Genomic DNA, 72089 nt, shown 5'->3' with positions numbered 1-72089 from the left:
TAGTGGCATGAAGAAGAACTACTAAATCACTCTTTGCCTTTCTATTTGCTCACCTTTTCAAGGCAGCAAGTACTTATATCTAGACATTCATCCTGGGATTCATGTCAGAGTAGTTTTACAGGAAGAAGGAGGGAAGCTTAGGTGAGAAGCTAAGGACTGCAAGATTACTTTTCCTGTGGGTATCTCACTGTCACATTTGAGTTTCTCTTGAGTCTAGACATGCTATTATCAGAATGATTGCTGACTCTGACTCATAGTGGAATGCTCTTGAATGAGTAGATGTAGAAGTGCAGCATTGCTTTTTGCCTTATATTTGACATAATATTCTGACTGGGTTTTAAAACTACCAAACAACTAAAGACAAAAGCTAAAATGAAATAAAATAAATAAAAAAACAGCAAAAGACTTACATAAAAAAGAACATCAAAAAACCACTGAGCTTATTTCTGAGGAGAGGGAGAATAAAGGGATAATTTACAAATTAATAAAGGTGTAAATGTTAGTAAAAATTTAAATGTCAACAGAACAGCAACAAGAAATCAAATCATTAAATCCCAGAAAACTTCAGGGTTCATACTCCTCCTAACATGTGACAAAAAATAAGCTCATGAGTTAACAATTCTTTTATTATCCTCTTTGTAGAATGTAATTTCTTTTTTTCTGATGGAACAAACAGTAAATGTCAGTCAGGGTACCGCATGGATCAGCGACTCCCCATGTGGCCATAGTTCTGGTGCTGTGTGGCCACGGCCCATGCCAGGGGACAGGCCAAGGATGGGTTGGGACATTGGCCCTCAGGTCACTGCCAGGGGCATATCCAGACCTGCAGAGTTCATGATCACACATGAGCATTGCTGTGACACTGCAGCTGAGATGGGCATCCAAGGTGAGATCTCTGGCATAGAAGCACTTCTCCAGAGAAGGAGAAGCCATTCTTCAGGCATCCTCTAAGTTTGTTCATAAAAGCCAAAAAATTTGGACAAGATGGGAGTAGGCTCAGGATCCTGACAAGTTTTTATCCTGGTGTATTTTCTGTGAAAGACTATTTAAAAATCTGACTTCCTTCCAATATTTCAAAAGCATATAAATATAAAAAGATACTTTCACAGAAGTTAGAAAAAAAACACAAACTCCTAACTAATTTTATGCAAAAAAGGAAAGAAGCAAAATGTAGAATTAATTCAAAATATTTAAAAGCCTCAGTTGTAAAAACTTAATTCATGCTTCCATGGTGAATAATTAATTTACTTGGGAATGAAAGGCTCTTGACATGAATAAAATTTATGTGTAGGAGTCAGATGTTCACATTCAACTAAATGTAAGTGGACAATCAATTTGATATGCACTTATACTATCTGTCCATTTCAAAGATATTTTAAAAATTTCTTTTTACTTATATGCAATTTTAGTATGATTGGAGAACATTCTGCTCTTCCATTTGAAACCTTTATCTAAAAAGTATGCTCTTTCAAAATGTATTTTTACTATTCCTGGTACTCTAAGAGTTAGCAGTGTTCAGCCTAACAAAAGAGTTTCTAAGGCTCTTGCCCATAAATACATTAGGAAGGCAAACACCAGTAATCTGCATTTTCCTTTCAATTTTGTGCACTGGAGCAAGAAGCAGTCAGCCACAGAGAATTGTGGTGGGTTGACCTCAAACTTCAGCCTACCTAACTGCTCTCTCACTCTCCCACCCCAGCTGGACGAAGCGGGCAAGTAAATTGAAAAAGCTCATGGTGCAGACACGGAGATCAGTTACTGATTATCACAGTGGGAAAACCAGAATTCACTATGGACACCTAAATGCCTGGATCCCCATAGGTGGTGGGAGTGTTTTGTGTCCCACATTGCAGCGTCCCCAGGTCATCTGGGTCCCCCCACTGTGCAGTGTGGTAGCACAGGTAGGCTCAGCTCTCTGAGTGCACCAGTGTCAGAAATATAAAATAGCTCTGTATGTCTTCAGCCACCATTTCTATGCCTTTCTCCATCACAATCAAAGAGGTGCTTCTCTCTGCTAATTGTTGAAGGATACCTTGACGCCATACCTGACAATACCTAGAAATCTTTTGTATTACTTACATGCTTCTTTAAATATTGTCAAAATATGTATTTCAACACTCCTCTTTCTAGAAACCATCTATGAGAACAGAAGGTAATTTTCTAATTGACTCATTTGGTGTTAATACCTGCACTTTATACTGTGTTGTTATAATGTGTGAGTTGTGACTTTTTTTTTTACTTTTATCAAGAAAACAAAATTGACATTAATTTTTTCAAATGCACACATACTTAAATCACAAGCAAGCCCTCATCACAGCTGTCTTTCATTGAAAACCAGTATAAAACTTTTTTTATCAAGGATTTAGATTCTTGCACTTTATAGTTTCATATAGAAATAAAAAGGGTTTCTTTCTTTTCACTAAAAGTTAATTTAAGAAAATTTACATTTGTGTTATTATCCATTTATATTAAAACATAGGTTTACTTTATAAACTTCCTAGGACCATACATTTTTACCCTTATAAAATTTTAATCTATGACAGTTACAGCAAAATACTGAGTTCCACACAGTGATGCTGAAATATCAATTTTATTTTATATACGTCTCTGCTAACTGAAAATGTTCATGGAGCCACACAACCTAGTTTTCAACCAAACTTTATTATTCATAACATATAATTATTGGTTTATGAAAATTACAGTGCTATTACCCTTTGTCCCCCTTAAATTTAGGTTAGATTTTAGACTAAGTAGAACATTACTAATTCTTTTCCCAAAATTTGTACCTCAGATACTGAGTGATGGTCGCATTTAAGATGTAACAAAACATGGACTTACCACTGCAGACAATTAAATGTATCTTTAAAGACATGTCCTTGTTTAAATATAATCTTTGACTCTATCAGGAATATTTTAGATTATGTAAAAACAAGTCAAAGCAAGGAGAAACAGAAAATTATAAGATTCAGTATTCTTATTTAGACAGAATGCAGTATGTGCTAAATTACCCTATTATTCATTAACCTTGGTAAATCTACAAGAGTATTTTAAGTTCAACATCTGCTCACATACCTCTGAAGTCTGAGGCTAACCACAAAAAGTAGTTATGCTGATTTAGCAGTTGAATCTCTAAGATGACATTCAGAGTATAGTTTGTAATTATCAGAAGCAAATCCCTAAGAAATGCCTGAATATTGAAAACTGAATTTCAGTCAATACATCCTTTAGCATGCATTACATCATTCAGCATGAATAAAAGTATAATTTTCATAAAGTCTTCATCTAAAAAATTATACTTGACTACAGCTAATTAAGTAGTTTGTATTTCCCGTAAATTATACCAGTGTACAGACAGTTTCAGTGCTTCCCTAACAGCACCCCAAACATACATTAATATCATCCTATAATTAATAACAGGGAAAATATAAAGAGTGAGTTTTTCAGATGATTATTAGCACAGTGAGAAGATGAAACCCTTGAAATCTCCAACAGATATTTAGATATATTTATTCAGCGTGTTTCTTATCAGAGAATAATTCTTCTTGAGGCAAATAAAGAATTACATCAGAATATCTTCCTCCCTATTCTATTTACACTTTCTATATAGTTTAAAATCCATATTGTATATTCCTGCCTGTCAGTTAAAAATAAATCATACTTTTTTCCTCATCTGTTTGTTTCTAGAATACAAAATGTACATAGTAGATATAATAAACTGCTTACATACATAATATGTAGCTATAATGACTGTCTTCATTTAAAAATAATGACTTCTTCAATCTGTTGAAGTGTCATTTCCTATTCTGTTATAGTCTGATTATACACATCTTAATGATGCCACACCTCTGTCTACAATTTTCAATTTACCTGAATTTAAGAAACCAAGGTGAAAAATACCCTATATTTTACTGTTTTAATGAAAATGAAAAAAAAAATTTTTTATCTTCTCCACATCTGCCTAAAGTGTACCCCTACTGAAAACTGCATAAACTTTTTGCATTGATTTCACTTCTTCACAACCCTACAGCCTTTAATATAGCTGTGCAGTGCTCCTGGAATAAAGACGTCTCATTAAAAATGTTGAGATATTTCCAAGTGAATGAAGGAAGATTTTGGACAGAATCCAAAAACTGCCCTTTTATTCTGTGTCTGGTAAAACCAATTCTGATCTCAAGTGCAGAAAAGGACATTGGTTGTTTCACTTAGAACACTTTCAAGTCTTAATATTCAACGAGTGGAGAAACGTCTGATAGAAAACTGCATTATATGCAGAAACATGACAGTAAACATACTTTTTGCTTAAAGTTAGTGTGATTTTTATTATTTCAAGGCTTCAAAAGGAAATAGCAATATCTGTGAATGACAGCTTTTATCATTATAATGCAATATTGTTCTCACTATGCAACATCAATAGTTTCATATTTTACTGGGTCACACTGGTGACATTAATGCCAGTGGATTCAAGATTAGGAAGTACATATTCACAGATACCTGCATGACTGGAGATGAATAAATTGATTATGAGTCATAGATCCTTGTTTTGAGGAGCTCACAGAAATATAAATTGAAATTTGATGCATTTAAAATTGTTTTTTATTTTGCATATATTTGAAAACGTGACTGCTGTCCTGAAAATGTCAGGTGATAACTCTAAAAAGTCTTCTATTCTACACCTTCTGGTGTCATCTTTTCCTTTTTTTCATTTTAAAAAATATATGTACAAACTGCTCACCACCTGATGTGATACATGGGTTTGCTTCTTCAGTTTTCTTTAGCATATCAAATAATTGAGTCCCTAATTAATCATTAATTATTGACTCACTAATTAAAATAAATTAGTATCACAGCATTTTAAACATCTATAGTAAATTATGTATCTTCCTGAAGCTGTGTATGATATATTAGACTTGGCAATATCAGCACACATTGTTATATTGAATTAAAGGGCTGGTTTGCTTCATTAAATTAAATTGTTTTTATAAGTTTTCACCATTGTTCCTACATGCTTTTTTGTTCCTAAGCTTTGATCCATAACACCTCTACAAATTCTTATTATTTCAAGCAATTCATAAATGTTATCATACTTTGCAATTAAGTTATTTTATACCTTTTCTCTAAGCAACTTTTCCCTTAAACAGATTTAGACTTTTTTTCCATGGATTTCCCTTTCTCTTTTGTTAGCCTAACAAGTCTCATAACATTACTGCCAGCAGAATAGAAAATCAGAAGAATTTTTAGCATAAATATCCCTAGGCAGGTTGTTTTCCTTTTAAGTTAAGAGCATATGCTGTCATTTTAATCTCTGTGGAGAAATAGCTGCTCCTTGAGCACAGCTCAGCAGCGCAGCTCTGGAACAGAGTCTGTTCAGATCACCCAGAGTACGGAACTGCAACATAACAGTTGCTTCCATGTTTTGCAGCAGGCCTTTTTTATTTTCCAACTGGGTGCAGAGGAGAAGGTTTGCATCTGGATGCCAGTGCAGTTAGGGTGCATACCTGGAGGTGCAAACATAGCCATGAAGCCCATGTTCCATACATCAGAAGTAACTTGTAAACAACTAAGATAGACTAATAAACTAGATGGCATAAATATCCTTTTATCTTGTGCGTCCTTCTATGCACTCAGACACATTAGTGTTGTATCTGTTTCTGTTGTAATTCTGAGAGAGATTAAAGACAAATCACAGCCATATTCAGGCTGTACAAGAAACATACAAACCTGTACAAAATCACAGTAATTTATTTATTATAATAGTATTCATACCTGAATTAACTTTTATCACACTCAGAATTTTCATGTGAGCAAATGGAGATCACATCCTTTATGCAGATAAATGAATTTTATTCATGGTCTAAGTAATGTTTTAACAGTGTAATAAAAATACAACAGATATCATTAATCTAATTACACTGATATTAACACTTTTCAATCAAATTGTTAAATCATAACATCATAACTAGCAATGCAGTTAAAATTATTGTGCAAACAGATATTCTAGCATCTTCCCCTTTTGTCCATTACAATACTTACATTTCTAAGAATCTGCTGTCAAAGGTCGAAGGCTATTTTTCCTACAATGCAATTCTGAGATGCCAGGAGCCAGAGCCCTTTTTCGAGAGTAGTATGATGTCAGTACTGGTGATAGTTTTCATCTTTTCTTTCTCTTTTTTGACTTCTTTTTTTTTCTTTTCTTTTCTTTTCTTTTCTTTTCTTTTCTTTTCTTTTCTTTTCTTTTCTTTTCTTTTCTTTTCTTTTCTTTTCTTTTCTTTTCTTTTCTTTTCTTCCCTTCTCTTTCTTTTCTTTTCTTTTCTTTTCTTTTCTTTTCTTTTCTTTTCTTTTCTTTTCTTTTCTTTTCTTTTCTTTTCTTTTCTTTTCTTTTCTTTTCTTTTCTTTTCTTTTCTTTTCTTTTCTTTTCTTTTCTTCCCTTCTCTTTCTTTTCTTTTCTTTTCTTTTCTTTTCTTTTCTTTTCTTTTCTTTTCTTTTCTTTTCTTTTCTTTTCTTTTCTTTTCTTTTCTTTTCTTTTCTTTTCTTTTCTTTTCTTTTCTTTTCTTTTCTTTTCTTTTCTTTTCTTTTCTTTTCTTTTCTTTTCTTTTCTTTTCTTTTCTTTTTTTTCTCCTCCCCTCCCCTCCCCTCCCCTCCCCTCCCCTCCCCTCCCCTCCCCTCCCCTCCCCTCCCCTCCCCTCCCCTCTTTCCTTTTCCGTTTCCTTTTCCTTTTCCTTTTCCTTTTCCTTTCTCTTTTTTCTTTTTTCTTTTTTCTTTTTTCTTTTTTCTTTTTTCTTTTTTCTTTTTTCTTTTTTCTTTTTTCTTTTTTATTTTTTATTTTTTATTTTTTATTTTTTATTTTTTATTTTCTTTTTTTCTTTCTCTTTTTTCTTTTTTCTTTTTTCTTTTCCTTTCTCTTCCTTTTCATGTTTCTAAGCAGTCTATTGCTAACACTACTCTTTTTTCCCTGATGCAGAGTTTTACCTTCAATGACCATTAATCTTTATTAAACTCCTACCATATGTGGTACAATTCCTTGGTACAGTATCATAAAGCTAAGCTGAAGCCACTAGGAAGTTAGAAGACAGTCTTCAGATTACTGGGCAATGTGGTGTTGCAGCTAAAACTAAGCTGAAACAAACACAAGACTGGACGTCCATAAAGTCCTGAAGAGCCATTAGCCCTTTTATTCCCAATTTAATAGAAGAACTCTGATGGGCTAAGAATTGTAAAGAGCCTGCATCTGCTGTTTTGCAGTGCTATAGTTGTAATTGCTCTTCTGGGTGCTCTGAATTCTTACAGAATTTAAGAGCTCATAGCTTGTGCGTGGCTTTTCTAACAAATTACCATCTTCTGCTTCATTATTTTCCTTTTTCATTTGTTGTTTTCTACCAAGAGTGAACCTTTCTCTGAGGTAATCTCCTGTTTTGCTTCTGCCCACAAGTCTGCTTAGCGTGCTGAATTATCTTTGAATAACTAAGATTCTATAAGCATCATGGACCTTTTCTAACCTAAGCTTTAATGAGCAAGTTTTCTGAGGCTGAGCTACTCATCCAAAGAATGTACAAAAAGCCTTTAAATAAACACCTTTTAAATAAATTTTAAACACTTTTCCACTTATGTCTAAGGGCACATCCAAATAGCAGAGGGTTGTAGTTATCTAACTTTGAATAAACAAAAAAAACCCCAACTATATGTGTTTATGTTGGTTTTTTGTGCAATGTGTCTAAAATAATGTAAGGAATTTTTTTTGTTTGCATTTTAGTAGAGCAGTATTTTTATAGAGTGAAAGCAGGGATATATCTTGCAAGTGTTGAGATTGCCTTAGGGCACACAGAAATGCTTGAACAGAAAAAAAGCAAACTAGGAGCAAACATATATATATATACACACAAAATTAAACTATAATGCTTAGTGTTGCCAGGTTATTGTATTAAATTCTCCATAGTCTAATTCAGTTGAGAGTTACAATATTCGTACAAAATAGATATCACTTGAAAAGAGCTGTTGAAATTTTCATTTCCTTCAGAACTTTCATCTAAAAAAATTCACCAAACTCCCAAACCTATAACCTGAGTTTTTTCTTAATAAGTCTCAGAATCTGAAAACTTCTTTTTTGTTTTTAAAATGTGAAGTTCTAAAAGTTAAATCCATATTATTTCAAAAGACTCTTAAATGTGTTTTTTTTCTTCATATATACCAGGACATATATACTAGGACAAAATGTTGATGCATTCAACCCTACATCTTAATTTGCAATTGAGCTTTCCTGTTGTTGCTGAATTTTGGTAATTATTTACATACAGACAAAGAGGTTAAAAAATGAGATGCTGATTAATTTACAGAGTGACATTTTCCACAAATCAAGCACACTGAGGAGAAAGCAGAAGAAAGCATACAGTAAAGTTTACATAAACCTACCTATCTAGTACATATCTATTGCCTATCCAATGCATAATCACTCCATTTGTGCAACCAGTGCCTGCATGGGCCTTTTTGGGAGTCTCTGTTTGAAATGGAGTAAGGAGAACCTCCCCAAGCGACCACCAAAGTTCATCTCAGGATGCACAGAACACAAGATTGCTGGCCAAATAAGATGTGACCTACAGCTCCAGCACCACCTTTTCTTCAACAATTGTCAAGCAGGACATAAAATGCAAAAGCTTTCTATAAGCTACACCTGCTTAACACACCTCATAACATCTACATGCATTTAAAAGAGGGGTCAAAGATGAGAATGTTACCATCAAGTTCCTTGTACAAAAAGAGATCAAAGAGGGACAGAGAATTCTGCTTAAAGGCATCTCTATCTGTAGTGGATTCACTAGTTTATGCTATTAAAGTTCTTTATTACTTATATAATTTTTATATGTCATGATTTTGTGATAGAGGGCAACTTTTTAGTAGTTTCCTCATCCTTTGTGTGATCCAGCGTGTATAATCCAACTAAATTTTCAATTGTGAACTATTATTAACTTACCATATTATAGAAGCTTTTTAACAGCTGCCAGTCCTTGTTGATATGTGTCCAATAAACTTCAGTGTAAGTACAATTATAGCAAGGCTGGTTATGGCTGTGAAAATGTGACCTGTAATGTTTTATGATATTTTAAAAAATGCATATTTTTTAAAATAATTAAATAGTTACCCTCTACAGAGTTTTTTAATGAAAGAAGAAATAGCCAAAAAAACAGTAAAAAATATGACTAAAACAAGATGCAAGACAATATTTGAGATTCAAATGGAAAAAAAAAAAAAAGAAGACTGGAATTTTTACAGGAACACAGAGAAAATACTAGGAACTTTGGTTTTGCTGCGTTTTTATTTTTTGTTGTTGTTTGCAGTTGATTTGATTTTTTTCCTTTTGTCTGCCTGATACAACTTCTTTGTTTCTTTTCTTTTATTTTCCTTTTTTTTTCTTTAATGGCACATACTGTCAGTGTAATATAAAGCCTCTGTTAGTTTTGACAGCAATAATTCAGTGATACTTCACATTTTCCTTTGGGACCTGATTCATTGAATAGTCACCTGAGTCATTCTGACACCTTCTGTAAAATTCACATTACTAGCAGCAATATATAGCTTAATAAGATCTTTTTGCACTTAGAAAATTACCATACTTTGCAACAAAAATGTAACCACTGGGAATTTTAATAGCACGGGTGAATACAAATAGCAGCAAAAGCATCCTGAGAGCACTTGAGTAATGAAAAAGACCACAAGACATGATCTACATAAATTGAATTCATACCATATTATGCCATGAGCTCTGTTCATGCTGAATATGTGCATTGTGACTTTGGGGTAGCTAGAGACACACTTAAAATGCAATGGAACTTCCATCAGGACTCAATGATTTTGGTTTCCAATTCTACTGCAGAATTGCATTTTAAATATACTTCAAATATTTTTTTCCATTAACTTCCCCTTGGGTTATCAGAAAAAACACCTTTCTGTTTTTGTCTCTCTTTTTTTCTCTCTTTTTATTTTTCAATTTCTTTATTTTGTTCTTTCTCTCTTTCTTTCATAGTAAACTGTACAAAATCTCTTTGCATTTTCATAAATTGGTTCTTTTATAAAGTACAAAGAACAAGATTTCTTCATTTCTTGTTGGACTTCATAAATTGGCAATATAGACAGATAAATTACCTTTTTTGTTTTTTGGTTTTTGTTTTTTTTTTTCTCTTGTGAGCAAGAACGTGCATCTGAATATATGTTATTGCTTTGAGTTGTCTGTTGAACAGGCAGATAGAGCATGGAGCCAATAATTCATGAGGAGGAGGTGGCATACTGAATTGCAACCTGGTGCTGCAGCAGGTCAGCAGATTTCAAATCAGCTTTTGTCCTACAGGAAGGAATTACTTTATCTTATAGAGATGTCTAAGCTTCTTTTAATGTTAGACAACCACATATTTCCCTTGTTCTGGAGTTTCTACATACTAGGTTTTTGTTAAAAGGGCTAAAGCTGGGACTTATCTGACAGAACATGGTGTTGTGTCTTAAACCAGAACCGGCTGACTAGATGGAAACAGCATCCCACTCCCCAGCAGTGGGACAGGGAAGAAAATCAGAAGGGTGAAAGTGAGGAAACTGATGGGTTGACAGACTTTTTAATAAGCAAAACAAAAGCTGAATATGCAAGCAAATCAAACTAATTCATTAGCTTCTTCAAATCAGCACAGTTATTTAGCCTTTTCCAGGAAAAAAAGGCTTCTTCACATGTAATAATTACTTGGGAATATAAAAGCCAGAGGCAATATGGAACAAAACAGGAAAAACACAAGAAATCCCATAGCTTGAGATGAAGTCAAGGAGATCACTTGCCAATTACTGTCAGGTCAAAACAGACTCAGACTGGGAACAATTTGGTTTCTTGTCCATTAAGCAAGATATGGATAGTGAGAAACAAAAGCACAGGCATTAAATACCTTTCCTCCCCCTATTGCCTGGCTCACCTTCACACCTTCATCCCCACTTCCTCTATCTCCTCCCCACCAGAGCAGTTCAGGGGAAGATGGGAAATGGGATTTGTGTTGATAACATCTTCTCTCTGGTGCTCCTATCTTCTCACATGTTTACCCAAAGCTGGCTGGACTATGCACAGACAGCAGGGGAAAAAATCCCTTCCCCCATGGAATTCCTCCTTCTCTTCAGGCTTTGGTTTTAGTTCTGCTCTTTCTCACTCTTTTTGTTCCAACCTCATCTCTCTTGATGGTATTTTTATCCATTCTTAAATATATTTTAAGTGAGGCACCACCATCCTGGCTGAGGGCCTCAGCCATGCCCTCTGGTGGGTCCATTGGAGCCAGCTGGAACCTGGCATATCCAACATGGGCAGCCCCAGTATCTTCCCACTGAGACCACCCCTGCAGCCATCTCCTGCCAACTTTGAATCTAGATCAAATAAACTTTAATTCAGTATGTATTTCCTGATTTCATAAAGGGCTAGACCACCTTCTTCTCCACTATTTATTCTTGCAGTATCATTTGGTTCTCAATAATTTTTTGTTCTGTCATGTATGCAAACTGGAATTTATCTGTTGAACACTATCCGGTACACCCCCACAGAGCAGGAGAGAAGAGGACCATTGTATTTAATGGCAGCATAGTTTTACCTGAAATGAAAATAATACAATATTGTATTTTAATATGGCAACAGTGAATAAGGGAAAATAAGAAGTATTCTTTATTTGTGACTAAGTAGATCCTCCTTATTCATCACTCATCTTGTTTATTCTTTTCTAATTACTTTGTAGGTCGGTCATCTTATAATAACTCTCAATTCACACATCATGTATCATTTGGCTTATGCCTCCTTTTCTTTCCCCTTCCTAGATAATAAAAACTTACAGGCATTTATCACACACCCAGATTGTAAATTCTGTGAAAACATTTCAAATCCAGTAAAAGAACTTCAGGCAATTTATATTTTCTATTGGAAAGAACAGTAATGAGATATGCCTTGTGTCTGTGATTAATAAGTAGCAGACAAAGATCCTCCATCACAATTTTAAACACAGGAAGTTCTAATGAAATAATTGAGGACAGACACTCAGAGCTGATGAATAAAAGTTAATTCTAAGATAAGTCATCATTTTTTAAGGAAAGAAAATATTATTTTTACATGATTTTTCATCATAAATTTATCAAAATAAAGCTTTTTTTCATTTTCACTATACTGACAGTACTATTAGAACTCAAACTAAAATCAAATTAAGTCATCTGCTTTTTATATGGCAGATCTAATCCATATGTCCATCCATAAATGCTACCTATTTGTTTCTCTTTTTTTAACGTTCATGTGCAAACTTGTTAAAAGCCAAGCCAAACAAAAATCCTCCCACTCCTCTCCACAGTATATTACATGATGCAGACAGAGAACAAAAAGACCTGAAGACAATCTGTAGCTAAAATATAAAACAACAGGCAACTAAGTAGATTAAAAAAAAAAAAAAAAGAACACAAGCAAACCCAAAAACATTTATTAATCTATACACAGCAATTAAGACAGCTGTTAGCAACAGTTTTGAAGAGATTACCATAACAGGGTCTCTGGAGGAAGTCTTTACTGGTAGTCTTTACTGGCAAGAATGCTGCTCAAGAGGCTGAAAAGCTGCTCATGTTGACATCCTTGGTCAGCATTTCTTAAAAAGAAAGCAAGTTGTCCTTATATGTAATGCTCTTTCAAGATACGTGGCAGTTCAAAAGCCTAAAGATTGTTCATATTAATATTAAGGTTTCATAACAATAAGGTGTTAGTGAGTAATTTACAATAACAGCAAAAGCAATATAGTTTCTAATAGGCTTGCAATACAAATTATGTACATTTTGTTGCAGTGTGATATAAAATTTATTCATGCAAGTTGAACCTGATCACACAGCTCAGTCTTGACAAAGCCATAGATTACCCCTTGCAGTTCAATTATATTAAACCTCTGAAACAGGGGTTGAGATAAGGGCGGGAAGATCCCTCAGCAATTACTGTCACAGGCAAACAGACCTCGAGGAAATTAGTTTAATTTATTACCACTCAAACAAGGGTAGGACAAGGAGAAACAAAACTACATCTTAAAAACACCTTGCTCCACCCCTCCTTTATCCTGGACTTAACTTTAGTCCTAAATTCTCTGTCTCCTCTGTCACAGTGGTGAAACAGCCTTTGTGCATATGAGAAGAGCTGATTATCTCATCTGCTAGATGAAATGGGCGTTCCTGCATGTCCTTTCATAAAAGCAATTTGGCTTTCAGAAAGACTGACTGAGAGTGATAATTTAATCTCAAAAAATCCAGTGAGTTGGTACAAACTTCTAGGAATGATAATAGAAATTTTATGGAATTAAAAAGTTGGAAATAAGCTTTATAGTTCCCTTAAGCATGCCTCAGGAAGGAACTGCAAAAGTTGCAAAATATCTTTTTTTCTGTGATGACATGATCCTCTACATTAGTCTCCCTAGTATAAGTAGGAATTAAAATTTAATATTTTTCAATTGCATTAAATATTAAACTGCATAAAAATATTAAACTGCATTAAATTGAAGTTTAATATTTTTAAACTGCAAAATGTAATATTTTTTCAACTATTTTCCCTAGAAATACAGTTTTTGGAATGGTAAAACATAGGACTCCATTTCTAGCTAAGAGTGGAATATGAGTTTTCACTAATAGGAGGGAGAGTGATAGACATGATGGTCACATATATTATGCAGGATATTGTATGAGGGAAACCTTAAAAAAATAGTTTTTTCATTTTATCAACTGTCCTTTTATATGAGAAATAAAAATAAAGAAAAGTACTTCCATACACTATATTCAGTTCAAATACAGCTTTTTTTATTTTAATACTAATCTTTGATATCAGAAAAGAAAAATATCTGGCAAATTATTAATGCATTCCTTAAAATAATTACCCTTGTCTGAGAAACTTTAAGTATTTGTGAGGGCAAGGGAATATCTGGCAGAGAAGTTCCATCTTAAAAGTGAGAAGCCAGATTAACAAATAAAATGTCAACATAGGATAGAAGCTATGTTGTCAGCAGACCAGAATAAAGACTAAAGAAAGAAACAAAGTGAAAGAGCTTTCTTCCAAAGCAGCAGTGTATTCAGTGGAAGTGACAGAGCTGCTCAACATGTGTACTTAACTTAGTGAATCACATCTATTCTAAATCACATTTCCAACAGTGGCAGCTTGCACTTGGCCTTATGGAACCCCATAAGGCTTTCAGGTGCCCATGTGTTCTCATAGGCTTCTAGCAAGAGGAAGGTGATGGATTTGAAAGCAAGACTCAGGTATGTCCTCATATAGCCATCCTTAGCTTTTATGCTGGAACAGCTGTTGTCCAGTTATAGAGCATCTTGGAGCTCTTGTCACTAGTAACTCTTCTGCCTCAAAAAATAAGATAAATGCTGAATCTGATCATGATTACTATGCTATGCTATAAAAGAGGATCCTCTTGTTAGCTCTTTCTAAAGTGTAATTGTACAAATTATAACAATTCTTTCCTCCATTGCACTGTCAACCATCACAGAGTTTTTTTAATTTGTTTCAAGGTTGTAATAATTTCTGATTAATGCATGAGCATATATTATGCCATTGGAGACACCTCTTTAAGTCGTCATATGTATAAAATATAAATGTTTAAAATTTAAAAGATTTTTAAAAGATTGAAACATATAAAATTGAAAAGATTATGTAAATAATTTAAAATAAATAAGTATTTGATAGAATATAATGCAGATATAATTTCAGGGAAAGTGAAACTCATCTTTTAATTTCCAGAGTGCCTTTGTTGATTGAAGAAATGAATCCTGACTCAGCCTGGAACAGTTCTTGCAAATTTTCAAAAACTCTGTACCTAACACTGGGTGTTCTTTAAATGCAACATAATTAACCAGTGAATTTTTCACATGTAGGATTATATAAAGTATATTATTGCCAGTATTCATAATTTGCTTTATTTCTTTTTTTTTTGTCTTTTGGTATGATCCAGGCTGGATTTCAGGCTCATAAATTGAAATGTCACACAGTTGAAGTGACACAGAGATCAAAGTATAGAAAGTCTTGCTATAGCCATTGGAAAGACAGTCTTAAGATACTCACCTTGCTTTGAAGGAGATACATATGCTGAGACTGTTGGGGACTTACATAAGAGATATAATGAGAAGGAACAACTTGATAAAACATTGAATTTAACCATTGTTTGAGCAAAGTGATGGACTAGATGTTTTCAAGAAACAGTTTCCAATGTTAGCTGGAAGTTTAAACTTTCCTGTTGAACAAAAGCAATTAGCAAATTGCATTTAAGAAAACCACTATGTTGAGAACATCTGTTGGTAACATTTTCAAGTGACTGAACTGCACTGTGCAGTACATATATTGTGGAGCAGCTGTTCTCAGAAATAGCTGGTGAGATAATGAAATCTTTTTTTTTTTACAAAGGATATGCATGCATTGGAAACTTGCATTTACCAAAACCTATTGCAATATTTATTTGAGCTATTGCTATGCTCTTGCCTCAAAATTCAATGAAGCACCATATAACACTATGACCACCATGTAACAGTATGAACAAGCATACATAAACCAAAACAAATAACAGAACTAAACAAAAATTCCCTAAACTGATATCCATAGATCAACCTATTTATACTGTTGGGTTCTTTATATTAGATTAATTCTGTTCTCTTCCCTATCTTTTGTATTTCATTGTTTCCAGTAACATGATTCTCATTTTCTCAAAAAAAAAAAAAAGGGTATTTGTAGCCATTAAAAAAATATATGTTTTCTAATAATTATTTAAAATGTTAATGTTAATCATAATCTGATCCATTTTTTGTTTTAAAATAATTAAATTTTGAAAAGATCTAAACAAATATTGGAAGTATATATTAACTGTAAAGCAGTTTTCTTTGGCGCCTTTGTGGGAGTAACACAAATTAAATCTAGATGATACATGAAGCTATGTGTCTGTGAAGTATAGATATGAATATTCCTATTTTAAGAGAATCTAAAACATAATTAAGAAAAAAAAAATCACTTTTGAATGCACAGAAAGAAAAATGAGTTAAAAGACCATTAATTTGGCTTATCTCTGTACCTAACTAATGCAAATGATAAAGTATCTTATGTGGAAAAAAAAAAAACAAAACAAAACAACAAACCCAAAGAATTTAGAAACAGATAAAACAGTATCTCAGGTGTGACTTCACCAGCTCTGGCTTACAACTTATTTTCATCAAGTGAGTAACTGAGTTATTCAGAAGTGGAAGTGTACTTTTTGGTTTTCTGTTGCTTCTAATGCTTTTTGTTTGCCAGATTAATCATGTATTTTATGTCCTTTCCCAGAAAGACAAGAGAGAACTGTAGTAGAACAGTTTAAATTGCTTTGTTTTTGAAATGAAAATTGGTGTTTCAAATGCATAATCTAATTCCAATAGATAGCATTCTTTAAAGAGATGAAAACCTTTACACTATTTTAAGTTTATGTTCATGTAAGTTTTTGTTAAGACTGGTTAAACAGGCTGAGCATAATTTTTTTTTTATTCACCTCGGCTCCTTTATATGTATTGACTCATTCCAGGATATCCTTTTTTCCTAGCTAAGGGCTTTAGAGGTATCAACAACTACATTTGCTAATACTCCCCTCAGCTCCTAGAGAGATTTTTGTTATTATTTTGCTGCTGCATTTCCTTTTGAATAAAACATGTTTGAAGAAAACATTGCATAACTGGGACTCATTCTACATTTATCTCTTCCTACTTCTTTACTCAATTCTTTAAATTCAATACTTTTTCTTTCCCTTCCTCCCATACACTCAAAATATGCAAATTTTTGATTGTTTCATTTTTTTCAAGGTTGAAACTCTTTGCTACCTCAATCCTTTGTAATCATTATTTTCAATAACTGCTTTATCAGATTCAAACTAAATAGACTCAGTAATACCATTAAAATCTAAGCCTTGATATTGAGAATTTACTTTGTTCCAGGTTTTTTTTATGGCATGTCAAAATTTATTTCAGAGGCTGCTGATAATTAGTGCTCATTAGAAGTTCTAACCTGCTTCCAGATGAAGAGAAGGTTTTTACACACTGTCCTGGCAATGAACTCTTCATTTATACAGCTTAGATAGACAGGTAACCAAGTCTCAAAGCATGATATGTGGACTTTACTTAATTAAATTTACTTTTTTTTTTTAACATGTAATAGAATACAGAACGAGGTATTCCAAAATATTTTAAAAGTATTGCTATTTTTATTCATCATATAGATACAATTTGACTAAATTTCTTTTATAAATATTAAAGTAAGAGGGAGTGGATAGCATTATTTTTTTCATAATTTAGTGGGTTGAGAAAGGATATTAATTGTCATGATTAATGATATTGTAGTATTGATTAAAACAAAAATGTACACTATTACTCTAAGCAATAGTATTTTAAAGAATTTTAATAATATAGTTAGTATTTTATTAATATAGGTATATATTGATGTTTATAACATATTATGTAATTTCTTGCTTTCTCATCCCTTTTTCCTGTCTTTGAAGAAGTGAAACTTATAAATCCTCCATCACTTCCAGCCAAATTTAATTTTGCCAAATTAAATTTGAAAAAAACCTGATTTTTCATTTTCAAATAATTCTTTGAGGAAAAAAAAAAGCTTTTAAAAGTTACAGACATTTTTTAATAAATTTCTGGTAGAAAACCACAGTTTTTCCAATCAAGTCTACTGAGCTGATCCTGTAAAATTATTTCTTTAAACCCAAACTAAATGTTGTTAATAATACATTTTATGTTTTTTTAACTGAAAATTATATTTTTTATCATTGCCTGCAGCAGCATGTAGTCTTTTTATAGAAGACAATATTCTAAGGATGAATAGGACTTTATAGGAAGCAGTTTTCTTTCAAGAGGTGCTATGAAAAGATAAAGCAAAGCAAAGCTATGAAAAGACTCCAGCAAAGTCAATGAGAAATACTATGCTGAAATTTATAGAGAATTGTTTCTTCAGCATATAGAACAATAAAAGGGTAAATGCTTCTTTTAGTTAGGTAATCTTTAGTATCTGGATCCTTTAGTGAACTTCAAAATCCTATAGTTGTTATTCATTGTCTGTACATTCTGTATAGAACACTCATCCTGAACAAAGTAGACCAAAAATGAAGAAGACCAAGCAAGGATGCACAATTCATTACCCAGAGAAAATTAAGAGTGTGCTATACCAGCCCATACTCTACATCTTTAACTTTTCAGATGACAAAGAAATGCTGCAAGTTCCTTCACAATTGGGAGTCACAAGAAAAGACTAAGGCCTGTGTCTTCACTTGCAAGATTTCAGTTTAATGACAGGTTAATCATTCTGGGTGTTTCTGTACTCAGAGGTATAGCAAGAAAAGTTCAATTAACTGTGTTACTCAGAGCCCACACTTAAAATTTCACTCTATATATATATATATATAAATATATATATTTTGCAATATATAAATATACTCCAATATACTCTAGCATCTAGTCTCTCCTCAGCTTTATTTGCTTTACATGCCACCAAGACTTCTTTAATTATGTCAACATATTTTACAGTGCTTCCTGAAGATTTGGAAGGGCATGAATCAAAATATTTTATATTGAAAAGTAAATATAAGGAAGAAATAAGATCACTGGATTCAAAACAAAAATTAGAATGCCTTATGGTAGTAAAATCACATTATTATACTACTCTATTTCTGAGTAACTTCTTTTTAGGAATGCACCTGTGATGAAATGTGTACAAGTGAAAGCTGCAGTCTGTTTTTGATATCAGTGAAAGGGATAATAATTTTAATAAGTCCAAATAAGACATTTATTTATGTTTTACAGTGAAATGAATCCAAAGCAGCATTTCTTGGAGAAGTGAAAGTGAAATTCCTTGAGAAAAGACTCCAAATCAGTGAGAACTGAAAACTGTCCAAAATAAAAATCACCAATGAGATTTAACCACAATAGCACGACATTTCTGGATTCCTTTTCCTGAAACATTTGTTACTCTCCTGTGAAAATGAGATGGACAAAATGATCAGGGAATCTAAACAAGAATGTCTTCCTTAGATAGGGGTTTGGGGTGATGATATACATCAAGGTGAGCCATACTTTATTGGTGTCAGTCTCTATCATCTGTTTTGTCAAAGTGCAAACTTAATGCTTCTGATATCTAAGTAATGGTGACACAAGGTGAACTTCATGCAACTTAAAACTTAAAATAATGTCTGCATAGAACACTTGAATTTGTTAAGGATTACACAAATTAGTCACAGAAGTTTCAGATTGGATCCATTTTTCCTGATAACCAGAATTGGTAACAAATTCTATAAGGTCTCAAGGGGGAATATATTATAGTCTACTGGATTAGCAATGGAAGAATTGTTATTGTAGTAATAAGCTTTGTGCTAACTCCTGGAAGCTTCAATATTAAGACCTGCCAGACTTGCTTTGTCTGAATTTGGGCTGGCCTGGGCTTGCCTGGAGCTTTGCTTTAGCCTGTTTAGGAACTGAATATTGAATTCTTTCTTTTTGTTTACTTTTTATTGTTGTGTTACAAACATAGAATAATTTAATCATAGATTTCAAAATAATACCAATACAACATGGTTATTCTCTGTAGCATAAATTGCCTACAATGATAGAATAAAATTGACACTTAAAGATGATGACAACAAAGGCCTTCAAAGCACAGGCATGGAAGCCTCAGGGCTCTTGTATTATCGACCAACATACTAGGGGTCAATTACAGGTCACTAAAGGAATCCAGCCTGGGGAAATTGGTAACTGAGATTTTAGGGGTAACAAGGAGATAAAAGAAACCAATATATTTAGGAGCACACCATTCATAACTTATGTGCATGTTAGGTGGAAGTGCAACACACTGAGGAGCAAGCAACAGGCAGAGCAGGTTAAAAATATATATAAAAATAGTCCCAAAAGATGTTATACTAAAGAAAAGGAAAATCTCACTGTAATTATTGCATCTGCTCTGAGAAGGACATAATATGTTGGTGATTTATTACAACTCATTACATCTTCTTGAAGACTCAAGTGTTGACCTAAGTACATGAAAGGATTTTGGAAGAGAGAGCAAAATAGTTAAAAAAAAGTAGACACTATAAGTTTTATGTACAATTATTGTAACATCACTTCTATTGAGACTATCCTTTTCCTGTTATAATGTTTTATATTTTCCTTCTCTTTCTGTGATAATTTTTATCTATGTAAATTAGGTACATATATATGCATAAATAGCTAATTAGATTTCAATTGACTATTAAGAAATTCTTGACTTTGTATATGAGGTTTGTTCCTTTGGTTCCCTTGCATAAGTCAATTTAGGCGATTAAAGTTTAGCTGCAACTAATACATGTCAAGGTGATCAGAAGTAAAATGAGGCCATGCCAAAATACAAAGACTCATAATGCACCTACTTTGTGGCTGCTGAGAGTACTTATATCCACAATCAGTAGACCAGTTGAGAGGCCTGGACTTGTATGTTTACTAGAATCCATAGGCAATAATGCTGTAGGGAATTGGAAACAGTATCATCTCTGCCCTAGGCCATATGGCTGATGTGATTTCAGAAAATTATTAAGAAAACTTTTTATAATTCATCATCATCACACTTTGGCCTATTTACATATTTTTATGTATATATGTTATGTTATGCATGCTGGGGTATTACAGAGACTATTGGATGATCACAGGGTAAAAATCACTATAACTGTGTGAAAAACTGTGGACCTGGGAAATTTATGTCATTGTTTTGGTTAGTAATGATGTCAAAAATTGTAATTAAGATTCTTAATTGCTGAAGTTCTTAGGACATTTTAAACAGCTAAACTGACATAGTCTTTTGAAAGTTTCCCATTATACTCAGATGCATAATTTTTATTTTCATCAACATAACAGTGTTACAACAACATAAGATGAAAAGTGGTAACAGATTTTTTCAATAATTTGCTACAGGCTTATGATTTTAATACATTAATGATTTTGTTTGCATCTCCTCATACTAATCTTCTTATGTAGAAATTACTCTTTTAGTGTACCAGTTCCATTTCTGATTTGAGTGGGAGAACTTTTCTCCACTGTGAAGGAGTGAAACATAAAGCAAGAGCAGAATGAAGTAAGTGAATTGTGACTGCCAAGTAACAATAGAGTAGTCAGCTGCTTAGAAAACCACTAATCATTAACTAAATAGCTGATCTTGATTTAAACCTTCTCTCTGGAGTGCAAAATGTTACATTCCTGAGTGTTTGTACACTTATAGGCAGAATAAATTTATTGCACAAAGTAAAGATAAATAGAATTATAGCAATCTCTAATTATCAGTCACCTACCTATATTTATAATTATATAAATTCATAAAAGTTTTCATTGTAGACATGTCATTATAACTCATTTCAACTCAATATTGCACTCCATTTTCTGAATATAGGAACAAAATAACTAGCAGTTACTTGTAGTATAAGATTATGCATTTTTGTTGCATATGTTCTTAAAGAGATAAATACTCTGGATATTAAATAAAATAATTTCACATGAAACTGAGTTACTGTGATTTTTATGTATTTCAGCTATATTAAATACATATCTTTAATAACATGTACAGAATTAATTTGCTGAATATTTTCATTTGGCTACTGATGAAAAAAACACTGTACATTAAATGTAATATACATAAACAAACTATATCATGGAACACTGAGACTGGTGCATATACACACACAGGCCAACAATGAACACCTTGAGAAAACTGTGAATATTCTGAGTCAATATCAGAAAACTGCCTAGAAAAGTTGTGGTTGCCCCATGGAGGTGTTCAAGGTCAGGCTGAATAGGGCTCTGCGTAACCTGGTCTAGTGGAAGGTGTCCATGCCCATGGCAGGGGTGATCGTAACTACATCATCTTTAAGGTCCCTTCCAACCTAAACCATTCTATCTATGATCCTTACAATTCCAATTCTCAATAATTTGTGATTCAGAATAGGACCCCAAAAACATTCTTGCAGAACTTCACATGTAATCAGCCTTTGTTCATTTAAGATATTGTTTAGTACCTTTTTTTTTTCCCCAAAATTTCAAGCTGCCTCAATTTGCATAAGAATAATTGGCTTAAGTTTAGTTTCAGAAATTATGACAGGCAGTAAACCCAGTTATTGCCTTAACATTGCTATCTTTGTGTAGAAAGAGTTGAGGACTAGACAGTGAAAGACTGGATGTGGATAATGATGAATCCCTGGAGAAGTATAGATATATAATATAGATAAAATTTACTACATATACTGCTTTTCAATGGAGAAAAGGTCAATCCCTGTGAATATGGCTAGAGCTATAATCATCTTTCTCTTCTTTTGTCTAGGGTTTTTTTCACTTCCATTACCTTTCTTGCATTAGTCCTAATTTTCTTTTGCATATCTATAACTTTACTCCGTGTGTGAGCTGAAAAACAATGGCTTTATTTTTTTAAGAATCATTTATTCTGTGTGCTCTGTGCCTTTGTGCATAGGTAAAGACTAAATAACTGCTATGTAATTACAAACTTTTCTTCCAGAAACTCATCTAAAATGATAAAAATTCTAAATGGTGGAGCTGATAGACTCATCCTAAAGTACATCCTTAATGAAAGCACATCCTTAAATGAAAGATTTCTACCTTAAGACTGGAAATCAGCATGTGTAGTCCTCCATAGTAATTACATTTCAATGATTTATGACTTTACTGAAAACGTTTGTCAACTTTCCATTAACTATTGTACTATTTCCTAAATTTTCTACAGCAAATAGAAAAATCTTCTGCTTCTCCAAATAATAATTATTATTTATACCTAGGCCTAATGCCAGAAGATGTCTTCAAAAAAATCATAATCACATGAAAAATTCAATGTTTATGTGATCTGGCAATATTTAATACTGCATAGAGCTACATGCCTAAACCCTTTTAAAATGTGATTAAGAACCTACATATTCAAATTCATATCTGTTTTGCAGCAATGGATGTAAAGGCTACCAAGTGATCTGGTGAAAAGATGAGTTCTCAGATACACACAAAGTAAAAATTGCATATGTTTGTGGAAAAAACAGTCTTCAGTGCTGTTTCATAGATCTGGATTAGGAAAAAGTAGCAAAAAATAATAATTAAAATCTAAAAAGGATTAAATATAGCAAAAAATGCAAGGCTTGGATGTTGATTAATGGTGCTGGATGTCACATGAAGCTGAAATTCAATCATTTCAGGCATTAGTACCAGCACTGAATACTCTTGATGTGAAACACTACAAAATTCAAATTTATTTAACTGAGCTTTGAACTGTAGGCAAAATTAACTTCTGTTTGCCAGTAATGGATATGATATCCATGAAACTGCCATGAATAAGCAGATCAATACAATAACACATTATGCATTCATATAATAATTTTATACTTAATTCAATAATGGAAATTTAGATCCTGTCATGTCAAATTTGGAAATGATCATGTGATGAGACTGTTAATCCATTTCTCCAAATTATTAGCCCTAAGGTTCTCACATGATCAAATATAATTTTGTAATTAAATAACTACATCCCTAAAATGTTTTAGTTTTTAATAGCACACATACATAGGTTTATGTTCTCCTTGGTTACATCTTTCAGAAATCTAAATGAACAGTAATGGACCCCTTGCATTTATTTGTTATAAAGATTTAAGACTATTCTCCTTCACAGCAAAATTTTAAATTATAGAGCAATGTAATACTAGCATAATTGGAGCTAGTATAACTATATAAATAACATATTATATATGTAATCAATATAATGGAGAGGAAAACTGCTGCTAATAACACATTTGTAAAATACTTTCAAATTTTAATTATTACAATAAACAAAATATATACAGAATAAAACAAGAGAAAAAATAAAGGCATTATTTTGCAGTTTTCTTTTGCATTGTGAGAGGACAAAATGAATTTGTTTTGCCTGAAAGCATCTGAGTCTTCTGTAAGTGAACTTATATGTGATGTGTATTCAAATCAAATTCAAGGAGGGAAAAAAAAAGTGTTCCAATGAAATTTTAATCCTGAAAACCATAAGCTCAAAAATGAACCCTGAAAGCCTAAGTGAAACAATTTTGTTAAGTTTGCTTGCTAAATGTAGAAGATGAAAGGAAAAAAAGGACTTGCAAGCCTCACTAGATGTGCCATTTTCTCCTCAGTCTTCACCAACAAGATGTCTCAGGCTTTTGTGACTAATGAAAGGGTTTTTGGTGGAAAAAAAATATCAGCAGTGGATGAGGATCAAGGACTACTTAAGAAATCTTTACTCATGAAAACACATTGCAATTGACAGACCTGTAGAGCACCCTATAATAACAGAGGTGGAAGGTGTCTTTGTGCAGCTATTGCCTATTATTTTTGAAAGGTGATGGAAATTAGAGAGGTCCCTAATAATTTTAAAAGGGCAAATGCCCAGACTTTTTGTCCTGCTACATAGTTCTTGACAAGATGTTAAGTTTGTTATGAAAGAAACCAGAACTTGGCAGGAAAAGAGGAAAAAGCTGAGGAGTGGGAAAAAGCATAATGGAGATGATGGTTGTATGGTATATATTTAGAGGTCAACCCTTAATCTTGTCCAGAACATAGAACACATGTGCACAGAGATTATTTGAAAAATAATACTTAACTATATGTCTATAAATTCAGAAAAGAAATATTTTTGAGGTTAATAATTCTAACAATGAGTGTAAAACTTGGTAATGTTTTACCTAATTGCTTAGATATGAAGGAAAGTTGAAGTTTTGGGAGCATTTGAAAGTATGAGAGTCACAGAGGTCAGAATAACACTGAAAATGAGTAAAGTTCAAAGAATATATAGAGTGGCAAGATGTACTCATATAAAAGAGGCAAAGAATAGAATGAGAAAGAAAATCAACCAATGTCTTGAAAAAAGACACACCTGAAAACAAAAAAATCTATCTTTCTGGTACTGAGGAATATACTCCTCTTTTCAGTCAGTTTCCCAGAGTATCTTGCATCTCACTGGAATTATAGAGGCCTTTATTTCAGTCAGATAAAAATGAATAGCTAACCTTTATAAAGGTTATACATCCATTTAAAAGCTATTTATCCTGCCAGTTTTACTTAGTCTGAACATGCTTCACCACCCTTATCATGCTACACACTTTGTAACCTTCCATTAAATTTTCCAGGCTTTCCTAGTCTAATAGCTACTGGTATGGGCTTAAATATCTCCCAATTGCTTCTAGTCATAGAATAGAGTTCCTGCATAATATTACTATGCAAGTAAATGATCTAGAAATCAGAAAAGCAAACAAAATAATTTCAATGGAACTTAATTTAGATTTAAAACCTTGGTCACAGACACTTGGAAAAAACAGTTTTCTAGTAATTCTCAGGCTTAGAGAGCATATGTTCAGGCCTGATGAAGTGAGTCAAGATCAGAAACAGCCCTGGGATATTGAGGCAGGACCACAGGGACAAGACAGAGCTGAAGTCAAGCCAGGAAAATAGCCTTCAGTTCAGGATCCATGGGATCCAGTACTGATACAGCAGAGCTGGAAATCACCAATAATACAAATAATAACTGAAGACCTAGGCTGAAATGGGACTTTTGAGCTCATGGGTAGGATGTGTAGGTGAAGGCCCCAGGTTTGCTGCTCAGAGGCATTTAGGTTTACCAGTGCCCTCAAAGACCCAATATTTCTCCTTTGTCTCTCACCCAAATCTTAAAATCACATAAATTATGAGCAGGTGTTCTATATACATGGAAATGTAAAGCTGACTTTAAGAATAATATGGATCTCCTCCCATCTTAGGGGAAAAAAAGTAAAAAAGATTGGTTTTTGTTATACATTTCATCAACAACTGTGTTGAAGATGCAGCACCGCCAACAACTTTAAGACATTTCATTAACATTTATTTCTAGAAAAAAGAAGGGTATAAACCTATTAAACAGTGTCCAAAGAAGAGTAACAAAGATAGTGAAGGGTCTGGAGGGGAAGCCATATGAAGAATGGCTGAAACCACTTGGTCTGCTCAGTCTTGAGAAGGGGAGCCTGAAGGGTGATCTCATCACAGTCTGCAACTTACTTGTGAGGGGAAGAGGAGGGACAGACAATGATCTTTTCTCTGTGGTGACCAGTGACAGTACCTAAGGGAATGGCCTGAATCTGTATTAGAGGAGGTTTAGTTTGGACACTAGGAAAAGGCTCTTCGCACAGAGGGTGGCTGGGCACTGAATCAGGACTCACAGGGAAATGGTCACAGCACAAGCCTGATCGAGTTCAAGAAGAATTTGAACAATACTCTCAGGACCACAGTGTAATTTTTGGGATTGTCCTGTACAGGGCCTGGAATTGGACTTTCAATGATCCTTGTGGGCCCCTTCTAGCTCAAGATAGTCGATGATTCTACAATTCTGTTTGTTCTGAATTTACATTCTGATCTGTATGTTTTCATACAAATGTTTTATGCCAAACTACAGGAATCAAATTGTTTTGAAATGAAAGTAAGTTTTAATGTAATCTTCTCCTGGCTCTTTATAACTGCGAACACAAGAAGATCAGGAATGAATCCTTAACCCTATGAATATGGTTTGCATTCACTGCTTAAATGGCTGGTATAAACTTTTCAAAGACTGCCCTTTGCAGAGCAGGCTGGCAGTGGCCTTATTTCTACAACAATGTTCTGAGTCCAAAATAACTCTGTGCGTAACTATTCTTTCTATACTTTTCTCATTTTACTTCATTATTTTGTTAGTATGATGGTTGAAAGGGATGTTGGCAAGGTAAGCAATTCTCATGCCAGCACAATAAGCAGTGGAGCACTTTAGTGCCCTAGTGCAGTGCACAGGGTGGTTTCTTGAATCAGGAAAACCTCATAAGATTCAGGAGTGGCCAGGGGCCCACAGTTTATGCAATGCTGGCTGACTAGACTTGTGCAGGGCCAATATCTCAAAGGCAACTGTCAAGAATATGATGCCAGATTCCTTTCAGTGGTGCCAAACAATAGGGCAGAGAGCAATGCCCATAAACTAAAACACAAGAAATTTCTCCTCAGCATGAGGGAGAGCATCTTTACATTGAACATGGTAGAGCACTGGAACAGGCTGCCCAGGGACATCATGGAGTCTCGCTCTCAAGAGACATTCAAAACCCACCTGGATGAATTCCTGTGTAACCTAATCTAGGTGTCCCTGATGTGGAATTGGAAATTGGAATGATCTCCAGAGGTTCATTCCGACCCTTACAAATCTGTGATTCTATAAGTGTAAGTTCTTATGATTAAAACAGCCTAAAAAATGTGTGGCAGCTGAAGTGCTCATTCTAATCCTGACTCAGATTCTGATTTTAGCGAGTAATTTTGCTTATCTAGGTTTTTCCTGCTCTTAGCAGAGACAACCTATACATAACTGGAGACAGTGTTAGAATGAATACTTAGGTTTAGCTAGTAGAATAGTAGTATTTAAATACTTGTATAATCTCATTCAAACTGATATAAATTGTGTTAATTTTTAAATTAAAGTTGCACTGAGACAGTGATGAAATATATACACTTCACACTGGAACATTTTGAATGTAGTAAGAAATAGCCTAAATGCATCCCTAAACTGTGATAAAGAAACTGATTAAAAACAAAAATATGGAAATTGAGACAAAATGGGCTCATAAGTTATTCATGAATAAGCTTAAGGGAAGTGGTTTAAACCAGCTAAATGTGGAGAAAGTTATACAAGTAAGAAAAGTAAGAGAGAATGATGAAGGCAGATTTTCCTTGGGTTTTTAGTCGATCAAAAAAACAAAAAGATTCATTTCCTCACAAAATAAAGATGATTTTTATATTTAACAGATAAGTCTATGACTTGTGTAGTATTTTAATTTTTTATATTTTTTCTGTTCACATATAAAATAAAAACCCAAATGAAATAATGTTCTACATCACCTGATCATACAAACATCAGGAAAAGTGTAAGACTAGTAATAGCATAAGGATTTTTTTCTGTTGCTTAGTTAAACCTGTGTTTCTCAGTCTAAACAGCACTGTCATACAACGGCTGAAATTCCAATAGGTGTCACAGAAGGCTATATTCCTTAAAGTAGAAAGCATCTTGTTGTTACTCCTGTTGAAAGAATTTCTGAAGCCTGATGAAGCAAAAAAAGGAGTGACGCACTAAGCTGCTGGTGTGAATTGAAATTTTGAATTAAAAAATTTTGATAATATTACACAAAAAACTTTTTATCTTATGCTTAACGTAAACTTGATTGATGGACTTTCTCCTTTATCTTCTTCATTCCATGGAACAGACCACAGTTCTGGTGCAGTTACCCTTTCCTGTCAGCCTGACTCTAGCTTCTTGTCTCCTAAGTATCTGATTGCCCCCTGACTTTTCCATTCAACTGTGTATTAGCATTCATTGCATAGCCAAATGGGGTCAAGAGGGAAGGTAGTGCTCAACAAAGCAAGTTGCTGGGATATTAAACAATGAGTGTACAGTATGTCAGCTACTCTGTGGTCATGTGCATGCCATTGCATTTATATATGCGCCTGACAGCAAACCAACAAAGAAAAAAGTCATCAGTGACTTAAGGTTATGGAAAACTTCTACAAATACACATAAACAGCAACAATTTTGTGGTAGTTTATGGCTGAGCATACTGTGAAATGTATGCAAAATATGTTACGTATAATGCATTATGAAACCTCTGCTAAGTAATATTATAATCTTGACTCAGACAGTGTGTTTATACTATTAGTAAGACCAAAAAAAAAAAAATTATGGACTTAGTTTCTAAGATGGAAAATTATCTCAGAATTCTTTTTATTATATAAAGGCACAATTTTGTATTTCAGATCTATCACTAAATCGAAACAATCTGAGGTAGTTATATGGTTCTCAGGGATTAATATATTTCTGTACAAGGTCTTTGAGAAACTAAGATAACACTGCCTTCACTTGAAAGAGGACTAATGTCTGTACATCAAGAAAAAGAAAGATAATAATATACAGAAGGTAGATAGCACTGGATTGAGTATAAAAAGGAACAGAGATGAAAGGACACAAAAGTAAAAATTTTAAGGAAGATCTGACACTACAAAACTAAATAAAAAAGTAAAATAATTGCAGGATATGTATCGAGTGTGCTTGCTATACATGCTGTTATGTGTGTGCATATATATGTAAGTATGTGTACATTTTTTCACATATATGTACATGTACATACATATATACATTTTTTTATATACATATTTTATATATATATGTTAAGAAGCTAGATCAACCATTTACATATTTGCTCATTTCTTTCTATTTTTTCCATTTCTTATGTTTGCCCATTTCTTCTGGAAATGGCTGTTTCTTGAAGTGTTTCCTAGTAGAGGAGTAATCTATTCTGGGATATACAACCAAGGAGCCTCTTATTGCTTACAACCATACTTAGAAACTCTATTTAGGATTCTTCAAACATAGTTTTTTCAGGGTTCATCTGTAAAGAGATTAAAATTATCAATATCTCTTTTAAAAATCTGATTTTTATTTTCCTATACAGATGATGTGGGATTGTTCATTACACTGGTCTATTTCTGTTACAAAACACATTTTGCTCACTCACTTCTCCCACCCCCACTACCACTCCTGTGCCCTGGTTGTAAATTCAAAACTGTATGTTGTCGTAGAAGTCATTAAAGCAATTTTAAAGCAAATCTAATATTTGACAAGCAGTTGCACTGTGGCTCTCCCTCAAGACTGCAGTGACATGTTGAATTGCTTGGAGTGAGTTAAAATTCTGGACACAGCATTTTCAATAACGGGCAGCTTAGGCAGCATTTTCTTAGACATCCATATAAATAAGATTGAACCCTTGAAAGTGCTGGTGGTTATGGAAGACCAGCACAAGTTTCTGAAAATGCTGGCTATTTTTTATTTGCAATAAATTTACAGAGTTGTAGAAAGTCATGCTGCATATTTAAACATAAAGATTTTTAAAGGTTGTTATAAAATTAATGTTCTATTTCAGAAAAGTTTAAGAAGAACCTTTAAATTCAGAACTTTAATCCTCCACCATTGTGTGATAAAATCTAATGGTTTTGAGTGTCAGAGAGGGAAGAAAACTATGACAAGATCTTACATTTTTATAGTGAGATAAACATAGTTTTATTGCTTAAAATATTTAAGATTACATTCCTGCTTGTCTTGATTTTACTACCTAAAGAGAAAGGAATCTAATTCTTATTTCTCTACCCCATTCTACATATAAGTTCAGGAAAAAAAAACATTTTTCCTGTTTTTATAGAGCATTTATCTACTCTTTCATAGAAAATAACTATCCCTAAACATTTTTATAATCATCTCTTAAACTACACATCATCACTTTAAGGCAATTCTTATTGCTACCCTTTCTTATGGGTATGTAGGGATCTCAGATTGAAGTGATGATGCTGTTAATTAGACTAAATCAATAACTAAATAGAGAAGGAATTTCCAGGGAAGTTACATCTTGTAAACTCTTACAACCCAGGGGGGCTCCTCCACCGGCCACTTTTCAATCCACAAATTCCTCACTCTCCTTTACAACTGTTAGAAAACTTATTTGAAGGTCCAAATGTTAGCAACCAACAGTCTATGAGATCAAGATAGACTGGGTACAATGTTGAAACATCAGTAGGACTTCACAATGCTTCTACGCAAATTGCTTGTTTTATAATTTGGTTTTTTATTAGTGTGAAGTCTGTAAACCTAAACTTCTTGTCTGTAATATTTTGATTTTTGATATTTGAATAACAAGATATTTTACAAGTAGAAATTTGAATATTTCATTGTAGTTTCTGAAATTGAAATAAAACTTTCTGCTTTTCTCTTCTAGTACTTTGAGACAATGTAAATTGGTCCATGATTAAATTAATAAACTGAGGACTGTGGAGGAGATGAGTGTATTTCTTCTATCTTCCTCATAATATCTCTTTGATTTCCTTGTACTATATGTACACCATTTAAAAGTACCAGAATTGAATGAGTAGTAAGTATACAGCTTGGTTGTATTACCAAATGAAACTTGAGTGAAATGGAAAGCTAGATAACAGGAACACAACACAAAAGTGCTCACAGTGTTCAGGAACAATGAAGCAGCTTTGAAAACTTGCCAGAAGAAGTTAGAAACTGTGGCATAAATACCTCCATCCTTACTGCAAGGCTAACACAGAAATGGCAGAAATACAATATAGGTATCAGTGAATAAATTGTCCTTTTCTGAAAGAATTTTTCTAAAGCTTTGGTAGAGCACTTCAGAAGATAACAACTTATGATGAAACTATGAAATGCCAACAGACGAGGAAATATTCATAATTTTCCACCTATTACTTATGTTCACTCATTTGTACTAATAGCATTTGGAGATGCTAAAAACATTGGGGTTTTTGGTTGGTTGGTTGGTTTGTTGGTTGGATGGTTGAGGGAAGGGGGTTGAGTCAGGGGGGGTTGAACAGTCCACTAATCGTGGACTGTTCTTAAAAATGTAATTTTTCCTCTTGTGTTGTAGTTTTAAGCCAAGATGGAGATGAAAAAACAGGCAGCCACTCACTCAACCCCCTCTCTTTCCCCCCTCACCCTGGTGGATTGGGGAGAAGAGTTGAGTACCAGGACATCTTCAGAAACATGGTGATGACTGATTCCATATTCTTCTTGATGGGTTATTTTAACATTCATTTTTAAGTTGCTCTATTATTCTCTAAAAAAAAAAAACCAAACAAACAAACATAACTATAAAATGTTTTTAAATTAAAGGTATCTTGCTTTCCCCATATTTTTCATATTTTTATTTATTTTTCATATTTTTCAGCCTGAACAAAAGCACTCAGAGGACCCCTGAAGGTTCATATTACTTCAATGTGGGGGAGCTCTATAGCTGCATTCTGAAATTCTGCAGCTACATTTTTCCAAAAATTGTGTGTTGTATATGGAATTATTCCCAAATAACATTGACATTCAGTGTCACATGGCCTTGGAGCAGATCCCTGTTCCTTTCACTAACCATTACAGGCACAGCATAATGCATATTCATAATTTCTATTTAGGGAAGAAGATATGACCCATTAGCATTGCATATAAAACAATCACTACACACATAAAATAGAAATTGTTAAGAAAAGTCCCCTTATCACTCTTTGAAAGTAACATTTCACTAATAGATATCCTCTACAAAGCAATATAACACCCTTCAATCTCCAGAAGACAGAGATTTTTAAATGTTATGTGTCACATAATTGTCTTTACTCTGGAATTTGCTACATTTGTATATTCACTAGGTGTCCCAGAAAATTCATAAAACTTAGATTGTCTTATTAGTCTTGTAAATCATATATTTTCAAGTGGTAAAATAAAGTCCTTTATAGTATGGAAATTGAGGAAGGGACTTGGCAGTTTAGTGCAGGCAAAAGTGCTCTAGTGGTAGACTTTAGTCAAAAGACACATTTTTTGGTTTTTTTGGTAGGTTTCTTTTTTTAACAGCAGGCTGTAGAGAAAAGATTTTTCTCCACTTCTTTTAAAAGTGGATGGGAAGGAAGGTTTGAAAATGCACATTTGGAAAACAAGATTCTAAGATTATGTCTACAGACAGGTAGAAGAGATATTTATTTCCCTATGAATAACCAAGCTTTCCAAGGAAAAGTTTATCTGTTCATGGTGTTGAGGAGGGGGCACCAGGGTTCTCCATTTTATGCGTCCTTTTTAGATCTTTTGCTGTATAAGCTTTTAATATATTATATATTGTTATGCTATGTTATGTTATGTTATGTTATGTTATGTTATGTTATGTTATATTGTATTTATTATGTTATATCATATCATATCATATCAATCATATCATATCATATTTATTATATTATATTTATTATATTTATTATATTAATTTTTACTTAATAATAGATTTCAATTTGTTGGTGCCTATGCTAGAAATATCTACTCTTATTTTTTTTTTCTTGATGGTGAGTGTTTTTCTGTGGTGTTTCTTCTGGTGCAGACACCATCTGTCTAAACTTTGTTATTGATCACTTTGTCATGGAAAATCTGGAAGCAGAATAGAAGAAGAAATAGTATAATTTGAAAGGATATGATAAAGAGAGGCTTTTATGACTAAGGTACCTATGTAGGTTGAGTCATGTCAAGGGTGAAGAAGAATAGAGGTGGAAACAGGTTGGGAAATTAAACACCTCATGTGTTACAGGACCAAGGGGGGACAACATGGGCAGCAATACCATGAAAACAAGACAGTGTGCATCTTTTATAAAGTTTCATGAAGTATCATCCATAAAAACTGGGGAAGAAAAAGAATTTCTTCTTTTATATTTCAAATGTTAAGAGATACACAAAAATTCATTCACTTTAGCTTCAAGCCAGAGTTTATTTTTTTCAAATCTTACCATCACCATCACATTACCAACTTAGATGCAAACTGATGAATGCCAGAGCATAACTTAGTAATAAATTCTAATTTGGGGGCATCTATGCCAGAGAGCATTTGACAACAGTATGTTCTAAGTGAAAATACAATGAAACAAACTCAGAAAAGATTCCTTCATCCCTCAATCTTCCTATGCCTTTGAGACAAAATTTAAATCAGTGTAATAGAAGACATAAATATTACAAGGTTTGATTTGATTATACCCAGTGGTTTTAATAAGAAAACTAAATTCTGCCTGTATCACAGCATATGGATGTTGAAGACTTTTTTTTAACTAGAAATAAATTATTAAAAAAAAAATTATTTCACTAAATAAGACATACCAACCTAGATTCTACTCCCTAATCTGTGAAATCTGTAATATGTCTTAGTCACATTTCAACATTAATAATCATTTATTCTATAACAAAAAAATTACAAAAAGAAGTAAGCTTCAAACAACATATAATTGAAAATTTTAAAACCAAGAAATTGTTAATGCCAATACAAATAGCATGTGTGTCATTACCCTAGTGGAAAGTATCAACATAGTAATGATTTTTTTGTCTCTTCAAATGGAAATAAAAACAATTGATTTAGAGCCCCAGTTCACTACAATTATAATTGAAATGTATTTGTATGTCATAGAAGGTGTGGTACTAATCATAGACATTGAATAAAGTGGTCAATCCTCAGATCTGCTCTCCATTTCTGTTGTGATCTTTCAAGTAAAATCATACATCTCTAAATTTTAATTGCAGGTTTTTTAGCACTTTCCCCAAACTGTACACTTGTATAGCTGGTATTTGTTTTTCTTTGGAGGGCTAGTGGACTTGGCACCTAAAAAAGCTGTATTTCAGATTTCTTTGAAAAGCAGGATAAAGGGACTTGGGTTTACCAAGGTAAATTGATATAACTTGGTCAGAAGTTACAGGCTTCCCTGAACAAACAGAAAATTCTATCAAACATACATTTACCAACCTTTTGATAATTCTCTATGGAAAATTACTTTGCATGAAGTTGCACCATCTTTTTCAAATTCTGGATTGCATCTAAATCCATGGGTCATATTTTGATAAGATAATTCTCCCTGAACTATAAATCTATTTCAGATTAACAACTCCAGCTAACTGTAACAAAGACATGAACACTTAGTGAGATAAATGCTACCCCCATAACTATACTATGGCAAAATATGTCTGCACTGCATCTGCATTATTCCTGTGTCTTTTTGTTCATGGCAAGTCTCATGGCAAAATTTGGGGATTTTTAAAATGACTAAAGTTAAAGCTGAAATAGGCTAAAAATTAATTCCTCTATAAGCCAGCATAAGAATCAAGTACTGTAAACAATTATTGTATGAACAAAGCATTAATTTTACTCATGGATTTTCTTATTTTCCTGTGAGAGCAAATTCACATCCTCATTAATTCTTCCTTTGCTTCATCACTCATTAATATGGTCTGAGTATCCTAGCTTATTAAAAACAAACAAATTAAAAAAAAAGTCACAGAAAGCCCAAGAACCACAAATGCAGACTTAGATATTTTCCACATTTAATAATTTTATCCCTTTTTAACATTATGGTCTCATGAATATACAATATAATAAAAACAGAGACCATGGTCTATACTATTTCTTTTAATGTGCCAATAAACTATTACTTTTCTTTTAAATCCCATGCCTCTTTCTTACTCTATTTCAACCATGTCATTCTGTCTTTCTACTGACTTAATATATGAAGCCAAGACCATGACTTTAAACCTCTAACTTACCTAATGGAAATCTTACACATTGAATCAGATATCTAAAACTATTACATCTCAAACATCCTTTAAAGTCATTGTAGAGAAATTGAATTCTCCAAACAGTTCAGCTGACTTTACAAGAGATGCTTTTAACAGTTGCCACATCAATCAACCTTTTAGGTCCTTATTACTCCCTATTGATTATATGAGGAAAATAAAATCACAAGCTCAAACTTAAATCTGAGATTAGCAAGAGTTGAATCCTATGACCCTTGCATACTGAAAGAGGTTTTGTTCTTTTATGTTTTCCCACCCTTATTTCCTTAACTGGATGGAAGGGATAAGGGGGAGAAAAGACCATGAACAGTTTTGGGGAAACAGAGAGAGTGTTGAATTTCCAGAGAAACAGCTTGAAAAAGGCAAGATTTTCAGCTTGATGTAAAGAAGGTTCAGCAGTTAAAGTAAGCAGTACTGACCTAGACATTGCAGAGGAAAGTGGTAATTTCAAAATAACTACCTGTGGCTTAACTGAACAAGGAACAAACAAGAAAAAACAGCAAGTTATTCCAGACAATACTTGGTGCTATGATCCGATATTCTTCTTTATGACCTGTATTTCATTCTCAAAAGAGAACACAAACCAAAATGCAAATGCAATTTGTCATATTGTTTTCTTACTTTATGTGTGAGCATATAAATATTGCATTATTTTGTAGGTTGCTAATGGAATTTTCCTGTCTGCATTGAATTAGAGGAGTTAGCTTTTATAATTATAGATATGCCAATCTACAACCTCAATATTATGAGCCATTAAAATATTGTAGAATCTTCCATAATTCCTTCTTCTTTTTGTAATCAGGCTACAGCATACTAGGTTAATAAAACTAGCTAAATCTCTTGTTCTAAAAATTCATTACAAGCTGAACTCTTGTGTTTATAAAAGATTGATCTTGAGAATTAATGTCCTGAAAAACATTAACTTTAGATGTAAACTAAAAATAAAGATATTCTTCTCCTACAGATGGAGATATTTCTTCTCCCATTTTGATGGAGTACCCAGACTTTGAAATTACTCAGTTATCAGCTTTACATATATATATCTTGATATACAGATATATACATATATCTATATATATATATATATATATAAATAAGATAAAACTAAGCCACTGGATTGTAAAAACCTCATAAAATGTGTGATTTTAGTGAGTATTAAAAGCTTATCTGACATGTCTGTTTTATTTTTCTTGAACGTATGACTGTTTGCACAGGTATCTCTGTGTCATTCTATGTATGTCTATTTATTTGTCCACTTTCATGTGTGAATTCAGTAAGCTATGCATCTCCTTCTGCAGCTTCAGTTTGGTTCTTTTGAGGATTTTGGGGCTTTTTTTTTGGTTTTGGGGTTTTTTGTGGGGTTTTTTTTGTTGTTGTTATTCTTGGTTTTTTGGCTTTTTTTTTTTTTTTTGTGTATATAGAAGTCCCTTGTGTCCTGTAATCAAGTTTATTTTAAAACCATGGAACTGAAACTTAGTTCAGTTCCAGATTTAGACACTTTAAGTTAAACACAAGCAGTGTAGGCAACCAGCTGTGATGAAGGTATCCAATCATCCACTATTTAGAGTGGAAAGAAGGGGTCATTTAGTTTGGTAAATAAGCCTTTAAATGATTATAAGCCTTGATCTTCTTATTCCATTTGAGTGGCTATCTATGTAACTATTTTTTCATTCTTTAAGCAGAAGCATATGAGCAATCTCCTAACTACTGTACTTCTATCATTACTTTCAATCCATGTTTTCCCTGTATGTGTGTTGTGGTGCCTAGAAATATTGCTATTCTCATAAAATGTAAAAAGAACAGAAAATCTTTTCCTTCCTTTATTTGAAATGTTTGCCTTTTCTTAAATACATGTTCCCAGAGCTGCCACCATGGTGGCTGCTGGGCTCAGCTGTTTTGGGTCTGTCAGAGCCAGCTGGAAATGCCAGTGTTTGGATCAGGGCAGCCCCTGTAGCTCCTAACAGAGACCACCCCTGCAGCTCTCTCCACACAGCAGTACCTTTACACCTACACCCAATAGAGAAATACAGAATCACAAAGGAATTTGAACCTGCTATCCATTAAGTAACACCTAAGTAGAAATATGTCCCAATTAGAAAGCACAAAGTAACAGTCCTGCCACTTTTAGAGAAGAAAAACAGTTCCTTCACTTGTATTCCAGCTAAGCATATTTGGAGTTACATGAGTCCATTTACAGAAAAAGCTACAATTCACATTTATAAATTACATGATCACTGGTCTACATTAAGACAGGGTGATAAGGTGATTTTTTATAAATGCTATCTGCATTGAGGATTTTTTCTGACTGCAGAAACTGGAACGATTCTTACAATAGGATTGTACTTACACAGTTTGGGTGTTCTTTAGTCTAAATTGGATTTAAGTATTTAAAAGAAAGAACAATATGCATGGCTTTTTCCCTGCTACCTTCTATTTTTTTTTCTTCTTGGGTAAGGGATTTTATGATGGCGAAATTTCAAAATGGTGAAAGCTTCTTGAGAATATATGACCTTATTCTAGCCCTGCTACTAGGCAGATGCTTTCAGTATGCCTAGGATAGGCACTTTCTCCCATCTGCTCCCTTCTTTCTTTCTCTTCTTTGTTTGGGTTTTCTTTTTTTGGCTTTATTTTCTTTGTTTGGTTGGGTTTTTTTGTGGGGGGAGGGGGGTTGGGTTTTGGTTTGGTTTGTTTTTTTTTTATAGAAAATACTTACTGCAACTTTTGTCCTTTCTGACTGAATAAAGTTTTGTTCTTACTGGTGTCAGTGTGCTCTTTACAAATTTTAAGAATATCTGTTTAGTTTTTGCATTAATAAAACCCCTATGATTTGAAAGTACAACAAGTAAATTTGCAGATTTCTCCTTTTTTTCTAACTCTTTAGTACTCTTTTACACTTACATAGAAATTAAAGTTTGGACTGAGCTATTAGTATGTTTGATTTAAGTTTTTGTAATCTACCTGCTCAATTTTGCCCTGTTAAAGACAGCAAAGCCAAATTGTGCTTGTATTGAGACCAAAAAGTGTTGGAATCTGTGCTGTTCATCAGCTTCCTTGGGTATGGATGTCCATGATGCACTGATAAATGTTACCTTGCATGACTTCAGCTTCCTATCCAACATCAGCGTGACCACAATGCTCTATGCTCAGTTACACTGAATGCACCTTGTGAACACTTGGACACTGTGACCTGACTGTTGCAGGCAAAGAACAAATGCCTATTATATTCATGGTTGTCAGGTTATGCTCAGAGCATAACAAATGAATTAAATTTTCCAGAAGGCTGAGGCCATAAAGAGGTGACTATGACTAATGGTAGTCATCATGCATTGGGATGCATCTGAATCTGTTTATCCAGTCAGAATATATAAAATATTTATCAGGCTGCTGCTATGTTACCTCATTTTATCTACTAGTATAGGATTCAGAAATATACTAAAATTATAGATAAAATTTATTGTATGAGGCTTTCTGCTAAAGGAAATTGTACCAGAACTGTAAGTTATTTTTACTGTTGCCTAGTGCAATTCATATTTGCTTGAATTATGTATGGAAGCCTACAATGTTGCCTTTTTTCATTTTTTTTCCAAATACAATAATGGTGCAACTACTTAGGTGCTTTATATCCTAAAGAAAAAATAAAAATAAAATTTGCTTTTTATAGAGAACACCCAGATTTTTAGTGAGTCCCAGAAGGAAGATCCTGTTATAGAAATGTCTCCTTTGACTGAAGAGTCATGAGCAATCCAGGAAAATGGAGACTGGTAAATTCTTCTGATATGTCTTCTTGCATGTCAGGATAATGATGCCTTGTGATCAAAAATGTCATGTGCTGCTAATATGCAAGAAGAGAGCCTAATATATTTCTTGTCTTTAATCATTCATCACCACTTCTCAATTTTTGTCTGCATCATGCTCTCAGATGAATCAAGATAGCTGAATATAGTCTCAATCTGTAGGAGTGCAGTGGTATATCTTGATATAGAAAAAATCTTCCTGCATCACAACTCAATTATTTCCAGAAAATTATTTTATCTTGGAGCTAAGGCAACATGAAAAAGGGTAATATAGATAAAAATCCTACTGATTAAATTATTTGTGTATAACTTTACAATAGTAGATACAGTTAGATACATGTACAGGTATCACTCTTGAAGCAAATTGAATGGGAAAATAAAAAGAACTAATTTTAAAAAATTTAAAATAGTAATGTCTGGTAGAAAACAAAAAAAAACAAAAAGAATCCAGTAATTAAATAAAGTTGTAACTGCATTCAGACACAGATAGGATTTTTCACCAAGCAGAAAGAAACACAGTAGACACACATACCTGAGGTAGTGTAACAGTTTTAGCTGGAACAGATTTATCTTTTGGTTTGGACCAGAGTCAGCAGAGAAGGAGGGGAAGGATGTGTTCCAAGGGCTGGAATTGAGGTTCTCTTGTGGACCACAGTTAAGCAGCTGTGTCCTTGCAGCCCATGGAGGGCAAGGATGATGCAGAGACCCACCTGCAGCCCTTAGAGGAGATCCATGCCAGAGCAGGTGGGTGTCTGAAAGAAGGCTTTGAACTCATGAGAAGCCTGTGCTGGGACAGGCTCCTGGCAGGAACCTGCAGACCTGTGGAGAGACGGCACCACACTGGAGCAGGTTTCCTGGTAAGACTTGCAACCATGTGGGGGATCCATTTTGAAGCAGGGTGTGCCAGAAGGATGGCACCCCATGGAAGAGTGACCCACGTTGGAGCAGTTCTTGGAAAACTTGGGGGAGGTACAGCCTAGGAAGGAGGAAGGACTGGCAGGAAGGTGTTAAGATTTATATTATTTCTCATTATCATGCTCTAATTTTTCATTATTAATAAATTTAATTAAGATCCCCAAGTAGAGTCTGCTTTGCCCATGATGATATTCAGTGAGAGATCTCTACCAGTCCTTATCTCAACTCATGAGTCTTTCATTTTATTTTCTCTCCCCTGTCCAATTGTAGAGAGGAATGACAAGAACTGCTTTGGTGGATATCTGGCATCCAGGCATGGTCGACCCACCACAACTGACTGTGAAAAGAGTTCAGATGTGGGCTGGTTCAGATGTGGGCAATAAATCTTGGTGGAATGAACTCTAACCCGAAGGCCTGAAAACAAGAGCACACTCACGAGAGTAAATCAAACATTATGAATTGATCCTTACTAATTCTTTTGGGTTGGTTCTCTCAGTTTACACCTAATTAACTATGATTTACTTAATTATAAGTAAGTAACGTATACAACTCTTGGAATATTGTCAATGTTGTCACAGTCAATATTTTCCTTATCTAAAAAAAAGATGAGCTTATTTCTGAACCTTCTGTTTCTGTGTTGTTTAAATTCAATGTCATTGTAAGTTGCTCTACATTGCAACTACTGCTTTTGAAAAAATTATTCTGTTCTATTAGACCTGCATGTAAGCATTCCAAATCTTCACGGTTTTGGTATAGCAATGTGAAAACAAAAATGCACACTGACAAAGATATAAGTAATTCCTACGGAAATATAGTGATTAAGTGCCTGACAAGCCACAAAGGGGACAAAGAAAATATGTCAGGTCAGCTCAATATTTCTTAGTGGCTCATAAGGTTAATGAGGAATGAACAGAATGTTTTGTAATCAGCACACAAGTAATTAGTTCAATGCCACTCATTCTCAGTAATGAAAAAGAGAATAGTAACATTATATAAATGTTAAGAATAAAAGGGGAGAATGTGGTAGGCACATTCTTCTCTCTCTCAGGATTTTTTCATAGAGGAGCACAGAAAGAAGAAAGAGCAAAAATTTCTTTTTCTGCTCCTTGTTTTTCCCATGTAGAATGTGTCTGGAGAATTGTTTACCTGGGGTGATTTCTTGACTGGATTTTGGTGAGAATTGTTTGAGCCTTATGGCAAATCCAATCCACCTGTATCTGGACTCTCGAGGGAAGGTCACAAGTTGTGAGCTAGTTAGGTATGGTATTTAGAAAAGCAGGTATGTAGTTTTAGTATCTCCTTTAAATAGTATATTAATGTATTATACTATAATTATAATAAAGAAATCATTCAGTCTTCTGAACTGGAGTCAGACATCATCATTTCTTCCCACTGGGTTCACCTATATTTACAATAGGAGAACATCTCTTCTGAGGATAATTATAGTTAAAAACTAGGTACACTAAATCCTGGTCCTTCACTCATGAACCTTTCACTATATTTTCTCTCCTCTATCCATTTGTGGAAGGAGGTAATAGAGCAGCTTTGGTGGGTGCCTTGTATCCAGCCAGGGTCAACCCACTATGATATCACTGTGTAATTTTACATTCTGTTTTAGGCAGAAAAAATAAAAATTTTGACCTTGTCTTTTGATATATTGCTTTGTAAGACTGACAGATACCAGTAATAGAATTAATAAGAAAGAGTACACAAACTGTCTCTGAGATTTCTGGCATACTGTCAATGGTTCAATAGAGCAATGCAAGGGTTAGGCAGTAAAAGAAACAGATACTCTTCAGCTTTGAAATGTTATTGTAGCTTCCTACAAAGCTTTGAGAAACTGATTCGCTCAAATAAGCACATTAATAGGTGCAGGCTCTGAGTCTTAGTTTTTTAGTCTAAAGTTCCAGGGAACACTTGAAAAGAATTTGAACCACATAATTTGCTTGAGACTGCAGTAAGATGGAGACAATATGACCCTGAAGATCCTTTACAACCTAAATTATTCAATGATCATATGATGAAAATCATCAGTATCATACCATGAAGGAGAATCATTACAAATACTGGCAAAGCACTTGTTCATTGCTCAAGGTCTCATTCAATGTATTTGGGCTGTGGGAAAAGTGGGAAATTCTTTGTAGTACCCCCATTTAGGAAATACTGCAAAAACAAATAATTGATATTAATATTTGAGCACATATTTTCTTTTCTCTATCTCAGCTTGACACCAGTTTTTACTAAATACACATGTGAATTGAACAGCTACCTCTGGCATTCTGCCTTGATGCTATGTTTGGAAGATTCACAGGAGACAGTCCATTAGCAGACTGCTAGCCTGTCATTCATACTACTGCCATTCATACTATTCACAGTAACTAGTAATGCATTCTCTTCAGAGCTCCACTAGATTGCTTCTTCAGAGAAATTGGTTTTGAGGGAAACAAAAGTAAGGTGGTATGGGCAAGTCTTCCTTTCTATATCGCTGTTCCCTCAAGGATCCTGTTCACCTGTTCACCCACTCACTGCAGTCCTTAATGTTAATTTTGAACCACTGCAGTCCTTAATGTTAATTTTGAACCACCTGAAATCTCCTCTGATCTCTTCCATCTGTCCTTCAGTTCTAGATGCTTTCCCATCACATGTTTTTCTTATTAAGTTCTAGGCAATTTTTGCTTTCTCAGTAAATGAAGTTTTGATTCTTTTTTATAATATTTCTGATATATTTGTGATTTAAAAGCAGATGTTTTACTGTTTTCCTTTACCCTGTGCCTTCTTAGTAGTTGTTTTGTATGGGGTGGTACAGAAAGGATTATGGAATATATGATTTCATGACACTTCAGCATCTCTCAGATTGTCTCAAGATGTATCATGGTTTAACCTCAACCATCAAGCAAGTTGTATCCAGCCTCTCACTCACTACCCACCAGCAGGATCAGCAGAGAATCAGAATAATAGCAGAATAATAGCAATCTTGACTCATGGGTCAAGATTGGCAGTTTCATAAAGAAAGCAAAAGCCATGCACACAAACAAACAAGGAATTCATTCACTGCTTCCCATGGCCAGGTAGATCCACCTTATCCAGGAGAGCAGGGCCTCATCATGCATGAACAGTTACTTGGGAAGACAAACACCATCACCCCAAACACCCCACCTCTTCCTCCTTCTTCCTTCCCTATTTTATATAGTGAACATATACTATGGAATATGCCTTTGGTCAGTTGGAGTTGCCTATCCCAGCTGTGTCTCCTACCAACTTCTCATGAGCAGCAATAGGAGGCCATAAAATGCCTCGGCTCTGTGTAAGACCTGCTTAGCAATAATAAAATCATTTTTATATTATCAACCCTGTGTTCAACACAAATCCAAAACACAGCCCCATACCGGCCACTAAGAAAAAAACCTTACCCCAGTCAAAATTAGCATGTGCTGTGAAGCAAAGATGCTAATTTCTCTTGTCTGGGGTGAGAGGTAGGAGTTCTTGTCCTTTGGAACAGTGTGTGAGCTATTACAAATCAGAAGAGTGTGGCCCTCTCTTCATAGGGCACTTCAGCCAGAAGCTGACTCAAGTAACAAGTGGATCATTTCTCATAGAAACTGTAAAGGAAAGATAATGGAAAGATGACAGAAGTTTTTGTTATATCTAGGGAGAATTTAAGGGATTTTTTTTTTTTTTTAAGAGCAATAAAAACTTACTCTGTGATCTGCAGGGCTAATTAGCTGCAACTGCCTCCTTAGTCATTGTGCAGTTGTTTTAGGCCCCCGAGAGAGGCCAGACAGAATTCAGCATCTTCTAAAGAATTGCAGAGCAAGCAAAGCCTGCCTCATTCTCTCTCCTGCTTTCGCCTTGGCATACAGAAGCCACTTTACTAATACACTTTCCCTCAGCTTACTGCTTGGTCTTGTAGGAAAGCTTTTTCTGCTGAGACAGCATTCTCAGGCACATGCTCCTATGCTAAAAAAGTCAAAAAATATAGAGAACCAGGGAACATACAGTCAAATTTATTGTGTTTCTGCAAAGATTGGTAGATACATTATGAAGAGGAAGGAGAGGAAATGCAAGAGAGGCGAATCTTAATCTCTTTTAATTGTAAGCCTATTTTATATTGAATTTATGATTCAAGCTGATAGAATTTTTTCAAGAAGCACACAAAAAAGAAAATGAACAATAATTTTAGTTTATTACCATGACTCTTGAAACTGGTTATGGATAAGCTTGTATTGTTTCCATCCAGATCCTCCAAAGTAGTCTAATTCAGGAATAAATATGAGACAAGCTGTAGTTTAAAACAAAGAACAGAATGTACTTCATTTTCATTAGATAACATTTTAGTGGTTTTTTTTCTATTGGAAAGGAGACACAGTTAAGATCTATAAGAATGCTTGGAGAATATAGTTATTTTTCTCTCTTTAAAGCTGGCATCCAGACTTTACAATTCAGTACAGTGGAATGAAGTGAGTCCATGTCAAGAACACTCTCTCTGGCCAGAAAAAGCAGGTGACTCATGATTCAAAGTGTTCGTTTTTTCTTGTATAAAGCCAAGCTAAGGTTAGTAGCTACAAATCATGACTCATAGAATGATGGACTTTCAGATTGGACGTGACCTCAAGATCAGCTAATTCAACTTTTCTTGGCAAAAACAAAATCGAGGTAAGATGGCACAGCATGCTGTCCAACAGTCTTAAAAGTGTCTAGCATTGGGGAATTCACCACTTTCCTGAAGGCATTATTCCAATGGCATTGTGAAAAAGTTTCCTCTTCTGACCAGTCAGAAATTTTCAAGGTAATATCTTAGATAATAAAACAAAATAAAATTGCCATGTGTTCAGAGTAATTGTGCTTTACTTGAATTCTACTCTCTGCTTCTGAAAAAAAACTCCTGAGTAGTCTCTAGTTAAGGAAATTTCTAATTAACTAAAAAATTCTCAATCTGTCTCGGATTTCCTGTGATCACATGAAATTGAAAACCAATGTATCCTTTTGTCTTCAGGGCTACTGGGCTAACATATATCTTAATTAGTTAATTTCTTAGTTTATGTATCATTCTCTTTATGGTTCATACAGGTTGTTTAATACACATTGATTAAATTTAAATAATTTATGTTGGTTTTGGGGGGAGGTTGTTAATTTGGTGGTTTTTTGTTTTATTTTTTTAATGATATTTGCCCTACTAAAATCGACACATTTTTAGTAAGTTAACCAAGAGTGCATCTTTTAAGACCATGCATCATTCATCTAATTCTGGAGTACTCTTTCATAAGGCAACTATAATAATCTTTTACTGTACACAACAGATTCTGAAAGTTTATTATATGAATACTTTATGGGGAAAAACAGTCATTTTCAAAATCTCACTTGAAGAGGGATTCTTCATACTGTGTTCACTAATTTTTGTTAAATAATTTCACTATAAAAGATGTAAACTGAGTCTAAATTAGACTACTTCTAATTTTGAGTCATAGGATCCTGTATTTTTTCTCTTTTAAATTAAACTGAAAATGTGGGGTTTTTTTCAAATTCGCTCTTACCATTCATAAAGAGACAATAATTTCAAATGCCTGCTGATCTGATCTAATCCCTTGTTCATATCTAAGCATTGCAAATTTTGAAAAGCCATTGATGACTATCAATAACTTAACCTTTTAAGGAATAAAGGAACAAAACATGATTCTGGACAGATGGAATAAGCCTAAAAGAGCTTGTCTATGCAAATTCCTAGGAAAGTGCTAAAATAAAGTGACAGGGTGGCTTTTTGCAGCAACTGACTACAAGTATTGGCAGAAGCTGGAAATCTGTAGGAAGACATTTCAAGATCTCAGGTATTGTAAAACCAGGATAAAATAGTATCAGGGATAGCATAAAAATGTGTCTCCACATGGCCCCTAATCTAAGGTGAGTACTCTGGACACCTCACCTGGTGAAGAGGGTATTTGGAGAAACATGTCGAATTAAAGAACTTGTGCTCTATGAGTGGTCTAGAGACTTTGTAATGCAAACTGTTGTATTTTGCATAAAAAATAAAAATATCATCTGGATAAAGATATAGATAGATATAGATATGTAGATCATTACATATATATATATATATAGTAATTCCCACATTTAAAAAAAAATTCTGAATAAATACTGAAATTCTACTCTACATAAATTAGAACAGTTTTTCTCAAAAAAAGCAAACAAAAAACATTTAGGGAAGATTCTTCAGAAATATGTTACAATATGGAATTTAGAAGGCCTGGAGTGAAATGCCTGATAGAGTCAGTAAAACTGGGATTCTGAAAGAGGACTTTTTATTATTCTATGTAAGTGCTCTCCTCAGGGGTTTAAAGAATAGAGGTGTTGGGATTTAGTGTGTCACCTAGGTAAATAGGCATGTTTTAAGACCAAAAATCAATTACAATTTCCAGATTTTAAGGGTGAAATAATTAGGGGCCACATTAATCATTCCTGTCAGTATCTGTATGTCCATAAGAATATTTCTGAAGAAGAAATTTCATGCATCCAGAAATGGTGCAATTTTAAAAAGTACTAATTGGTTTCTTCAGGCCCTGTGTTCTTCTAGTCTTGCTGAAAATATGTACAGATAATTTAAAGAGTTTCTTGGCTGAAGTATGTATGTACATGAATATGTATGTAAAGGAAGCTGCACCTGCTGATTAATTTTTCTTATAAAAATTCTACTTCCTGAGTAGATTTATTTTCATTACACATGTTGACATATTAAAGAAAAATTCAGCAGGTGAAATGATAATTATTAATAAGGATATAAGAAAAGAGACAGTAAGAACAACCTAGCTCGTGAACACACAGAAATTACTTGTTAGTATAAGAAAGATAATTTTGAAAAGTGGTAACAGAATTTATTAATATAGATTACATGGTACAATAATAAAAGACAAATCCCACACCTCAGATTTTATGAATGAAATTGTTGCTGGTATAATCAAGGATTAAGTACACTGATATAAAAAATAATTTTTTTTAAAAAAAGTTCTGCTTGCATCCATCTAGATAAGCAAGTCATTAAATTTGAGCTGTTTGAGCACTGAAAAATGAGAGATTCACCTCTAGAAAATATGACCTGGAGTACTCAATGACTGACCCGTTGGAGTAGAGAAGACATCATAGGGAAGGAGAAGAAACTGATGAATTTACAATGCGGGTAACCCCCACTCCTTCCTCTACAGAAGTATTTTGACTTAAGGATAATGAGAGATATCCAAGTGAACCTTCTACTTAATGCACATTTGTTAACATCTAAGTGCTTTAACCTGTAACACTTTAAAGGGCTTGGAAGGATTTCTGTTTCTTTCCTGCTTTATTGAAGATCAAAAACACTTCCTGTCCTTTTCACTGACATGCAGATAGTTCTGACATTGACAGGAAACTATGTGAATCACTTGGCCAAGTGCATTTTGAGTTCTCAGGAAGCCTTCAAAAAACTCCCTTTAATGATCCGTTGCACAAAGTCCAGTTCAGCTGAGTGACACACACATCTTGGGTGGATGGCAATAACAGTGTTCTCAAGCTATAAAAAATTTACCCAAAGAAGTGACATGTGTTCATGTATTTCCAGCCTAACTGCACTCAGGTGATCACTTTGAAACCTCAAACCATGCCCAAGCAATACTACTCTGCTAGGGAATTTTAGGAATTTTCTTTTGTAACTTCTCACTAAAATGAAGCCTAATACAGAATCAGAAAGCCCTTTACCACTAAACTCCATTTTACTTATAGATAATTTATAGTGAATTATAACTACATACTTTGCTGTTCGTAACATTGTTATGTATAAAATATTTTATCAATAAGTGTTAACTAAAATTTATAAGTCATGCTTTACTATATGCATTTGAATTAAATAATTTCAGTCCAAAATCATCAAAAGTTTGTATATCCTATAGAAATATATTTTTAGAAATCAAAGAAAAAGAAAGAAAAAAGTAACATGGCATTTACTATCTCTGGACCAGTTAAAAGATGATTTTTTATATAGCTAGATTTTCAAAGTAACAAACTAAATAATCAAAACTTTGATAGAAGAATATCTATATGTGTGTCCGTATACAAACATATCAGACAGCAAAGTCACAGAAGAAATCTGACAAGAGATTCTCTTAAGAATTTTAAATTCTCTGTAAGATTCCATATCAAATTCTATCCCTATTTTTCTTATTTGTGCTAAAGAGACAGTTTCAGCAGCAATTCTGGCAACTTTCAAAATGTTTTGCACTAAAGTGAATTTTTCAGTCTTGCAAAATAGGAACAAGTAATGACAGAAGCCTATCAGGACTTGGGACCTCTAGAAAAGCTGAGATAATTAATCTTCTACTGGCTTTTTATTAAGTTTTGGCTTCCAAAACTTTTAAAGTTTGAACTTTAGAAGAATTTGAACAATTAATGATTTTAAGTCCCTAGACTGGTCCTGGTTTTGCTGAACACTATACAAAAGCTGCTGTACACCTTTTCTTCCATTCATAGACTGCTGTTTAAATTTCTAAAATGAGTTTTAACAATTTTGCTCTGTGTATATACTGTACCTTGACCATCTATCTTCACCATTTTCTGCTCTTTTAGCTTCACCTTCAGTCAAATACCCTTACAGCTGTACTTGGAAAGCTGTATACTAGAAAGAAAACAAATGATAAAGTGCTTGTAAGAAAAGTGTCATGATGATCTAGGTCTCATTTATTTATCCTTTTTTCAAATCAAATCATAAAAATTTTCCAAACAGCATGAAAAAAGTACAAAAATGTTTCAAACCAACCAATATAATAAAATTTACTGCAATTTCTAATGACAGTGAAATGCTGAAAACTATGTGTTAAAGTGCTAAAGACCATGAAATAGAGATTTGATATAAATATGATGTTTCCTTTTCTTTTTGATGTGCAACACACAGGTTGCAGTGTTTTACCAATGGATTCTTGTAACTAGATTTTCAATTTTCTGGAACAATTAGAATGACTTCTATGGAAAGCATGCTCCCAAATGGTCAGAAGAAAATGCTATTAGATTTTCAACAGGAATGTTATTAGATAATGTTGTTTGCTCATTTCATCTTTATCTTGTACTGGCTTTCATGAGCTTAATTAAAGCACAAGGTATTAATGTTAATATGATACTTTGATACATATCAAATTAATTTTAATAATAGCTCATTGTTGTATTAGGTTCTTTATGTAGTCTGAGTTACATTAACAATGAAAAGAATTTGCAAGTAGCATTGTATTCTTCTGTTTGGAAGAATTTTTAAAAATGTACTATTGAGCTAGTGCAGCAAAGACATAAAAATATAAACTCCAGTATGTTAATAAACACTGTTGACATCACAGTTTCTAGATTTTCTCTCCCCTCTCACCACAAAGAACATTATTTGAAGTCCTGTGTCAGATCAGTGACTACACTTCTATGAAATATAATTTTCTTAGAAACATTACTGCAAGAGTACATAACATTTTATGTACTGTGAGCTCGAAACTAAATTCATATTCCACATTTAGGTACTATTTGAGAAACTTTCATATTCTTTTATTGTTTACTTTGGTACATCAAGTTTCAGTTTAAAAGACTAAAATATCTATCCATTTCTTATTTGAAAGCTGTAAGTATTTTCCAATTTTCCTCAAAAAACCCAAAAGATTGGCTTCTAAATTTTTTGAAGGGCACACTAATAGCTAATATAACATGCTGTAATTTTAGTCATTAGTCAAGAAGCATTATAATGGTGTTAAAGCACCTTGGAAGAGTCTTGTGCTATAAGACTTTTGGTGGAAATCCAAATGCCCAGGTCACTTTGTCTCACCACCCTAGTTCCAAACCATCTATGTGGCAGGACCAATGTGGGATCTAAGGACTAGAGACATTTGTCTTTTTCCTGAGGATCTCCTGGGCAAAGAACAGCTGTCATATTCTAGTTCATACTCTTTACTGAGCACTGCTGTGGGAATGAGGAGGTTGTGGAGTTGTGTGTTGTGCCTTGTTAGGCAGCACCTTTTGAGTATTGTGGTGTGGCTTCTGAGCCAGGACCTCTGAGGAGTTTGTGGTGGGAACTTATCAAATTGCACTGTATAATAAAAGCATAACAGTCCTTGACACATGGTCTGGTGTATATGTTCAACCTGGTGAGAATTTGTAATGGACATCTCTTACCCACTGGTCAGGGCACCTGATGTGTGCCACAAAGCTGGAGAATTGCCACAGTCCTTTTGTATAGTGGCATGAGTGCATCTCATCAGATTTATATTTCAAAAGGTTCTTCAAAATATAATTGGAAAAAAATACTTTGTTTTTCTGGTAAAAATATAATAAAGATAAAAAGGTAAACAATAGAATAAACAAGTCACACATGTTCTTCTGTTTGAATACCTTTGGTGTAATCCACTAAAGAGAGATCTTTTCTTTTTTTTCCTGACTCCTGTCATCATGATACTGACAAATAGAATTTGTGCCAGATATGTCCAAAGTTATTAGTGTCTCAGAAGATTAATTTAGTTTTACTTCCTCGCAAAGGGCAAGTTCTATGCTTTAACCCAATTATAAATTATTAGAAAACAATAAGCTGTGTTTATATAGAATGTAAAGGCCACTTTGTGAAAAACATAATTTTGGAATTTCAGCTGCCTTACAAGTAGCTTATGACAAGTAGTTTAGCACCAAGACCAAGAGAATGCAAACTTTAGGACAAGTAGTTTTGGACAAGTAGTCTAGCACCAAGAGAATGCAAACTAACCCTTATTATAGAAGAAGAAGCCGATAATTGCATAACCATGATAGAATCTAAATAATACTTAGAGATAGTGCTTGTTTATAGAAGAAATCGGGCTTACAAATTCCAATAGCACTACATGAAAGTAAATCGGTGGGACTGCAACAGACCTGAGTCTAAATCCATGAAACTATGGATGTATTTCACAGTTTTACCTAATCTGAGCAAGATGATAACATTTTTAGGAGATTATGTAAGTACCAGATGAATATTCAATGTATTATCACTCATATTTAGGAGTTTCCCAACAGGAAAACTTTCTGTTGCAATATTAAAGATACTAAAAAGAAAGCAGTGGTCACTTAATACTAGATGTATTTGCTGGTGCAAGTAATAAAAAATCTGGGTTTTGAAGCCAAATTTGATATTTGACATTTCTTATGTCTGGCATGGGCACAATAGAAAAAAAACAAAGCTGTTTGCATTTTGTGCTTTGCTTTTTTGTTTTTTTAGGTAAAAAAATGAAGTTTTTTCCATTTCTGTTTTTTCAGAAGCCTTTCACTACTTTAGGATAGGTGACGGTGTTTGCATAAAGTGTGACAATTTGCTTAGTACACAAAATTAGGATGATAACTGTGAAGCAATATGTTGAAAACTCTGTAGATAAATACAAAGCAGTGCATTTCATCTCAGACTGCTCTGATAATTGGGAAAAGTTTCTTTTGTGTCCTCTGTATTTTAACTGATAGAGCAATTACTCTTCTCTGAAATTAAAAGTTCTGTGTCCAAACGTTCCCTGGCAAAAATAATTTGTCTCCATAAAATACTTTATTTTAGAAAAAATAATATATCAATTGAGCAAGTACATTTAAACAATGTCAAAATAATTAAATACATTTTTAAATTATTTAATTTTTTAAAAATTGCATATAGCCTTGAATGCTCAATATTTTTGAAGTATTTTTCATAAACATTGAGCATAAGCAGCCACTTTTTCATTTGTCTTATGTTATTTTGGGTATTAAGTAAATATTTCAATTAAATAACATGTAAATTTCTGTATATTATCATATGGGATTTTCTAAGCATACCAATTTCCTTTTGCCCTCAAAATTGCCACCATTTTATAGTGCTATGACAGAATTTAATTAAACAATAATCAGACAATGAAATTATAGCATTTTTTACTAATACTGCTGTTGATACAAAACTACAAAAAAGTCGCATAATAATTTGTAACAAATTATAGAATCACAGAATGGTTGAGGCTGAAAGGAACTTCTGTGGTTATCTGGTCCAAAACCTGTTCAAGCAGGGTTATCTACAGCTTGTTGCCCCAGACTAGGTTCAGAAAAAACAGAAGGGAGAAACATCCACAAAATTTCACTGAATACACATCCTTCTTTCTCAGTGCAAAAATATTATTTGTTTCTGGTTTGTTTTTTCTTTGATGTTTTTATATTTTGGCACAAGATAAACTTTTTATGAAACTAGAAGCAAGAGTTCTCCTATGTATTTCAAATAAAACTAGGGGTTTTTTTTTCTTTTTTCAACTCTTAAATAATTTAAGTTTTCAATATAGAGGTGAACTTCATATTTTTTACCTCCTCTGAATTTGGTCCAGATTTGTAGCCCTCCAGATGCAAAGAATTTGTTTGCACCAACTGCATTAGCTCATACAGCACAAATATATATTTTACTCATGCAACTTCCTCAAGAGTAAACTCAGAAATGTCTCTGGGATCATCAGAACTATTAAAAAAATAAGAAAAATTGAGTTTATTTTAATAGTTGAACATTGCAGAAGTGGATGTCAAGGACTTGATTTATACCATGCAACAGAAGACCATTATTAGAGGTGCCTAAATTGACAGGAAGAGAAATTTATAGGAAGTCAATGAAGGCAGTGCATTATCTTAAGAAAGTAATCAAATTCTTGTACTAATTTTTTACCTTCTTTTTTTTTTTTTTTTAATTGCCTGAACAGTAAAGGGACCCTGGTGCTCATTAACCTTATTTAGGTTAGCCTAATCTATGCTGAAAATTAGTTTTATGAACAAGGTACATACTATGCCTCAGTTAAATATACATGGTCATATTAAATTAGTTTGGTTATGTGAATATTATGTCTATAATCACAAATTAAATAAGGCCAAAGCCCATTCTCTGGACCTTGTGAAATGGCATAGCACTCTTTATATTCACCTTAATAAACTTTCTCTTCCTCCAAAAAATACTTGTCTATGCCATCTACTGCAGTGGCCTCTAACTCTTGACATCTGTGAAAAACTGACCAGGAACAACCAAGGAACATGTGATCCCTGGAGAGAGCAAATCTGTTTTATGGGCCATACTAGCACTTTACAGTTGGACACTCACCATTTCAACACTATACTCATAGCTTCCAGGTCAGATTTCCTAAATCTTAATCTGGGACTGCAGAGGATGCAAATTTTTATAATGAAAGTCAGTGATTTCCAAGCCTGAAATCTTTTTTCAACACATTTCTTTGTAAAATCAGGCTTAGTTCCTCATCTCAAAAAACAGAAATATTTGACATAGGGTGAACAGTGGAGCCTTGAAATAGAGGCTCCACTGACAAACTAAAGTCAATGTCTATTTTATCTTTATCAACCACCCTAGTGGGAAAATTTAGAAATGACCTTCTAAAATACTTCATTAGCAGTTCTCATTTCAATGGATATTAATTAAGATGTTCCCCTTCTAGCTTTTTTATTATAATGTGACAATTTAATAGGCAGGAAAAATTTTAACAAACAATTTTACAAGGATAATTTCAGATACATGTGCAGGGGTGTCTTTGATACCCTAGAGGATTTGGTTTTGCAATTATATGGAAGTCCTAATTACACGTTTTGTAAGTGAGAATTTTTCTAGTTGCTCCTCTCTGTACTGCAATTTTTGTGAAAATTTGTTGTCCTTTCAGCTATAACTTCCTATGTTTTGGAGTGGATTCCTACATATTCATGAATTTAAATATACCAATTTGAATAAAATACTTTCATTAAGCTATAATATTAAAAAAAGATCCTTACTGTCTGAACTCAAAAGCACAGAAGAAAAAAATTACGGGTTGAACAAGGACATAGAGTTTTGAAATAATTTATATTTCTGTTCAGTTGTTCTAGTACCTGCTATCTACTTTTAATGAATACTGCTCAGCTCTAATGTTATGTTTCACTTAACTTCCTTTCTGTTAGTAATATGCCAGGCTTAATCTTTTTTCACCTCAGTGTCTTTAAGAGTATAGAATTGCAGATCTAATCCCTTCCCCACAGCAAAACACAAAAGTTTACTTATCCTTTGTACCACTTACCCCTGTAGTTCAACAGTAAGTAACTACAAAAGAAAAAATCAGTTAAAAATCCTGAGACCTATCCTCAAACATTTTGTCATCTATAATTCTGTTCTTCCCTCTTCCTCTTTCTACCTCTACCACTTCCTTTTGTCCTGTGTTCCTCAGCATGTTGTTTTTCTACCAGTTAATCTACTTCCGCTTTCCTGATTTTGAATAGCACACAAGCCACTGCCTTTCAAACTATTGTAAGGAGAGATTAAAGTGTTAGAATCTCTCATTAAATGATTTCACAAAACATTTTCACTAATATTTGCTTCTAGTCAAAAGGAAAAGACCAAAATCAAAAAAATTAGGTAGACCAGAATTCAGTCTCTTAAAGAATGACGTTCATTATCTAACAATCTAAAAGCAGTAAACTGGAATTAGATACCTAGAAACTTGGAGTCTTTGGTATGATACTTGTAAACCCACATTTTTACTACTCATTACAATTATCCTAGATAATGAACTATAAATTTAGACTGTAAATTGTGATGTTATAGAAGAAGTTCTCATTACTTCGATGTAGAAATATTGCCTCCTTTGAGACTTCTGGCAATCAAATTTAATTTCTCTTCAAAACACCATTTTAGGGAACATTTTATTCCTCATTTATAGACAGGGGAGATTTAGATGAAGAAAGGAGCAGGAAAGAGGAAACTTTGTGTTTTAAAACTAATTGCTGATAAATCATTCTGATGGTTAAAAAAACATTTGTTGAATTGCAATGTTTGCACTTATCTTTGACATTAATTCAGTCAATCAGTACACTTCAAAACAGCCACTGCAAGATAAAAAAAAGAGATAACTTGTTGAAGACCTCCCAGGCAATCATGGCTGAAATTTTTCCTCATATTACACAATCTGTGTGTAAAACTCTACAGAAATTTGCCTCTTTGGAGTATCTTATCAGTTTTCTTAATCTTAAGTATTTTTTTTTATCATACTCATAAGAGAAAATTTCTCTAAGTATGTTTAAGTATTTGTATGTCTGTATCTGTCCATAATGACTTTGATAACTGATTTTAAAAATTAATTAAAAATTTTCATGACTGGATTCAGCACGGATATAGTCTTGCCCTTCTAGAGTTAATAATAACATAAACTAAGAAATATTGCATGTTGTGAGGAGAAACACCTGGAAAAAATTGAATAATCTATTGAGTTAAAAAAAATGCTTCTTAAGATGTGTAAGATAATGATATTATTTCAAGATTTCAAGTAATTAAAAAAAAAAACCACTCAACCACCTTGCAAAAATACAACTCCAAAAGAAACCCACAACACAAACAAAAATAAAATCAAAAAATCATTCAGAAAAAATACCATAGGCTTGGTAACAGCCATGGAGGAAAAAATTATTTGTGTGAGGATGATGTATGAGTTAACAAAGACACCCTTTCTAACATGGACAACAAAACCAGAATTTATCTGACAAATACCTGTAATAAACATATCTGTATAAGTCATATAAGGAAGAATTCCTTGACACCACATAAAAGATACCATGTGAAGTGACAAATTTACTTTGGGGCTGTATAATGGAATTTGAAGAGTCTTTCTCATGTTTTTGTTCCACACACTGGGCATTGAAGCAGTCCTCATGGAACTTCGGAACATCAATAGAACCTCCATTAAAAGCAGGCTAACAAATAACACAAACTTTGAAGGAAAAGGCAGGTTATGGGATGTTCTAAATGACCACTGGAATATTTCCTCATGAGAAACAGCAGATATTCTGTGATCAGACTGGGTCGACCAACCCATTGTGGAATGCCCCTTTTCCTAAGAGACAGGAATTTGATCTTACCCATTTTGTGTTGCTAATAACTCCTCCCTTGACCCGCACCCTAACTACAATCCTGCAATTCCCTATAAAAACCCCGTGACCCTGCCTTTGCCTGGTCTTTTCTCTCTGTCCTGCCCCTCTTCCCTGAGGGTAATAAATGGGTTCTTGAGCCCTGAGGATAATAAATGGATTCTCGAGCTTTCTGAAACAAAGATCCGTCTCATTTATTCCCATGCCTGGTGCTGGCAGCTGCACCCTCCCTGGACACGACGAACCCAATTGTAACACACTGCAACAAGACATAACAGACTGTAGGTACTATAGTCATCTGCTCCGAATCTGTCCATCATCTTTTAACTCCACAGAATCAAACAACTCATCTGCAACATCAAAAAAAAATCAAAAAAAAGTTGTATTTATTTTGTTTACCTGTTTTTCTGTGTCTTTCAGTTTTGCTCCTGAGCATGCACAGTGCACTAGGTAAGGATTTGTTTGTCATTATCACCACCTGTAAATAAATGACACCTTAAATTCTACTTGAGCTGTAATTTCTTTGATGGATATAAATGCTCCAAGGTAGAGTAGAACAAAGTATGATACTGAGTATGTTACAGTTTCTTGTCCAGTGATTTATAACAGCCATACAAAATGAACTTTATACCCTATAAATTCCAACACATGTTTATCTTCCGAAACTCATTTAGTTTCTATGACATGCCAAAACAATTTATCACTTCTACTGTGTTACATTAGAATTGGAATTTATTGTTCATTTCTTCTTTTTCCTTTTACAGACAATGCAGCAAGCTCCAAAGATCAAGTGAAGAATAATGAAGCATGACACACTTAGAGCTTTGAAATACAAGAACCTTGGAAATAATACTGATGCATGTATAATAATTACGGAAAATTATTAATAAAAACAATGCTGAATACTTGACAATATACTAATCAAAGATTGCAAAACGACTGATTAAAGTTCAACTTCTGTTCCATAAAATTAACTCTACATGGCTAAGAAAGCAGTGCATAGAGGATAGGAAAAGTGGAAATGTCAGCCATGATTTGGCTGTAATACAGTATGGAATGTGCTATATAGGTAATATACTGAATATAGCACAGAGGTAATGATGCAATGGTAAAACACACTGACTTATATTTCTAGTCGAGGTTGTTTTGGCCATGTTATTTTGGAAACTGTACTATCTTTTGTAACCACAGGTCTTATGATTTAGCCCATGCAGAGCTAAATAAAGGATTAGTTATTGTTAACTGTAGTGTCTTCACATTCTGAAGCACTTTTCATGTATTTACACACAAATTGTTATTTTTTCCAAGTAGTAATTTCTGTACTAACAAAGGAGAGTATTAAAAAAGAACCCCAACAACATACAATGTTGTTGTACATGGCAACACAAATGAATGAGCAAATTCTGAAAAATAAAAGAATTGCATGTAATGACATTTCAACAGAATATCTTACTAGCTTCCAGGTGATAGCAGTTCAGAAAACTTTTGAGCAAAGGATGGTGTGCTGTGGTCATAACCTTAGGTATATTTTATTTTCATGAATGGTTTTTAATGGTTTTAAACTGCTGTAACTTTCTTTCTTCAAGGACTTTCATAACTTAATTGTGTATTTTGTAAAGAATCTGCTTTCTTTTTCATTTTGAATTTGATCAGTTCCTGTTCATATCTTCTGTTGAAAAAGCAAACTCTCTTTACTATTTCTCGTGTTCCTTTCTTTTCCCCTGCCAATCATTTCTTTCCAAAATTAAGCGTGTTAATATAATTTTTCCTTATACAGAAGTCGTGTCTCAATTAACCTTGACATTTTTTTTTAGTTGTTTTGCTTCTGTCTTTTCTGTGTCAGAAGTACTGTCCACTGTATTCAAGGATTTTTTTAACTCTGCAGAAGTTTAACAATCTATACTTGAAAAGAACAGCACATAAAATAGCTAAAGATTATGTTGCAGTACAAACACCCAGGAAAATTTAAAGGTATAAATTGTAATATTAGCTTTGATCATTTTTGATCATCTATTATACATATCATACTTTCTCAAAGCAAATTTTTCCTACTAAAACAAAAAAAAAAAATAAAACCCAAATTATTTTCTTTGTGCATATTTTATTTTGGCATTTGGTCAAAAAATTTGAGAATTGCATTATCCAATTACTTTGTCCTAATATATGAATCAATTTAACCTCTCCTGCAATTTTATGTGTTTTTTGTGCTAATTATCAGCATAACTCCAGCTTTTTGCTACAGTGTGGGAGGAGAAATATTGTTCTTGCATTCCCTTTTATGGCAGCTGACATTCTATTGCACATGGAATTAAGCTTATTGGTCCTAGATGATAATGTACTTTAAATTATAAATAGGATAATTTCAAATTAGTTTCTTCTCTTTAGCATAGACTATAGAATACATCATATCAATCTGACTTCTCAAAAGAAGGGAAAACCTTGTATCAAAGCCTTGGCTCAGACAAAGTGAAGGGTCTAGAAGCAGACCTGGTTTGAAGACATTCTAAAAAGAGAAATAATCATAGAATAGTTTGGATTGGAAGGAACCCTAAAGATCGTGTAGTCCAACCTCTCTGCCATGGACAACTTTCACTAGATCAGGTTGCTAAAATCCCCATCCAACTTGACCTTGAATGTTTCCTTTTATGAGGCATCACAACTTCTCTTGACCATTTGTTCCAGTGTCTCACCACCCTCAGAGTTAAGAAATTCTTGCTCGTACTTTCTACCTTCTTTCAGTTTAAAGTCATTCATCCTTGTCCCATCCTTGCAGGCCCTTTTAAAAGTCCCTCTTTACCTTTCTTGTACATCCCCTCTAGCTGCCAGAAATCTGCAATAAGGTCACTAGAGCCCTACTCCTCCAGGCTGAGCAACCTGGAAGCTCCTTCAACCTGTCTTCATGGGACATATGCTCCACCTCTCTGACCATGACTGGTCATTTTCTGACCATGGCTGTCCCCTGGACACTCTCCAACAGATCTATGTGTTGTACTGGGGACTTCAGGGCTGGATGCAATTTAATTCTTTCATTGTAAATGAACAAAATATAAGAGTGTTTAACAAAGAGATAGTGGTAAATTAAAAATATAAAGTAGAAGCAGCCCAAGCCCTTTTGGATTGAATTTATTACAAAATTTACAAGTAGCCATAAAACCAGAGCTAACTGTATTGATGTAAATACTTAAGTTATTGTAAACAAAACATAGATTCCTATTTAAAATATAAAGCTAACTTTTATTTTTTATCTCACTTTTATCACTTCATGTGGTCTATATTACAAAAAGAAAAATTTCATTATTAAATTCCACTGACATAATATCTGTACTTCCTTCTTGGACAGAAGATACAAGTTATGGGTGCTGTGGCACTAAGAGCACTTGCACTTTGCCATATTTATTACAATATAATTAAAAGTAAGTTAGAAAAAAGCAAATATAATAATATAATATAAATATCAATACTCTATTAAACTTCTAAAGAATTTTCATTATTATTTAAAGATATTTCACTTATCATTAATAGATTAACTAATTTCCTTAGAATAAAATGAACATGCATTTATTTCACAGTGCATTCCAGCAACTTGTCTGTCTGGATAAAACTACACAAGACAAATGAAGCCAGACAGTATTTAATTGCCTCTTTGCCATGAACTCAAAAGGCTTAAGGAAAATCAAAGCCTTTCTGAATATGCTTTTCCTGCAAGGGCATCTTTTCTTATTTCTTTTTAAACCTCACAAACTGCTTTCAAGCCAGCATATTCATTAGACTTTGGAACAGAATTTGAAATGTTCTCTTACAAAAACAGAAGTCACAAAGACTAAGATGTTAGAAATATTTTGAATTAACTGCAAAAATACTGATGTCTAGAAAAGAAGAAATTTTATGCCAGTGTCATGACAGGAAGTACTGCAAATGTACTTCCTTGAAGAAATATTGAGCATCTTCGATGGGACTCTTCAGGTCAAAATTGCATGAAAACTGTATCAATTAGACATGCAAGAGAAATATGCAAACAAAAAATTTATAACAGATGCAAGGATGTTGAGCTGTGCATAACTGGTAAGTAAAGAATGAAAACATTGACATGAAAAGGTATAAAACTACTCAAAACTAAAAAAGAAGAAAATGGAGCCTGCAGCTCAGAAACATTGAACACCAGGCCATTTCAAATAGCAACAGAGTGCAACCAACTTACCAGCAAGAGTCTGCTCAGCTCCTAAGTCTGAGCATTTTAGGAGGTGATGACAATATTAAAGCTCAGATTTAGAAATTAGTCTTAACTTTCTCTTATGAAACTTTGTCCAGTAGATACTGACTTGTATTTTTGTGTTTAGCCAACATAAATATGATAAAACTCAACAAAACTTAATGCCCCAGTGTGAATGCAGGAGGAGTGGGTCAGAGACAGACAAACCTGCTGTTTGTGTGGTAACAGAGAGCATTTATTCTTGGGCTGGATTTCTTATTTATAGCCTAATTATTTGCCCACTACAAGCCAGATTGTACAGTAACACTCCAGAGAAGGCACTATCAAAATTGATTTTGCACATCATATTAAACATTCATCAATTCTCATCCATTAAAAACATTTTATTTAGCATAAAATAATTTTAAACAGGGAATCAAATATCCTTTACTCTCACCAGATTTTTAGAAGAACATGCATCATTTGGTAAAAGCCTTTTTCTTTCCCCTACTACCTGGCTCCTTTTTCAAAACAAAGGGGGAGACAAAAAATCACTAAAAATGCCAAAGATATTGTGGGGACAGAAACACAGCGATGTTTGTGGTTCAAGATGATTACTACAGGCGAGCAATGGCACAGAAGACAGAAAGACACATTAGTGAGGTGTTGGGTCAAAGTTAGCATGCTCTGCAGGGAACCATCACAAACGTGTACAATTAAATAAACAAATATTGGGAAAACTCTTATTAGAATTAGAGATGTAAATGCCTCTTTTATTGTTTCCATTGACTCAGTATGACTACATGATCTATCTGTGCAAGTAAGATTCAAAAAGGAGAGGAAATTCAGAAAAGTGATGTCTTTATTAGTTAAATATTATGGACCCCAAACTGATAAAAAATTGACCCAATAGCAAAGGAAAAACATATAGTTAATTTCATGCAACATAATACAATGTTAAACCCATCTCTTCTTTGATTTAATTTCAGATTTGTCATATGATATGTATTGTAGTTACTCAAAGAAGTGAAAAGTGCCTCTAACAGGAGTTATAACAGAAATCTTTATTCAGGAGCCTCAGCTGAGTTGTTCCTGACTTTAGATCAGATAAATATAACACATCTTTAACACACATAGAAATGCCAAAAAGATCATGCCTTTTATTTCTGATCTTGAAACTGTAATATGATTGCATATCTGCTACTTTTATTTTGTTGAAGAAGTAGCAGGGTTGATTTATTTCATTTGGAATTTTGCACTACTCTCAATTTAAAATACACTCAAGAACTCAAACCAATCTTTTGATATGTTAAAATCTTCTACATCCCAGTTCAAATATCTTAATCTATTGATTTTTCTTTTTTTTCCAAAAGTCAATGGAATATCAGTAAGTTGGTTTGATCTTACTACTTGTCAGATGAGATTAAAACACATATAGACACTGAACATCATTAAAGTCAAAATGACCTTAGAATTAACCTATCTAAATTCTTAGCATTAAACCATCTTAACCTTAACAGTAGTGCTTATATAAAAGAAAATTTAAAAAAAAACAATTGTATCAGTACAGCTAATTTATGAAGGATACTAGACTACATCAAAGCAGATAAAAAACTCTTGTGCTGACTGTACACCATAGGAAAGGAAAATTGCCATTTTTAAAACAACTTAACTACATTACCATTATTAATATAGTGTACAAAACAAATACAAATACTTGCAATTTAAATATATACTTTTAAAGATAGGGGTTTTTTTTTGTTAAATTTTTAAAGTGTCATGAGGTTCTGTAACACTCAGATGCTATGGCTATACTGATGATAAAAAAGTACAAATGTCAAGGACACATTAACAATATAAATATTGTATATTAATAGAGTTAATAGAAGGTAATAATGCTCATAAGTTAAGCAGTAATACATCTAGAAAGCTCATTAAAATAAAATACCATTTGTATTGAATCCAATTGTTTATTTTATATCAAGGTTTGGATCTCCTGAGCAGTAAGGACAAACCAACCTCCATGTGATAAAAGCATTTTAAATCACAAGTCATTAGGTGAGAAAAGAGATGAGTTTAAAACACCTATATCTCAATTCAGCTTTCTAAACATAGATGTCTCAATCAATTTGAGATTTCCTGGCTGAGTGGAGCCCAGGTGGCTTCAATGTGCTAATTCAAGAAGACTGGTGTCTCACAGGCATTTTGTCTCAACTTTCAGACTCATACAAATGTTTACACGCTCTGGTACATTATAGTAGGATCTTTTACTCAGATATAGAGCAGGTCACAAAAGATGCAGTAAAAAATTCCAGCAATGCCATATACAACTGTCCCAGACTGTAAGGCAATGTGCGTATTCTATTTGCCATCTGATAGAGCTGTGGCAGTTATCTTCTGTTAATTGGGCAGTTTTCTTTATGTCTTCCACAAACCAATCCTCCCTCTGGGGTGGTATCTGTTAATAATGGGTTATTGAGTGTCCCTGCATGACTGATAAAAATTACAGCATCCCATTGTGAGATGTTGTGCCCAGGGGGAGGAGCCAAGCATTCCTAACTGGCTATAATCTGAGTTTTTGGGATGCCAGAACAGCCTTTCCACTGGATTCCCAGAGGAAGACCAGGCCCATCTACACCACCACTGTATTTTCAGAAGAAGACCACACCTTTCTACAAGATCCCTGCTTCAACAAAACCACATCTGCCACTCCAGGAGGACTGCAGCCACCATTTCAATTAGACTGCCATCAACACCCTGACCAACAGGGTGCCAGGTCATATTCTGACTCTATCAGTGTTGTTTTGTATTGTTACATTGTTTATTTTATTTTACTTTGTTCCCTAATAAAGAACTGGTTTTGCTCCTCCCATATCTTTGCCTGAGAAACCCCCCTTAATTTCAAAATTATAACAATTCAGAGGGAGGGAGTTTATATTTCCCATTTCAGATTGGGCTCCTGCCTTCCTTAGCAGATACCTGTCTTTTCAAACCAAGAAAACAACAACATAACTTATAGGATAGATATGGCATTTTGGCTTTAATGATATTCAGAGTCTACATGTGACTTAATCTCATTTGACAAGTAGTAGGATCAAAACAAGTTGCTGATTTTCCATTTATGTTTGAAAAAAATCCCAAAAAACAATAGATTAAGATTTTTGAACAGGGATGTAGAAGATTTCAACATATCAAAAGGTAATATCCAGATAAGTCACAATAGGTTTTTATACTATTTGACATGACTTAAGATATATCTCAGATCTTTACTTGCAACTTTCCATACAGATAGTTCCTAGGTCACATTTGTCAGCTCCATATTCTGGAGAACACTAGGCTGCGCCGAAGTAGATGGATGCCAGTCCATGGTCAGCTATATTCTTCCCTATATTTCTAAGGTGCAACTTGAAGCAAATCAGTCCAAATTAAAGTCTTCTCCAAATCAGATTTTTATAGTACCTATTTTTTCCTAAGAAATCTTTCACAGGAAAAAGAAAGAAAATATTTCCTTCTTTCCTGTGTTTTCAAATTAATTATATCCTGTGGTTTCAAATAATTTATACCCTAGAGTTGGAATATATCTGTTATCAAATTAAAAAAGTTAAATTTATATCAAGTTTCTTCTTTTTGCTGCTAATTTTTTTTTTTAGATTAAAATTAATTTTTTTAGATTAAAAAACAAAAAACCACTTAATTTTCCTATCTTTATGTTTTTTCTCATGTAAATGCTAAATTAGCATTATTGACATAAATAACTGTAATATTATAAACATTATACATAATACTATACAGTATTTTTATGGTTTTGGAGGTGAAATATAATTGAATAAAAGAAAAGAAGATTAACAAGAGGGACAGACGGAACAAAATTCCTCTGGTATTGCTTAAATGTAGCTATTTTTTCTGTCTTGGTTTTATTTTTGGAAAATAGCTATCACTTGAAATCTGAGATGTGAATTGAAGGAATTAACAGATTATTTTAAAGAGTTTGCATAAATTATTTTGGAAGGTCTCAAATATGGGTTACATATAAATATCTCAATACATTTATTGTACCCCATAATGAAAAAATGTCTCCCTTTCTGCCTTTTTTTTTTTCACCTTTCTTAAGTTTTACCAAGTGATTTGAAAACTGCCAAAAGCACAATAATGCAAGATACCTACTTTATGTAGCCATGGATTAATGGCTCAGGAGATAGGAAGTGGTCAGGAGACAGTAAGTATCATACAGGGTATTCCTGAGCATGAGTAGTCATTTATGACTAAAAGACCCAACTGGCAGACCCTTGGCTAACCACATGACATAACTAAACATTGTCATCCTTTGAAACCTCTGATAGTTCTTGCAAAACCACTTAGCTAAGCACTCTAAAACAATTTTCAGTGAAATTTGTAACAGAAGCCAAGTGTGTAATAGATACCACCAATGGATATTGATTGGACAAGTTCATATTGCAAACCAGCGTTAAGTTTTGCTTATTGGGCAAGTTCTGGGGTGTAAGATTAATTCTTGTTATACATTAAAAGTTGTTGACACCTGCACCTAGGTCAGCAGCAGAGTTGAGTGCACCTGTATGATATAAAAGCCTGATACTAGGGTAGTAATCCAGAAGTGCTTGTCCTGGCACCCAGCTCTCAGACCAGGACTTTAGTCCACTGTAAGTCCACCAGTCCCACAGAAATGTCATGGACATTCCAGGGTATTTCAGATGTTGTTGAGGGCCTAAAGAGAAACTGAACCAAAGTCCTAAACTACAGAAGAGAAGTAATATCTCTAATAGAAGTAAAACATTTAAAATATAGTAAAGGAAGGGTATGGAGAACCATGAATAAATTAATGACTGTGTTCAGATCACTACGCAGGTACTTCCTTATCTGTGCTTACCCTGCAGATGTCTAAACATGAGCTGTTTTACTAAGCTCATGCAATGACCAATAAAGATCCTGTTTCTAGAGTTAACAAAAGTGTGAGAAGCTGAATCTTCAGCTAAAGCAGAAAATATATTTGATCAGTGGAATAACTCTAGGTTCCTCTAAATAGGAACAGGGTTTATTTTTGGCTTTTTACTGCTGTTTTTTTTAGATGTTAGAGTATCAGAGACAGCTGCACAAAGCTGGCAGATAAGAGACCTGAGAAATGGAGTGGAGATGAGGGACCTCACATCAGTTTAATGTATCTTAAATGGAGTCAGCAGGAAGATTTTTTATACAACTGAGTTTTTGCTTTAGCTCACATGTAGACATCTATATTTATGTACCTACACTGAGGTATTACTCACCTCATTATGTCAAACCAGAATACAGAAGAAGTAGTCACTTAGCATGTGACTTAAATAAATAGTTCTGAAAGTAAGGATGACAAATGCATAGAAAGGTAAAACTACCATCCTTTCTTACATTTCCTTTCTGAATTCCATTCCTCTGTCAATATTTTCAATATTCCATGCTTATATTGTAACATTCTGTAGGGCTGAGTAAGCATGTGTTTCACTATGGTTTGCAATTTTATATCAAATATAAAATAAATATTTTGAATATATTTTTCAGCAATTGCACAAATTGGTGAATAAGAAAATTTGAGCATGGAATGGCTGAATCATTTAATGGCTTTTTTGATCTTCCAGTGTATGAGAAACTGAGCAATGCTCTGGAGTTCTATCCTTACCAATAAAATCTGACAGTACTGTGGCTAATTGTCTGATAATAGCGTAAATGTTCTTTGAAAGATTAGTTAGATAGTCATGCATACCAGAAGGCAGGTGAATGAGTGAAGTATTTAACACCTTTTAAAATTAAAGACCTTGCCAACTCCTTATCAGTTCAAATATAATTGCCTTGATTTACATTAAGAAGAAAGACAAGTAGTTCTGTTTCATGTTTGCAGAGGTAAAGGTTGTAAAAGTACATATTTAATTCACAATTGATACTTTTGAGACAATATCTATTTGATATTTGTTCTGAAAGTTGTTTGAATCTTTAATGATTGAAGAGTCTCAACATCTTTGTGCATCAGTCAATAGTACAGTTGACAACATATGAATAAGGTTCATCAGTTAAGCCTGGATAAACTCTAATTTAGGGGTTTTTTTATAGTCTTAGGCATCTACAATTAATTCAATAAAATACTCAGATAATAATTTTAGCCTTAGTAACAAACCAATCTGTCTTAGTAACCCCAAATTAACATCCTGAGAGTGAGGCAAAGTTTTGGCATGCCAACTTACCATAACACATACCTCCATACCAATTAACCACAGCACTAAGTCCAGTTGTTGGTCTTTGTGGGCACACTGTCAACTCATATTCAGGGGCTGTTGGCCAGTACACCCAGGTCCTTTTCCTCTGGGCATTTTTCCAGTCACTCTGCCCAAAGTCCGTAGTACTGTATGAGGTTGATGTGAAGAAATGCAAGACTCAGCACTTGGTGTTATTGGAGCTTGTATTGTTGTTCTTGTCCCATTGATCCATCCTTGCCAGATACCTCTGCAGAGCCTTCCTGCTCTCCAGCAGGTCAACACTACTGCCCAACTTGACCTGAATCTTACTTTCTGTGAGTCTTATTATCTATTCAGCTCTGACTTCATCACACATCAGATTCTCATGGAGACCATGGACACATTTAAATATTCAAAATAATGTATCTGAAAGTGAGGAGCATAACTCTTAAGATGGAACAAGAGATATAGCTGACCAAGGCAAAACTAAGAATTATGAACTAAAATATAAGTCTTATGGTAGGAATGTACCTAATTTTAGAATACAGTGATGAAATTATGTATGAAAATTTCAGTAGCTCAAGTAGTTAAACACTAATCTAGGACTACACCTTCACTGCAATAATTGCAAGTAATGTAAATGTAAATCTTGGATGGATACTGACAACAATACCACTAAAACAGGGTTCAGGATAGTTTTATAGTCCAAGTAATTCTTCCACTCTTTTTTTCAGGGAGGTTCATGGGCCATGAAAAAGTCTTTGTTGCTCTGTTGCCAGTACATTATGTCCTAGTGGTACCTCCCTAGAATGCAGTAATCTCAGCAACAAATGAAGACATAATATTTAAGATTACAAATAGTAAAATTAATTATCTAGTTAATTCTGAAGAGCTAATTTTCATTTTTCTCAAGATCTTCAGATCTTGAAACAGCCTGATATTACAGTCATTCCAGCCTTTTCAGAAAAGACTAATTAAAGAAACAAGCAAGTAATGGAGATCAGCAACCCTCAGATATTACCAGAAGGACAAACTTAGAGACATAAAGCAACACTTACAGTAACAGAGTCATGTAGTGTCTGAGAACCATAGTTCCTGTAGATGGCTGCTCCCCAGGAAGACAACAATGTTCTCAGAATGTTTTGGCTTACGAGACTCATTCTGAAAACAGCAGTTGGAACAGAGTCTAGATATAGAGCATTTTATCAGCTTCTTAATATATTGTGTGCTTCAAGAGAAAACCATGGTAGACAAAAATATTTTATAAATGGAATAGAAATGGAGTTAAAAATGTTTCAAAGCTGCAAAACTGTTATTGCAGTTTCCTTATTCTCTGAATATGCCATGAAAACGACACTTAAAATAATAGAAACTACTGTAAGTCAGTGCTTTCCTTCTGGAACAGCATATTTGTCATTTCTTATAGCCTGCTGGTTTATATTACAGAACAATAGTCCTTTCCTGTAATTGGTGATATGCTGACTATGAAGCAGAAGAAATAGAACTATCAAACAAAGACTATTAGTCATAGCAAAAATATTGTAAATCTATCGTAGCATTGCAGCTGATATTAATTGGAAAACAGTGCATGCAATTAAGCTAAGAACCAAATCTCATACCCTTTGTTCATAGATAATATTTACATAAATTCAATGAAAGTTCTATGTGAATAATGTTATAAAGTACTGTGGTAAGTCTGTAAGCCTTGAAAAACATGTTTTGGTAGCATAGGACATTGAGAAGGTGTCTGAATACATGACTAATGTCTACCTGGCATTAGAGTATTTATTTTCACTCAGGAATTTTCTTGGTAGAATTACATCATCTGCTTCACAGAGGGGTATAAATTATTTTCCACAGATTTTCCACTAAAAAGCTAGGCATGTAATCTAACCTAGGAGCCTCGACTCCTTACCTGGCCAATGGTCAACAAAAGGTTGCTACACAGGTAAGGACAAGCAACTTCTTTCAAGCAGATATTTTAATAGTAGGGAAAAAGTGTTTTCTCCCTGGGTCCAACTTTACTAATTTACTTAGTTTACTCAGTTTACTCAGTTTACTGAGATGTCCATATACCTAAATTTCAATTATCTGTATAACAGCCTTCTACATATGATACCAAAATATTTCTATCTTGATAGCCCTGTTGTCTTCAACTTCTATGAGTTTGTGTAGAGAACAAATACTCTTTCCAACTTAAATACTGGAAATATCACACATACTAAGCTTGTATTTTATAGGCAGTAAGGCAGTCCCAGAGAGAAAAAGGAAGAAAAAATAAAAAGTTTCAATTAATCCCATACAACTATGTATGTCTGTACATAAAAATTCTAATCTAAATTAGTACTAGAATAATGAAATAATCTTAGTGAATAAAACCAGATCAGAATTACAGAAATTAAACATCTTTGTAACTGCTCTAGAGAATAACAACTCTATACCAATAGAACATGTCTCACTTGTATGCTACCTCTTTGATTGGAAGATAAAGAAAAATCATAACGTTTGTAAGTTTGTCAGACAACTAATAGCAATTAGCATAATTAGCTCCAGGTGGATAAGTATGCAAAGAAGATTCTTTGTTTACTTTTTGTTAAAATTGCCAAAAGCTGAAGTACAGAATTTTCAAATCTTGCTATTAATTTGTGTGTCTCCAGATGTTTTGTAGCAGGGGTTTGCAGAAGTCACTACAGTGACAATTATGTCATAATGCATGAACCTGTCTTTCATTTTATTACCTCAGAACAGTGAACTGAAGTGTTGACAGGCCTTTTTGTTTAAAGAAACATAAATGGAATAAACAAAAAAACTTAGACTGTAATTTCAAGTGAGGGATCTTTTCAGGATTCTTAGCAAGTATTTCACCTCTCTGCATTTTTTCCTCTTATTTTTTTTTAAGTAACATCATGTATACCTTCAGATTACTAGTATGAAGAGTTGGCATCAAAGCAATTCTAGAATTTTGCCAAACAAGATTCCTACATTTTACATTCCTACATAGCCTTTATTCTTCTTAATACCTAGCAGAATACTTGTCTTGAACTTGGTTTTCAGTACAGAAAATGTCATATCTTCAGAATACTTTTAGCCTAACCTCTTGCACCCTGTTTATCCCTTCTAATTTAAGACAGTCAGAAATTTTCTGGATAATTTTAATTCATTAATAATAACATTTATTCATATTTTTGATTTGTGCACTCATTGCAAAGGTGTTTCTTCATCATGTACTCTTTGGCCCATATACATTTTTAAGAATACAATAAACTATGGCTAAAGTAAATACTTAAATATGACTTTAAATTAGTTATGTACAAAAAGATAACAGAAAGTTCTGTGTATCACAATTCATTAATTTTGTGGTATGATTAAAATTTATGACACTACTATCTGCAGACATACTCCATTAGTGCTTCAGGATGCTCAGCATTTTTGGTCTTGCTCTCAGAAAAGACTTTAAAAAAGGATAGATTTTAACATCTTTAAGGATAGATTTAACATCTTTATTCCTTTAAGAATATCAACCCCATCTGTCAGTCAGGCTAAGACTAATGTATAAAATATGACACCAGTGTTTATTACAGTTGTATTGGTTGAGTATTCTTTTTTATTTTCCCTTTGAGAGACAAAAACCTCTTTTACCATTAATGAAAGGAGGCACTATGTCTCACATATACATAAGGATAACTTTTATTACATATAAAATGCTAACAGTTTAATCCTGTGTTGAAAAGCACCCAGAAACCATTTTCTGCAGGGAAAAAAAAAAGGCTAGAAAAAGGGTTATAATTTTTTGTGATGTTATAAATGTTTTATTTCTAGGGAGAAACACTATAAGCAAAAAATGTAAAATTTAAAATTATCAGGCATTAACTAAAAAAAAATCGTTAACAAATGAAGTTTATGGATAATGTTATATTTGTTGATTTTGAGTTTCTGATGCACATCAATGTTTCCACAACTCAGTTATCTAAGGGAATTCTTCTTTGTCAAGAATCTTTTAGCTAGTGTCAAACAGTGCCAGAAAGACTACTAAGAGCTTAACATGGCAATCAGGTCCTGTCTTTTTTTCTCACTCATGGCAAAAAAATAAGAAGCAAAGGCTAAATCACAACCTGCAGGTCTTTTTTAGTGTTGACTTTTCTTTCTCAAAAATGAATCTAGACAACTCCTTCTTACTTTGTATAGATTTCATGCCATTTCAAAAGGAATAAGAGCCACTGAGAAATCAAGGTAATTAGCTGTTTTGTTTGAATGGTCTCAAAGCATTTTCATTACTTATAAATAATTTAAATGAAAGGTATTTTCTAATTCTATGTAGCAAGTATTATTTTTAAATTGCCACAGTATCTCTTTATCCATTGTACTATAATGATGATATAGGTTATTTAACTCAGAGATTAGTTATATAATCCACAGGTTTAGTTAAGTCATTCTAGAATGTATCTTTGACAAAACTCACCCATTCACTAATATGTAATATTATATATCTTTATTCAGATTTTTTATATATTTTATTTTCTTTTTTTTTTAATTTTTAGAAAATTTGTACATATTGCCACATTGTTCTCAACTTAATTGACATAACATTTGCCTGTTGCTAATGGTAATATTCTAAATAAGCCAGTAGCTTATACTAATATATCTGAAGTAGCTTGGTCACCTTTTCCTGATGATAGTAATATAGTCATTCCCTCAGGATGTTTGATGCCTCTCATTGCTGTGTTAATCTAGTGTTTCATCTTGTTGCTCAATTAAATATCCACATGAATAATAAAATGACAAACATGCAGTTCAGAACCATACCAGATCCAGAATGTAAAATAAGATTTTTCAAGTCTACTTTCCTTTGAAAAGAAGTTGTTTCTTAGAGATTTTTTACTGTTTTAAGAAATCAAGGTATTCTGTAAGTTTTCACAGCTACAAAAAAAAAAAAAAAGTGGTATTTCTGTATTAATCAGTAAAAAACCTTAAAGTATGGCAATCAAATTGATTAGATGAACCCAGCTCTAGTCAAGGATGAAATGCCTTCCTGTTCTTTTTTGTTTTATTTTTTTAAATTATCTAATAGCATAAAAGAGAAGTAAAAATCTATCAATTAAATATTTGGGGTTTTTTTTGAAGGTGGAAGTGAAAGTGTATGGAAGAGGTTTTTTTTAAAAATATAGGTCACCATTTTACAAGGAAAGGATAGCAACCATGGCTCTTGGGCATTACAAATGTCCAGTACAAGCAGATAGTTATTGCAGTGATTTTCTGTGGATCTTCTTAGTGCTTTTCCTTGCTTTCACAGAGAAAGGCAAGTAATGAATTCTGTAGATGTCTATGTAGGAACAGCTTTCTCATAGACTACCAGATAATTTCATCAATTTGAAGTTCTCAGTGAATATTTATGTCAAACATAGAAGAGTTAGTCTATTGTTACTTAGTCACAACATTCTACTTTTGTCACTAGTTTGAAAGTCACTATAATGGAAAGCTTAAGTACATGTCCATCTTCTCATACACAATATGTTGATATACACATTTTTTCCCTTCTTCTTTTTTCTTTTTTTCTTTCTTTTTTCTTCTTTTTTCTTTTTTCTTTTTTTCTTTTTTCTTTTTTCTTTTTTCTTTTTTCTTTTTTCTTTTTTCTTTTTTCTTTTTTCTTTTTTCTTTTTTCTTTTTTCTTTTTTCTTTTTTCTTTTTTCTTTTTTCTCTCCTCTCCTCTCCTCTCCTCTCCTCTCCTCTCCTCTCCTCTCCTCTCCTCTCCTCTCCTCTCCTCTCCTCTCCTCTCCTCTCCTCTCCTCTCCTCTCCTCTCCTCTCCTCTCCTCTCCTCTCCTCTCCTCTCCTCTCCTCTCCTCTCCTCTCCTCTCCT

At 33.6% G+C, this 72089-nt stretch overlaps 1 long non-coding RNA gene across 1 annotated transcript; it reads left to right on the top strand.

Moving 5' to 3' along the window:
• Positions 1 to 42925: 42925 nt before the first annotated feature.
• Positions 42926 to 56736, top strand: LOC146768722 (uncharacterized). The gene is made up of 4 exons (XR_014955919.1): positions 42926 to 44442; positions 44538 to 44595; positions 56251 to 56280; positions 56595 to 56736. It is a non-coding gene; the product is annotated as an uncharacterized LOC146768722 (long non-coding RNA).
• The last annotated feature ends 15353 nt before the right edge of the window (positions 56737 to 72089 follow it).

The sequence above is a fragment of the Lonchura striata genome, chromosome 1 (assembly GCF_050655825.1).
Source record: "Lonchura striata isolate lonStrDom1 chromosome 1, ASM5065582v1, whole genome shotgun sequence".
Classification (NCBI taxonomy): Eukaryota; Metazoa; Chordata; class Aves; order Passeriformes; family Estrildidae; genus Lonchura; species Lonchura striata.
Note: the sequence above shows the minus strand (reverse complement) of the source record. Positions and strands in the feature narration are given on the sequence as shown.